General features: G+C 34.8%; 5 protein-coding genes across 7 annotated transcripts in view; 1 reads left to right on the forward strand and 4 right to left on the reverse strand.

The window, feature by feature from the left end:
- Nucleotides 1–16,450: 16,450 nt before the first annotated feature.
- Nucleotides 16,451–18,673, reverse strand: LOC132610755 (uncharacterized). The gene is made up of 4 exons (XM_060325114.1): nt 18,016–18,673; nt 17,165–17,939; nt 16,939–17,037; nt 16,451–16,680 (listed from the first exon to the last, which is right to left on the reverse strand). Exons 1-2 carry the CDS (start codon nt 18,448–18,450, stop codon nt 17,340–17,342), a joined length of 1,035 nt encoding a protein of 344 aa, XP_060181097.1. The 5' UTR covers nt 18,451–18,673; the 3' UTR covers nt 16,451–16,680; nt 16,939–17,037; nt 17,165–17,339.
- A 2,523-nt stretch (nt 18,674–21,196) lies between these two features.
- Nucleotides 21,197–31,722, reverse strand: LOC132610502 (glutathione gamma-glutamylcysteinyltransferase 1-like). Its single transcript, XM_060324815.1, has 8 exons — nt 31,493–31,722; nt 26,170–26,326; nt 24,795–25,033; nt 24,445–24,608; nt 23,977–24,028; nt 23,167–23,394; nt 22,500–23,003; nt 21,197–21,794 (listed from the first exon to the last, which is right to left on the reverse strand). The coding sequence occupies exons 1-8, from the start codon at nt 31,565–31,567 to the stop codon at nt 21,708–21,710; spliced, it is 1,506 nt and encodes a 501-aa protein (XP_060180798.1). The 5' UTR covers nt 31,568–31,722; the 3' UTR covers nt 21,197–21,707.
- Nucleotides 31,723–60,340: 28,618 nt separating this feature from the next.
- Nucleotides 60,341–62,268, forward strand: LOC132611143 (piriformospora indica-insensitive protein 2-like). Its single transcript, XM_060325547.1, has one exon. The coding sequence runs from the start codon at nt 60,703–60,705 to the stop codon at nt 62,065–62,067; it is 1,365 nt and encodes a 454-aa protein (XP_060181530.1). The 5' UTR covers nt 60,341–60,702; the 3' UTR covers nt 62,068–62,268.
- An 89-nt stretch (nt 62,269–62,357) lies between these two features.
- On the reverse strand, nt 62,358–64,841 carry LOC132611144 (CRIB domain-containing protein RIC8-like). The gene is made up of 5 exons (XM_060325550.1): nt 64,574–64,841; nt 64,332–64,468; nt 64,120–64,220; nt 63,759–63,858; nt 62,358–63,105 (listed from the first exon to the last, which is right to left on the reverse strand). Exons 2-5 carry the CDS (start codon nt 64,384–64,386, stop codon nt 62,657–62,659), a joined length of 705 nt encoding a protein of 234 aa, XP_060181533.1. The 5' UTR covers nt 64,387–64,468; nt 64,574–64,841; the 3' UTR covers nt 62,358–62,656.
- Nucleotides 64,842–70,971: 6,130 nt separating this feature from the next.
- LOC132610506 (rab GTPase-activating protein 22-like) overlaps nt 70,972–72,089 on the reverse strand; it is a 10,035-nt gene continuing 8,917 nt past the window's right edge. For all 3 annotated transcript variants that reach the window (XM_060324821.1, XM_060324819.1, XM_060324820.1), the window contains exons 10-12: nt 71,797–72,060; nt 71,640–71,723; nt 70,972–71,326 (exon numbers count right to left, since the gene is read on the reverse strand). In XM_060324821.1, coding sequence (XP_060180804.1) covers nt 71,312–71,326; nt 71,640–71,723; nt 71,797–72,060 — 363 coding nt within the window. In that variant the 3' untranslated portion in view covers nt 70,972–71,311. The remainder of the gene's footprint in view (nt 71,327–71,639; nt 71,724–71,796; nt 72,061–72,089) is intronic.

A 72,089-nucleotide genomic window follows, 5' to 3' on the forward strand; every position in this document is an offset into this window, starting at 1 on the left:
TTAAATTATTTTTAGTATTTGTTGAAATGTTTGAAACTGTTTATGTGATCTGTTTTGCTTAGTTGTATTTCAGATTTTGTTCGTAGTTATCTTAGTTGTATTAGACATGTTTAGTTATGTTTAGTTCTGTTTTGGGATTGTAGCAGCTTTACATGCAAGTTTGGACTCACCAGTTGCTTTAAATTCATCTCTGTTTGCCTGTATGTCCTGGGATTAATCATGTGTTAGCGTTGATTTAGATAAGCCTGTTTATACGTTTCTGTATTAGTCTGCTTGTGTGTTTAAGCATGTCTATTTATGATAATTCAATTTGGTTTGTTTAAGTGTGTGAACAACTCTCCTTTTCATTATCGTCTTTAATATTGATTAGGGTATGATATGTGCGGTTATTTAGTGATTAGCATTAGTCGACAAGTGATTAGTATGTCTATAGCTTATTCACATAATATGGATGAAGATTAGTTATAATCATCTGATTCTGTCCCTGTTTAAAAGGTTTATTGCACTGTTTGGTGTAGCTGCTGGCTTAGCTTAGTATAGCTTTCTTTAATTAATTTTAGCTAATAGAGATTAGTCATGAACCAATCGTTTTAAGTTCAAGTGTAGATGTGGGTCATATGGCTTTGACTGTATGAATGCTTTGTTTCCAGTTCATTTGCAATGATCCTTAGCTAAATTTAAATCAATAAATCTCATCTTAGGTTTAGTTTATCTGCCTGTCCAATTTTGTTTAAGGTCAAGAGGGTTTAGATAAGCAATGATTCAGGGTTTATTATTTACCTAAGTCTTATTATTGCTTTCTGATTGACCTAAGTTGAATTTATTGTGATTACTTTGCCAGTTGAAGTTTCATATGGTTCATGTCCTAACATTAGAAATGTTCTTCAATCCTACTGAAAGATGAAATGCCTTAAGCTCATTTATTGGACTCTGTGTTTCGAAGTCTTTAATGGCCTTATTTCTGTTTCTGTAGTGTTTGTGAATGATATCATGTAGTTCGTAACTCTCCACGCCATTGCTGTTTGGGTTTCCTTTTCTTTTCTTTACCCTTTTCCTGTTTGACATGGCAATGAGTAACAGAATTCAGCTTGACATGAGTTGTTGTTGGTCCCCTGTTTCTTAACTGGTTTTCAAATTCTTGGTTGAAATTGATAAGTGTTTGTGTACTCAAAGAATGACATATATTCTTGGAAACAGATTAGAATGAACCACTGTAGCAACTTAATACACCACTAGATGCTTATTCTACTTTCTGATAAGGTTAATTTCTAGAATGATTTGTTACTCTTTTCCTAGTATGATTGAAGTTATGCTAGTTGACGCATTTTCCTATAGAAAGTAGGGTCATGGTTTGCTTTGATACAAAAAAATAAGGTTGTTTTCATTTTTTTCTATTTGTTATTTTCCCTTTTGTTTGTTTATCAGTACTCTTTTAGACCATATATCTGGTCTCCTAGGTCCCTTGATGAATGTTCTGGATGATCAGGGGCAACCATTAAAGTTTGTTTAAGTTTATAAGTTCAACTAGTGATCTTCCAGTTTTCCTTACTGTTTTGCCCAAGAAAACAGTGATAGTTCAGCTTGGTCCTTAAAGGTTATTATCTATATCCAAAGTGTTGGTTTTACTTAAGTTTAGGAAAAATTCATTTCTTTTCCTTATGTTAGAATTTGAAAGGGTTGATGTACAAAACAATTAACTGGTTACTCTGATTATTATAGCATGCCTTTGGTAGTTTTGTATGATAAAATACCTAGTTTGAAGGGGTTGTTTGAAGATGTGTTGAAGTCAGTGTACCTTTCTTGTGTGTTGAAGTTCTAATAAAGAGGGTTGGACCAGTTTTAACCTATGTGTTTATTTGAAATGTGATAAGGTGTTGGTTTTGTTATGATCAAGTAGCATGAGTTTTCTCTGACCATGCCTGCCATTAGTGAACATGTCCAAGTTTGTTGTTCAAATCTTTAACTTAGTTGTGACTTCTTCCAAAACTAAAATTATTAATAGTCCCAAAGGCTAAGCACTCCCTTCTTTAGAAACTATCAAAATTGTTTTCTTTTCCCTTGGTTTAGAGATCATGCTTTGAGTTTGTGATAGAATAAGTTCTTTTGGTACTCCCTCAAACTCAACATACCTTCTTAATATGTTTCCAGGAAAGATTTCAAAAGGTTTAAGTGTTCAAGCATGTTTTGATTGATAAGTTGTGGTGTGTGCTCACCTGATCTGTTTTCATTGAGGACATTAGTTGCAATAATTCAAACCTTTCTTAATTCTGTTCTGGATGATAAAAGGCTGGGCACATATTTTGTTTGAGATTTCTCCTAAAGGAAACTGTCACTTATGTACTTATAACTTATAAGAGTAAGTCCCTTCTTTATGTAGTCTCAATCTCTGTTTCTATTTAGTTACATATATAATGCTTGGGTCACTCTCTCTATTGTTGATAGTTATTGTTGTTGGTTCGTAGCTGAATATTTCCCCGCTCTTGTGCTAGATTGCTTCAATTTTGTGAGTTATAGATTATGTTTGATGATTTCAATCATTTACTCAAGTGCAAGCATCAGTTTCACCTAATTTAAATCTAAACCAGTTGGCATTTTCTTATAGCAAGCTTGTTTCCCCCCTCCTTCTCTTTGCATGACTTGGGGGATTTTTCAAATCCCAAATGTCTCGGAGTTACCGTCGAACTTATGAACATTTGCTGCACCTGTGACAACATTTTTGGCCACTCTGTTGCTACTTATTGCTGCCATAGATTGTTTGTCTGTGGCTGCTGCTTTGCTGTTAGGTTTGTGTGCCGTATTTGATGAAAATAGCTGCTGTTACACTTGATAGGATGAACTGCTGATGCATTCTTAGTTAAACTTGCCGAAATTGTGGTCCTTTAACCTGATGTACTTGGGTGAATAGCTACCCACTGCACAGCTGGGCAAATTGCGTGCATTATTACGATATAAACGCTCTAATGTTGTTGAAGCAGTGAAGTCATATATACCTGTGTATACATGAAGTATACTAAAATATATGTATTATGTATCATCTATTGATCTACTTTGAATTCATATTCTACATATTTAGCCCTATTCATCGATTATATACTAATCCTTTTCTTTCGTTTTTTTTCCGCATGAACCTCACATACGAGTCTGAGGGACTCGTTCTTCCTCCGCATTCGATGCTGGGCTAAAGCCCAACGAAATCCTCTCGAGTTATTATTATTGGGCCTAAGCCCACACAGCAGTAGCAACAGTCCATAACACATAAAAGAAGTATTGGGCCAAAGCCCAATAAGCACGGACAGCAGCAACAGCCGCAGCAGGCTAAAATATAGTTGGGCCAAAGCCCAACAGTAACAGATTTGCAGCAGTCCAAAGAAGGGGCTCAACCCATTTCAATTTGATTTATTCCTCTATTTTATTATTTATGCATTTAATTTGTATTGCATGACTAACGTTTTGTTTTGTTAATTTAGATGATCCTTAGTGAAGTTAGAGAGGTTTAGTCTTAGTAATGGGTAATAAACCAATAATTAATTACATAGGTTTCATCCTTATTTATTTTATGTTAAAATTATTTATAACGCTTATAACATTCATCTTTCATTAGAACAATTAATTTTTTTAAATAGCATATTCAAGTAAAGGGAAGCATATTTTACTATTATAGACACTTTAAAACATCATTAATACTCAAATATGAACTCAAGTATATTTTATTAATAACTCTTTTAAGTTTGAATCAATCATATATATATTTTTAGCTAAGCATAGTTAATAAAAAATAATGAAGAGAATAAAGAAAACTTTCAATAGCTATTTTTTTGTATTTTTGTTCCTAAAAATCAATGAACTTCTCACCATTTGAATTACTCTAAGTATTTTGTGAAAACGCTGTATAAACTCGCATTTTCGTCTACTCATATGTAAATTATCTTTTGCAAGTTTTATTGCAAAAACAACACTAGTATTCAAAATCATATCAACATTCATAAGTTTATTTTAAATGGCATTTGAAATTTGCTTCTATGCAATACATCATATTTTCTACAAGTATTATTTCAAACGACATTATTATTACTTTCATATAAAGCCTTAGCAACATTTTAAACAACACTATTATACTTTCGTCTAAAACCTTAACAACATTCATAAATCGTATTTTAAAAAATGGCATTTTAAGTCCATTTTATACAAATTATTATATTCTCTGTAAATCTCATTGTAACTAACATTATTTTCTTTTTAAAACTTTAGCAATATCTTAAAATCATTTTCTAAATTTTAAACATTATATTTACTCTCAATTAATTAACCTAAGTTTGGTCGGATAACCGTAAGTTAACGGATTCTAAAGGATGCCTAACCCCTTCCCTTTAGGATAATATAGAGCTCTTACCTAGAATCACACTGGTTAAGCAGACTACTAATTGAGGTTTAGTTTTAACTTTGCCTTAGTTAACATTTAGGTGTCCTAATTCACCGTTAAATCAATTAGGTGGCGACTCCTTAAATAAAACAAATAAATAGGAATCACCAATACGTCATGCCCCTTAAATCCGAACCCCGGTTAAAATGGGGTGTGACACCAACAACTCACTTAGTTGTTCCAACAACTCACTTAGTTGTTGCATTTTGTTATGACACAGAGACAATAACTGAAGCTCTTTCCAACAAGTAACACATTTGTTGGAACAACTACCTCACTTGTTGCAACAGGTAATTTAGTTGTTCCAACAACCCACTTAGTTGTTGCATTTTGTTATGACACAGAGACAATAACAGAAGCTCTCTCCAACAAGTAACGCATCTGTTAGAACAACTACCTCACTTGTTGCAACAGGTAATTTAGTTGTTCCAACAACTCACTTAGTTGTTGCATTTTGTTATGACACAGAGACGATAACTGAAGCTCTTTCCAACAAGTAACACATCTGTTGGAACAACTAACTCACTTGTTGCAACAGGTAATTTAGTTGTTCCAACAACTCACTTAGCTGTTGCATTTTGGTATGGCACAGAGACCATAACTGAAGCTCTTTATTTTCACAAGTATAATCTTATGACGTCAAACATTGCTGAGTCGGTGAATTCAATGTTCAATGTTGAAAGAGAGTTTCCCATTACTGCTTTATTTGATGCCATAAACAGGAGATTTGCAGAAAAATTTCATGAGAGACGTATAGAGTTCATCGACTCACCAAACATCTTTGTTCCTTCAGTTGAAAAAAAAAATTCAAAATTTGTCAACTTGGGGAACAAGTCAAATAGCCAACTACAAGTTCAGCGTCATCGGTCACGGTGCAGTTGCGACAGTCGATCTGCAAAGTAGATCTTGTACTTGTAGAGTTTTTGACCTGGACAAAATACCTTATCCACATGCAATGGCAGCGCTTCGTGTCCAATATGGTGACGACTTTGGAAGGCGGATTTATGACTACTCATCTCCATATTATAAGGTGGAGAATTACAATTGCATATTGTGAGGAAATTTGTCCTGTGCCTTCTGAAGAATCTTGGGAAGTTCCTTTGGAGATTTTAGAGAGAGAGATACCTCCTCCATATGTTGATCCAAGCAAACCCGGAAGAAGGCGGATAAAGAGGAGGCGTGGAATCGGGGAATCATTTTCAACGAGAAAACACAAATGCTCCTTATGCAAAACAGCTGGCCATAAAAAAACAACATGTCCAAGCCTAAATGCTCCATAGTTGTAAATTGCATTATGCTTTAATAATAGTTATCTGTTGGAACTTTATGACATTGTAATGTTATTATTTCTTAGCATGGTAATTTATGTTTAACTTCCAGCAAATAATAAATCTGTTGCAACAACCAAGTTATATGTTGGTGTTTTTTCAACTAAGTTATGTGTTACAACTTGTGTTTTATCCAACAAGAGTAAGGATTTGTTCAACAACTTAAGCACTTGCTGCACAGATATTACAATTGTTGCAACAGATTCTACATGTGCTGCAACAGACACTGTACTTGCTGCAACGGATACTATAGCCGCTGCAATAGATACTATAGTTGTTGCAACAGACTCCTCACATGCTGCAGCAGATACTATACTTGCTGCAACAGATACTACTTGATTCACCCATATTTAGTGATCAACTACTCGATTCACCTATGTTTAGTGATAAACAAAGGAAATCAACCATATTTAGTGATAAACAATTGAATACTTAATCAATTTGATGTATTTTGAGTCAGCGAAGAGGATCTCCTAAGCCAGCATACACTAAATCGAGTGATCATTAGAGTGAATTGATGTGAAATACTCGATTCACCCATATTTAGTGATAAACAAAGGAATACTTGATCAATTTGATGTATTTTGACCCAGCAAAGAGGATCTCCTAAGTCAGCATGCACTAAATCGAGTGATCATTAGAGTGAATTGATGTGAACTACTCGATTCACCCATATTTAGTGATAAACAAAGGAAATCAACCATATTTAATGATAAACAATGGAATACTTAATCAATTTGATGTATTTTGAGTCAGCAAAGAGGATCTCCTAAGCCAGCATGCACTAAATCGAGTGATCATTAGAGTGAATTGATGTGAACTACTCGATTCACCCATATTTACTGATAAACAAAGGAAATCAACCATATTTAGTGATAAACAATGGAATACTTAATCAATTTGATGTATTTTGACCCAGCAAAGAGGATCTCCTAAGTCAGCATGCACTAAATCGAGTGATCATTAGAGTGAATTGATGTGAAATACTCGATTCACCCATATTTAGTGATAAACAAAGGAAATCAACCATATTTAGTGATAAACAATGGAATGCTTAATCAATTTGATATATTTTGAGTAAGCAAAGTAGATCTCCTAAGTCATCATGCACTAAATCGAGTGATCATTAGAGCGAATTAATGTGAACTACTCGATTCACCCATATTTAGTGATAAACAAAGGAAATCAACTATATTTAGTGATAAACAATGGAATACTTAATCAATTTGCAAGTGCATTGTTGCAATAACTAAGTAAATTATTGCAACAGAAGATCCATATGTTCCAACAGATTCCTTACTTGTTGCAACATCTTCAACAGCTGCTGGATTATTTGCAACAGAAGATCCATATGTTCCAACAGATGCCTTACTTGTTGCAATATAAGATCCATATATTCCAACAGATTCCTTACTTGTTGCAACAACTAAGTAAATTGTTGCAACAGAAGATCCATATGTTCCAACAGATTCCTTGCTTGTTACAACATCTTCAGCAGCTGCTGGATTATTTGCAACAGAAGGTCCATATGCTCCAACAGATTCTTACTTGTTGCAACATCTTCACATCTGTTGCAATATTTGCACTAGTTATTTTATTTTTACCAACAATTTAGGTATTTGTTCCAACATATCTAGCACTTACGTAAAACTACTGAAACAACTTAAATAATATATAAGGGTACTGAGCATATAATATATATTTAACAAATTTACATAATGTGTTCATATACCATAATTCAAATGCAAGCAAAATATGAGAGAAATTGTTTAATGCAAACATAGTTTAAGAGAATTGTTTGTCCCCACATTAGGGCTCCAACACCTTATCAATAATTCCACAAGCCCACCTCCATTGCATCCTCTCCACAGTATTGTCACTCAATAAGGTATCGGGCTTGGTCATATTCGTGCGGGTAAGCAAAACTTCAACAAAAGCAAGTGACCAGGAAGCACATGCCTTATTGGTCTCATTGCAGGAGATATCCTTCTTCCGAACAAACTTCCATGATTTATTCAACAACTTTCCAGGTAAGTGTGAGAACATGCCACTCTGCTTTAGCAACTTGGGAAACAAATCCATTAACGGCTGCATGTGGCAGAAGAAAGCACTGTCTTCATTACATGGGATGTTGCAATCATAAGCATTTATGATACCCTCCTCAATGATGATCTGAACAGTGACAAAATGGTTGTCATTAATATTCATGACAACTATGATCCTTTTGGCACCAATCCACTCGCAGCCACCTGGGTAGGGCACACTATCTCTGGGAAAAGCGAGACCATCATCGTCCCACCTAAAGAGAGCAAGTCTTTGATCATAGGGCACGGCACCCACATTTGTAGACTCATCGGACAACCCTAAGTACCTGTTGCGATAGTGATGGTAGAAGTTGAGGTCCATGATTCTATCAGAGGAATCATAGTGCTCAGGGAAATTGAGCTGCCTCATATGCATCAGCAATAAGATTTCATCTACATACTGCAGTAAAAGTATCAAAACAGTCAGCCACTTGCTGCAACAGGTAGTTAGAGTTGTTAGAACAACTAGTGAACTTGCTGCAACAGGTAGTTCACTTGTTAGAACAACTAGTTAACTTGTTGCAACAAGTTAGTAACTTGTTGTAACAACTAGTTAACTTGTTGCAACAAGTTCATCGAATTACATGACTTGTTCAAACAGCATACTGAATTATATACATATATATAAGTGTTGAAACTTACCCAATCCTCCCACCATTCGTGCATGTTTGTCATAACCTTGAAGTCTTCGGCCCCAAATTCATGCATTGAGTACAGTGCTCTCCCACTCTTTTTGGATTTGATCAAGGTTTCAACCTTCTTCTTTTTTTTTGGGGGGGGGGGGGGGGGGGGGGGGGGTTTACACGCTTGAAAATATCAACTTTTTTTAGCACTTGTGGCACAACTTCAGCAGGAGGAGTAGCAATAGACTTCTGTGGAGTACTTGTTTTACTTGCTCTACAATCAGCAAGTGCCTTGGAAATTATTTTTGCCCTCTTGCGAATCCCAATAGGAGTATAGGGTGAGCTGAGCTTTTTGGATGGCTGGACACCCCTCTTGGACATCAAACTCTTTATAGTTGAATTCGTATCTTTTTGTGCCTGAGGCAACTTTTCAACCTTGTTTATCAAACCTTCCATTTTCAGCCTACAAGTACTGCACTCACAAGCACAAGAATACACCTTGGAGGAACCGGCACCAACTGAAGAATATCTACCCAACCTATAAGGGATATCTGTGGTCTGCCCACCACCACCACTTTGGGGAGTATATCCACCAACTCCACCACCAACTCCATCACCACCACCATCATCATCTCTTCTTTTATCAGCAAGACCTTCCACTGCTTGTCTTGCAACATCAACAACAATATTCATATCAACAGCATCACCAACACCAACACCATCACCATCACCAACAACATTAACATCAACATCACCACTACCACCATCAACAACACCAGCCCTTATGATGGTTGTGGATCCAGCCAATTGTTCTTTTATCTGATCAATCAATTCATCATGCACAGATTCCCTATGCCCTAAACTAACAAGGCATGGCATCTGCACCTCTCGTTTTGTCGGGATAAGCCTTGGGTGTACAACCTATAACAAACAAACAGATATATTCAACCAACAAGTGTGTAATCTATTGGAACAACCCCCACATATGTTTCAACAACCACCTAGGTTGTTGCAGCATATTCTTTAGCTGTTAGAAAAACCAAAACAGCTGTTGCAGCTTCCTCTGCAACTGTTCTGATATTTTCCAACAGATTGTGAACCCGTTGCAAAAACTGAGTAAGTTGTTCCAACATCTTAGGATTTGTTGCAACATATTCACTATCTGTTGGAAAATATCAGAACAGTTGCAGCAACTTCCTCAACAACTGCTTTGATTTTTCCAACATATTCTGAGGTTGTTGCAGCAGATAAATGTATTTGTTGCACCAAGTAGTTACTTCTTATAAGACTATTTAGGGATATTTTCCAACAGATTCTGACTTACTGCTTCCTTGGGGGGGTTAAAAGGATCAAGATTCATTTTTTTTGTTGTTTTTGGTAGTCAACCATTTGAGGATCCTTGGAAAACAAACTTCTTCGGAGTAGTCCCTGACTTGAATCCGTAGGTGAGGAATGGCTTCAAATGCCCAAGCCTAGAAAAAATTATGCCACTAAATATCAGAATAATCAATGAAGGAAAAGAATTAAAAAGATAAAACATTGAAGAAAGAAAGTTTACCATGAAGGCCCAAGGGAAGCCATAGATGTTGGAAGTCTTCACATTAGCGTTCAAAGCTTTGCACAAATATTCAACAGTCAACTTAAAACTTTTATGACCCCATGGATAGTTATTGAATGCCTCATGATCCTCCGATAGTTTAATCAAACCAAGTTGTATATTATTCTTTACATCCCTTGCCCAAAGAATAGAATTCACAAACCAAACTAAGCACAATGACTCCTTGTGCTTTCTTGACATAGTTTCTGACTTCAAGTCTGCTAGCAAATCCACTACCTTGTAGCTCTTTCCACAAACATCCACTAAATCCAAATCATCATTAACCTTGGCTTTGCCTTTCTTGGCTGTATTGGATGACTTGGGTGTCTTGGCTCCCTTGGATGACTTGGGTGTCTTGGCTCCCTTCTTTAATGTAACTGTAGGAAGAGGCTGAGAAGGAGCATGACACCTCAGTCCGGTGATTATGGCAAACTCCTTGATGACAAAACAAACTGGCATGCCGCAGTAGTTTATCCATATCTCATCAATTTTGCTGCAAATAATTCTTCGTTTGAGAAGACCATACACAATGGTCCTTTGAAACCTTGCATTGTTGTCCTCAGGCAAATCTAGATACATGCCAAAACATGTGGCCCTAAAGAAATCCTCCAAGTCCTCCTCCTGAAGTATCTTCATAAAGTAATCAAAGGGCTTGCCCATGACTGATTTTACAATAAGATCACCATTCAAATCACCTAGTTTATCCATCGGCATCTGCACACGGAACTTCTCAATACTGAAAGTTTTGACAACTTAATAAGTGAAAGGTCTGTCTATATCAGTCCCAGTAGAAGAATCAGCAGCCCCGGTCGCCGACCTTTCAAAAGATGCAATTTTATCCTCTTCATTGTCATCATTATTTACATCATGTTCTTCTTCTTCTTCTTCTTCTTCTTCTTCTTCTTCTTCTTCTTCTTCTTTTTCTTCTTCTCTTTTTTCTTCTTCTTCTTTATCTTCTTCTTTTTCTTCGGCTTCTTCTTCTTCTTTATTTTCATCTTGTTCTTCTTCTTTATCTTGTTCATCTACTTGATCTTCTTTACTTTCTTGGCCAGAAACTCCTACTTGAGAGGTTTCCTGTTCAGCAGTTTGTTCAGAAAGAATATTTGCCTGTTCAACAAGATCATCTAATGATGCCTCCTTAGCTCTTTTACTAACTGTAGATGATTCCTCCCCTTTTCTTTTTCGTGAAGACATTTTATCTGCATACAGGAGATAAGCAAAAACACTTTCAATTGATTTGTGCACCATTTAAAGTAAATAAATAAAGAATTTTTACAACAGCTGAAGCATATGTTGCAACAAGTGTGTAATATATTGGAACAACTCCATCATATGTTCCAACAACTTCATAAGTTATTGCAACAGATTATACATCTGTTGGAAAATATCAATACAGTTGCTGCAGCTTCCTCAGCAACTGTATTGATTAATTCCAGCAGATGGATAATCTGTTGCAACAACTGGTAAAGTTGTTGGAACATCTGTTGGAAACCATCAGAACAGTTGTTGCAGCTTCCTCAGCAACTGTTTTAACAATTTTCAACAGATTTTAAATCTGTTGCAACAACATATTCACTTGCTGCAACAACCTCAACAACTGGTTGGATTTTTACCAACAGACAAAAAAGGTTGGGTAAAAAAACAAAAAAAAAAAAAAAAAAAGGCAAGGCCCTTTTTCCTAAGCCTTACAAGGACAACAACATCTTTCACTATCAGGGTGCAATATCAGTGTATTACAAACACACAACAGTCAAAAATTGAACAAAATACATAGCATTGCATAGACACCCTGCCCATGTTCTTCCTCTTCTTCTTTAACCAAAATTAGTCATTTTCGTACTTTTATTTCAAAACCCTAACTTTTGAACCAGAAAAAACATTTGTTTCAATACAAACACACAACCATCACAAGTTAAATAAAATAAACCAACCTCAACTGTCAAACAAGTGCTGAAGTTGCTGCAACAACTTACTAAGCTGTTGGAAAAAATCCAAAAAAAATTCAAACCCTTTTTTCAAAACCCCAAGGAGAACAAGAACACAAACAGTACAAAAAACCATAATTTCACAACCACATACACTATTTAACAACACAAAACCCCAACAAGTGGAACAAATAGAGCAAATACAGGTTTTGTCAAGCCCAACAAACCCTTTTTTTGAATTCCTAAGGAGAATAAGAACACAAACAACACCAAAAACCAGAATTTCACAACCACATACACTATTTACAAACACACAAACCCCAACAACTCAAACAAATACAGCAAATAAGGGTTTCTCAAGCATTGAACAACAAAATAAACAACATTGTAGACAAACCCATGTTATTCTTCTTCTTCTCTGACCAAAATCATCATTTTCTCACTTTGATTTCAAAACCCTAACTTTAAAAGAAGAAAAAGTTGAGCGATTTTACCTGAGAGAAATGGAGAGCAGCAGTTCGTTTCTGAGTCGGCTTTTGAAGAGGTTGAAGACGGTTTCAAGAATCACATTTAGCAGTTGAGATCAGTTCGTGGGTTTGAAGTTGAAATTTTGAAGGAGCAGTTGAGATCAGTTCGTGTTTTGGATGAAGTTCGTGTGGTTTGATATTGGACCGATGTTGAGTTTGAAATAAATGGGGGGTTGGATTAAATGGTTTGGGGTCTTTTTTGTATTTTATAAAAGATTAACAAGTTTGGCAAAATACATTTTCAACCCCAATTTTCTTAATCCCAAATTTAATTGGGTTTTGACTTGATGTGGTCCCTACAAGTCACCTCTAGTAATTTTCAAACTTAAAAGTCACCTTCACTTAAATTTTCGAACTAATTAAGATACTTGCCTAAACAGCCGGCTATCTTTCATTTTTACGCTTGCACGTTTATTATGCATTTGGAATTGGTTAAAGTTTGAAGGAAAAAAAAAAAGGAGCATTTAAAGATGAAATTAAGACCGGTTTGGCCATGAGAATTATTCACTTTTTTCTGTAAAAAAAAATCACTTTATGGTGTTTGACCATAAAATTTTCAAATACAACTTGAAGTTGTATTTGAAATTTGAAAATCACCCAAAACCATATTTTTCACTTTTTCCATTTTTTGTTTTGGACCTTTACTTTTGTTTTTTTTTGTTTTCAATTTTTACCCCTAAAGGTTTTATGTTGCTCAATTTTTACCCTAAAAGTTCATACAACTTTTTTTACTGGTCAGAGACAACATATATTGCTCAGTTACTCTCCACTCCAACAAACATTGAACATCATGTGCTAAAAAGCCTTTAAAAGAAAAGAAGCAAGTGGAAATTTTGCAACAAAGTCATATTTAGAAATGCTATATTTTCTGTATACACCAGTAAGATTTCCAGTTGGAGCCTTTAGATGGAAAGAACCATCAATCTTGAGCACTCCATAAGTTGATCTCGAGTATAGTTGCCATATTTCTCGCACTGGTTGTTTTTATAATTGCTTTGGACAATTTTGCTAGTTTTTAGAAATTGGGGGGTACAAATCATATTTCATGTTTTGTAAAAAAAGTACATTTCAATAACCAAATATTATTTGCAAAAACTATGGCCAAACACAACTCCAACTCCAAATTCAAATTTTTTTATTTTGTTTCTATGGCCCAACGCCAACTAAAAAAAGAGTTTTTGAAAGATGGAATTGTATTAAACATCAATTTCACTCCTCAAACAAGAGTTTCAATATTTGCGAATACTCACTTAACACCCCCTTCAATTTATCACTTTTTTGCGCGGATTGTCCTTTATTTGGGGTGGTCTTTAATTTTTGTCCTTCAAATTGGCGGTCTTTAAGTTTTGCTCTTCGCCTAATACCCCGAAGTTGTGGGTTCGAACCCCAGCTCAATGAAAAAAAATTGCAAGGCAAAATTTTGCATATTTTTTTAAAATTTTTGACTGAGCAGGGGTTCGAACCCGAAACCAAGAGATTTTTAGCGAAGGGCAAAAGTTAAAGACCACCAATTTCGGAACCGATTTTTTATGTTATATTTTACTTCTCTATAACAGCATTTCACCTATAACAGCAACATCCAACTTTATAACAATATGTTCTTTGTAAAATTACCCCTATATAATAGCTATCTTCTTTTTTTTTGGTAATATAATAATTAATCATCCTTATAAAAATAGAATATCTATTATTACCAATAATTAGTATAGAGATTTTGACCAAATATTTGATCATTTAATACACTATTTATGCCAAAAAATATCATATGAATATATATATTTTCATCATTAAACGATTTTCCTTCGTTATACAAAGTGTGATTAAGCTTAGAATTTGACAACAAAAAATAAAAATTAGATTTTATGCATCTTTTTTGCCTATAATAGCGAACTATTATTTAAATGTCAATGCTGTTATAGGGGTATAACAGTCACTCTATAACAACTGAAAATTTTTGGACCCAACGATACTGTTATAGAGAGGTTTGACTGTGTATGATAACACCTTTTGTGTAATATATACATAAGAAATAAAATTATATATAGTACATAGTAATAGTTATATACATAACAAATAATATTATATATAGTATATAATAGTGAAATATACGTAATATATAAGTACAATAATATATATACTTGTTCAAAGAATTGTATACATACATATCATATAAACAGTAATATACTTGTTTATGGATTAGATAGCTAAGTAAGTTGGAGATTTTTAGAAAAGCAATTAATGTGTTTTGATATGTATTTAATGTGGTTATCATGAATATATGAAACTCCTTATTTTTAGCATTTTATTCATAAAAACATTCTATATTTATGGTATAAAACCATATATACCCTATGTATATATATATAGTATATTTTGTAGCATGTGTAATTTAATTAATAGTTGTAGATTATGAAATAATATATTCATTTACTAGTGTTTATGTAACTTCCCCTAATTTCTAGACTTGCAGAAAATTTCCAACACGTTAGAGGTGGATCCAAAATTTTAAGAAGATGGTCCATTGCTAGAAAAAGGTGGATTCAAAATATAAACTTGACGGGTTCAACTTTTAAGGTTTTATCATCTTTTTTCTTGCGCGGATTGCCCTTCATTTGGGGTGGCCTTTAATTTTGCCCTTCAAATTGGTGGTCTTTAAATTTTTCCCTTCGCCTAATACCTCGAAGTTATGGGTTCGAACCCCAGCTCAATTAAAAAAATTCAGGCAAAATTTTGTAAATCTGCACATGCAAGGCAGAATTTGGGCCTTAATGCAGAATTTACATGGCCAGATTTGCAAAACTCTATCTTGCGAATTTTTTTAAAATTTTTGACTAAGCAGGGCTTCGAACCCCAAACCTCATGGTATTAGGCGAAGGGCAACTATTAAAGACCACTAATTTAATGAGCAAAAATTAAAGACCACCCCAAAATAAGGGCATTCCTGCGAATTGCCCTTTTATCATTGAATCCATTATTGGTTCAAAATTAACTCTTTTTCAGTTCGTAAAACTTTAGAAAATCTTTACCTTCCATGTAGAAAATATAACAATATACCCAATGTAATCACAAGTGGGGTCTGGAAGGGTAGGATCTACGCAAATCTTATCCCTACCTTTGTGGCAAAAAGAGGTTGTTTCCGATAAATCCTCAACTCAGAAGAAATAAAATCTAAGCAAGATTGAAAGGAGGATAAAAACACCAAAATGACAAGACAAACAAAGCAAATGAAGCAACAAGTAGTAATAAGAGTTGAAAAATAAGGAGTCCGGAACCAAAGTGACCCCAAAAAAAATATTTTGAACCAAAATACCCCAACAAAAAAAAAGGTTACAAAAGTACCTTTAGCGCAGTAAAATACTGCGCTAAAGCACTTAACCGTAACGGTCCCGTTACGTGCTTTAGCGCAGTATTTTACTGCGCTAAAGGAATTTTTCTCTCACCTATAGCGCAGTAAAATACTGCGCTATATGACCCAACATTTTCCAAAAACAATCTCTTATTACATTTTCACTCCTTTTTACGTAGTTTAGCCGTATATTAATCATGCTTTGAGACTCCGGAACTTCAATATATTTTATAAAATCCTACTTATATTTGTACAATTAATAAGATAGGCTCAATACATCAAGAATACGCAAGTGGTTGAAAAGTGCTCGAAGTCCTTTTTTGTTTGAAGACTTTTAGTTATTAGCTTTACGTTATTTATCTTTTAGGGTTTTGTCTTATTTTTAAATTAATGCTTAACTTTATTTCGAATGCGTCACGATTTTTTTATTATTATCAATTTAGGATGTGAAACTATAAACAATAATAAAGACTAAGATAATATTTATAAATATGCAAAAAATATATAATATTCACGATAAACTGTACAACACTAATGTATATACACTATCGAGGATGGGTCCCACATGTATTATGTCGGAGACTATCCCCTAAGGCTCATACCATCCCCACCGCCCTCGCCATCGTCTCCATCGCCCATTTTCCTCTTAATAATCGGGCGCTCCAAGTCATGATCATTTCCTTTTCCCCTAGCCCGTGCGCCCTTGATTAGAATGTGCTTCTTCTTGGGATCTGATCCCGCTAGCACGGGCAGAACCTCATCATGACCTGGGTCTGGAAATTCGAACTCTTCCTCGTCGGGAGTCGCCATGCAGGCGCCGAAGGATGAACCTGAAAAGTATATAAATATTAGTATCATTTCTTATTTATGTTGAATACATTAACATTTGTTGAATAATCAAACTTGTGTGTCAACGGGCGCCTGAGTAGGCTCCCGAGATGGGTCTGTAGGCTCCTGAGATGGGTCTGGTGGTGAATATGAGGTAGTCTCCTGGACGAGATGCTATTCGAAGTCCAAGTAAAGGGTATAAAAATTAAATAAATATTTACCTTATATTGAATAAAATTAATTTTAAGTAAAAATCTTACATGTGCCTCGGTAGTCTCATGAGAAGACACCTCTGCCTCGACAGGCTGATGAGAATGCTCCTAAATGGGTCGCTCCTGTGGACCTACTGGATCCGAATCCTAAAATATGAAAAAAAACGAAATAATAAGTAGCATACATATTTAAAATAAGTACTTTAAATAATCAAATATGTATATTAAATATTGACCTTATATTGAATAAAACAAATTTTAATGAAAAGCTTACCTGTGGCTCGACAGTCACATGGGAAGACACCGCTAGCTCGGCAGACCCATGAAAAAACGCCTGAGTGGGTGGCTCTGGTGGACCCGCTGGTGCCGAATCCTAAAATATAAAATATTGCTAAATAATGAGTAACATATATATTTAAAATAAATAATTTAAATGAAAAATAAGTATTTTAAATACTAATCGGGATCAAAAACTCATCGAAGTCAACAATCCTGGCTCCCTCTAAATTCCTCACAGGCCGTTCATCAGCTAATGAAGCGCGTAATGTCGCCCAATCAACGTTATCACGCTCCTCCATGTATGCATTCTGACTCGGTTGTGACGAAGACCCAGGTATCTCAGCAAGTAAGAGCGTCGGCGTAAACGTAGGTGAGTCCCCAGGTGAGCTGCCACCGGCCTGGAACGGCTGCGGATGGACTACACCAGGAACGCCCTCTGGAATGGGATCGACCTCATCTGCCTCATCTACCAGATGGTGTCCTCCACCACCAGGTCCTCTAGCAGCAGCACCGCATCCTCTACATGCACGGCGTCCTCCGGCAGCACGGCATCCTCTGCCAGCACGACCTCCTCCTCTGGGAGCACCCGCTCCTCCTACTGACGCTGCCTGATACTCAGCCTCCGGAACAAGCTCCTCCATGCGCCTAATCTCTCCTGCCTGCCGGATACCATCCTCAGATATCCGTACCATCTCCGACGCAAGCCCCGCAAGCCCAGGGTAAAGCATATGCTCTAACCTCAAGATGCGTAAACGTTGTACGGCCACCAGCTGTATTTGTGTTCAACAGTAAAAAAAAAACGTAACAATTAATGCAATTAAATAAATCTAAATACGATAAACTTACCAATGCCTCGTACTGCCCCGCGAGTGCTGAGTATCCTACATCCCTAGGGGGATGCAAAGCTGGGTTGCCGATCAATCGGCGTGTGATCTGATGATACCAGTGCATGTAATCCTCAATGGGAGTCAAATGGCTGACCACTGCTAAAGTGCCCAACCTGTTCTCCCAACGGTAGAGCTGGACATCCATGAAAGCCAAAAAATCATCATCAACGGCAGCCCGATCATCCCGCTGGTAGTGTCGGAGCTCATGACAGACGTCAGGGGGTATACTCTGTGTATGCCCAAACTGTCGTAAGACACGCTCGGGCATGCGGTCCTCTACGATGTCCAGGTGTATCAATGGACACCGCGACCTCCAAACCCCCTGACCTGCCCTGCAAAAGGCCGGCAAACCATCTAATATAGCAGCGTACGGCGTCCATATAAATAGTTGCATAACATATAAATACAAATCAGTGATCACCAAGTAGAAAAGACGTTTAATTAAATTAATAATGTAAAGTTAAATAGTTTTACCGCATTGTCTGTCATGTGATCAAGCTGGTCTCGGAATGGAAGAATACTGTGGTGCGTATCCACATCCCAGTCAAAACCCGTTGTCCACCTCCTCGCATAAGGCATGTCAATCTCGAGGTGATGCCTAGGTACGGGTTGAAAAGGCAGCATCCTCTCCTGCGTCCATAACTGTAACCGATATTAGAAAATACGATTTTTAAGTCGTCGTTTCAAGAGGTTTGTCTACATTAAAGGAACGCACACTTAAAATATTACCTGGAGAAGAGCAAAAAATCCACACACATCTCTGACAACACCAATAGACGCTCGGCACAGGCATCTGTAAAGATACGCCAAAACAGCACCGCCCCAGCTGTAGTCTCCCAAGCGATCTAGATGCTCCAAGAAAACCAAATAACGTAAACTGACAAAGGCACCCGATGAGTTCGGGAACAAGATGCCACCGAATATTATAAGCAGGTACAAACGAGATAGTAAGGACACATAAATTATATTAACTAATTAATAATTTGTAGGGAATATGTGAATTATGTAGTATTATATCTTGTGAATAATTAACATGGGATATGCAGTAAATTTAATATGTGATAGTAAGGACACATATGTGATGGCAAAGACTTTTAAGTTAATTACTTTTGAATTATGTGATGGCAAAGACTTTTAAGTTAATTAATTTGGGAATCGAAATTCAGCTGTAATATTTGTTTAGAACTCTATTTTGAATATGTGATATATTTTTAGTTGACCAAATAGCCAACAAAACTACTATAAAATTAGACTAAAAGAATATATTCGTCGACCACATATTTTACTACAAACTTTACATTTTTTTCGTTAACTTATGTATTTATGAAAAGAAGAACTTTAACTATTCTTTTTTAAATAATCTTTTTTTATTTAACATATATATTCATGCTTTTAAAATAATATAGATTAACAATTCATAATCATTTACAACTTGTTTGGATGGTTGTTACCTATTGTATTATATTATGTTGTTAGTTTAAATATAATGTTTGCTTTGATTATTACTTTAATTTTATTGTAGTATCGTTAAATCCATCATTATGTAACGACAAAAGGTTCTATACTCCTATTTTATGTAACCACTGATTTGGTCCAATACAACACAATACGATACATTATGAAACAATACATAACAATCATCCAAACAAAGTGTTAACAAAATAATAATTCATTACCAATTAACTTCTTTCAATTCATAAACAATATTTAACAACTAATTAATTCATAATCAATATTTAACAAATAATCAATTAACAAAATAATAATTCATTAACAATTCATAATTAACAAATTAACTCATAAACATATAACAAATTAACAATTCATAAACATTTAACAAATTAACAATTCATAAACATTTAACAAATAATGAATTAAACAAAAAAAAAAAAAAATAGGAACAGTGGCAAAAGCCACTGCCCAGTCAGAACAAGAACAAAAAAAAAATTGTTTTTTTTTTTTTGGAAAATAGCAAGGATTAAATGTTAAACATGCTTAGAATATAATGTATATAACAAAATAATAACAAAAGTTCATAGTAGAAAACCTTAATCGAAATTTTTTTGTAGAGTTATTTTAATCGAGTTGTACGCCGCTTTTTTCCAAAATTCGAACTTAGAATCTTGTTCTTTGACTTGAATATACCGAGAATCTAAACTTTCCCGACGAAATTTAATAGAAAACGAAGTTTTTGGATGTGGGGACCACCTCGGTATCGCCTCCAATGGCGTTTTTCATTTATTTTTTTTGCCACTGGAGGGACCAGTGGTGGAACCCGACGGGATTTATGTTGGGTCCTATAGCGCATTATTTTATTGCGTTATAGGTGAGAAAAATTCCTTTAGCGCAGTAAGCACTTAACGAGACCGTTACGGTTAAGTGCTTTAGCACAGTATTTTACCGCGCTAAAGGTACTTTTGTAACCTTTTTTTTTTTTTTGTTGGGGTATTTTGGTTCAAAATGTTTTTTTAGGGTCATTTTGGTTCCGGACTCAAAAATAAGCTACTACGCAAATACAAAATAATACTATTAAATAAGTAGAAGGAGACTAGCTCCCTACCTCTCCCAAGTAAAAGTACATGACACTCGACTAACTACCACTCTTCTATCTTAATCCTCATCCTCCATACTTTTTTGTTTAAGGTCATGTCCTCAGTAAGCTGAAGATTGACCAGTTGACTAAATATGGTATATCCTCCCACTAATACTAGCTCCAATATTGATATTTCATTTATTCATATAAAATTTTAAGATGGCAAAAGGAGAATGCGAATTTTAATGTGTCATACTTGAGAATTTCGAAAGAATAAACCAAAGAAAGAAAGAAAAAGCAAAGAGTAATTCAGTAAAAAATAAGGGACAAATCAGCAAGACAAACATGAGATTTGAACTCCCAAACCTGAAGGTGTGCCACATAACTATATACCAGGACTTAGGTGCACACATATATTTAAGGACTTTTCAACAAATATTACATGGTCTAGAAAAAGGAGCTCGGTGTAAGTAAACCCGTGCCCCTCCACATAGATATGCTACTGCCGTATGTGCGACTTTAACCATGTATCCCCAGGCAAAAGGAAGCTTCACCTTCCCAAAGTACATGGCACAGTAAGTAATCCAAAATTTACATTAGACGAATGAGAAAATGAACTGCAGCTTATGCTATACTGTTTCAGAGAGAAATGAGGATGTCAACACATTTATGAACTGTTCCTTCAGCGCTTGTCAGTAAACTACTATAGGTAGAAGATGCGGCATATTACAATGAAGTCTTGATCAAGTAAGATGTAAGTCAGAATCCACCCAGTCACTTGCAGGACATAAAAGCTTTAGAGCAGGGTTTCTCATATTATGTGTAAGGTACCCCCACAGCTAACCAATGAACCTGACTCTCCTGGATAGATCAAAGACCCTCTCATTCTTCATGGGATGCATTTTATTAAAGAGCGAAAACCAAATGAATCTCCATAAAGAGTTTCTAGCTCCAAGGGATGCCTTAGGGCTCTTGATTTTACTAAACCTATAAAAACGAAAGAAAGTAGGACATCTGCGTCCTGCAGCTTAAGATGAATTTTAAGTCCTAGGAATTACAGTGATTTGGTTTGAATCTCGCATCAGAACAACGTATATATAATAACATAGGAGAGCAAGCTAAAAGGGAGGTGCAGTCAAATCTTCTTCTAACTTGTTATCCTTGCATCTCTTAAGGAGGAGGAACTGCCCTCGCAGGTGCAAAATCTGCAGTTACCCAGAAGAATATTCAGAAGTCTATACACATTGTACACATCTGAGAGTTCCAGAACTTTTAACATTGTACTCAGTCAATTGGTCAAAGATGCATAACATGAAACATAAAACACATTAAATAGAATAACATGCAGAAGACAGTTATGCGCCTAAGATTTCACTTTGTATGAGATTATCTTTATGAAATTATCAGTCAGTCACATGCTCCTTCAGTTTGACTCGAATGAATCAGTTAGGCCTGTAAGATATGATAACCTGCTTCAAGAGGAAGGCTTATTTTCATAAAATACACAGTACGGTGAAATAGATACTTAACATAATTCTATAAGGAAAAATCTTCTATTAGGCCCATAATAAGAACTACCAATTAGAAAGGAGGCAGAAAGCTCTAATATAGGAATGAAGGCCTTACTAAGTGCTCGGGTGAATTTCCCAATAAAAAATGACAACAAAAACAAGTCTCAATCCTAAGCTAGTTGGGGCCGTTATATAAACTTTCAACATCCATCTCACTCCCATTGGACTCTTTCATTCCAATACTCAATATTGTCAGAATTAATCAGAAAATTGACTAGCTTTCTGCTAGCCGGTAATCTACTGCAACCCTCCTTTTCTGGGCTTCCCAAGACAAAAAATAGCAAATAGGAATTTAAAACAAGAACGCAAATGTTACACAGACAAAATGTACAATTGTACCTCTTCTTGCAGCAAAGGAGGCAGGTTCTCTGCTGAGACAAGGTTCTCTATTTCCTGCAAGACCTTCATATCTTTTATGTGAGACCATGTTTGTGGAGGTAATGCCAGCAATAGTGCAGTCAGCACATCATTGCTTCCAGGGTGCATCTGTAAGCAACCATCTTGCCCCGGAAGACAGCAGCTAGTCTTTGCTTGAGATGTAGGGACCAGAACATCAACCCTCTGCTCCCCATTCCCATTTACAATTGTCCCAGACACCACTGTAGCAGGATTGTCCCCGGTAGCTCTGTAGCATCTAACACATGTTTGACGACAGCAAAACCTATCCAATGAACCAGATCTTCCTGAAAAAAGGCCTGCTCCTTGGCAGCAAATGCTCGCAGCAACATCGGCCAAACTGCTGTCCATTGCTTCTTTTAGCTGGCAGATAGAATTTTCTGAAAATAAAATGCTTGTGACATGCTTATAAAGAGGAGTGTCCTGCACTTGTTTCAATACCTCTTCCTGCAATGTAAGGTAAGAGTGCTTACTGAACTCATAAATAATGACCTATCCTGAAAGATTAACCGATCAGATCTGGAGATGGGAATACGCAAAAGAATATGACCATTTCTGAAGCTTTCTTTTTTTTTTTTTCCAATTTACTAAATTTCTTCAGATACCTTACCTTGATAGCTAGCCTTCCTTTCTCCTCTTCACTCAAATTTTTACCATTCTCCTCTTGCCTTCGAACTTCTGCTACCCACTTTATGAATTCAGCAAAATTTGAAGGTAGAGTTGAAAGAACAGTAGAGAGAATATCTCTTATGTCCTTCACATTCTCAGAACTTAACAGAACAGGAAGAACATCCATCAAATGTTTTGAGATAGAGATCCAACTTTCATGTTTACAGCTCTGTAAAAGTACACTAATCAGAACACATGAATAGTCGCAGAAAGAAAAAAATTCCAGAGTAATTCAATGAAAGTACATTCTTCTCTCTTTATAATAGAAAAATCACATAACAAAGTACATGTTAATTAGTTATCAAGGCCAATATGTCAAAATCCATAAATATTGCAATGATATCATAGAAAGTCCAAGCTAATCCAGAAAATGCTTTCCTCATACCGAACACACCCTCAGACCAATTCCCAAGCATTTGACAAAGATGTTATCATTATGTTCTAGCATGTAATAAAGTAGGTTAAAGAAGTAGTTAACAACCATCTGACCAAGCTGGTGTAATGAAAAGGATCAACTAGCAAAGGGTCTAGCAAGCAGTAATAGGAGTTTCACCGCATCCTTTTCTTACCAAAATCCCAATACCTTTAATCACTAATGATAACATCATTCAGCTGAACAAGGGAAAAAGAAGAAAGAAGTTTTAAGAGAGAGATTCAGATTTCGAATTGAATAGAAGTTGTTTGCTATAGATTGTTCAAAGGAGTTTACTTATAAAAGCAAGTGATATAATATCAGCTACTGAAGCCTTACCAGGGTATATAGCAGTGCAGGAGCTCTATGAAGCTTAGAAACTAGCATAAACCTGAAAATTATGTGTTTGCGCATAAGTCACTGAAATCCATGCTGCAGAGTGATAAAAATATATCAAGTAAGAGATGGAGCAAGAAGGACCACTAATTTGAGCAGAAGGAGAATAGGAAAAGAAGAAAATGAAGAGAAGAAACAGTTATGTTTGAAGAAGACTAGAAGCAGTGCTGAAAGGGTTCAGCAATCAATTCCCTAAATTTCCATCTTTATTATATGAGGGAAGACCAAATTGCATAGTAAAACATCTTCCTCTACATATTTATATTCCTTAAGCAAAATGCTTAGCAATTATCAGTTGACGGCTAAAAAGTATGAATGAGACGCTGTTCAAGGTAAATAGCATGCTAACACAGCTTATAACTACTACAAAAATCAAGATATATCACAGCACAGCTATATGGAACTACATACCCCCTATGTAATCCTGTAGCTTCATCAATTGTGTTCATGGCTTCCCAAAGGAGAGGGAGGGGAACCCAGTGAGGGGGATATTTAAACCTTGCAACATCTAGAATCAGTGCCATATCCTTTTCCGCGTGATACCCACCAATAGGTGAAAAGTGTCCTGAACCTGTCTGCCATAATATTCAGAAGAGATGTTCCAATCTTCAGGATAAGTCAGGAAAGGGTACAATATACCTTCATAAATAAACAATTTGCAATATTACCAACAATATTCCTGAGCGACCAAACTCCCGATACAGCAATATACTTCTTCACAATGATAAGCAGGGGTATAAAGAAGCTATGTTAATATTTACCTGTTTAAAAAGGCCTCGATGATATGATGAGATCAGATGACAATTATCACTAGTAGTGCAAGCCATGACATATTTGCGGAAGTCATCAATGGTGCTTTTATCAGAGCGAAAAGCTTCCACCTTGGCTCCTGCACAGTGAGCCAAACAAACCACTTTCCCAAAGGAGATCCCTTTAGCTTTAACCTTTTCCAATGGCTCACAGCAGTCCAGCATTGATTCATCAAACCATCTCCAAGGCCCTGAATTGTTGAAGCTGATAAGATAAAAGTGGTGGCGTTGTAGCACACTATGTATGTGCACATTGATGTAAGCAGAATATGAGAAGGATATGAACCAAGTTTCAAAGAGTAAAACGTGCAGCATCAACTAGTTTCAGGTGATGAAAGCTAAGAACGTAAAAGCCGTCCTCCAAGCTTTTTTTTTTTTTTTTTTTTGATAAGGTAATAATTTTATTAACAGTTGGGGGAAAAGACCCCATATACCAAAAAGAGAGAACCTAACATATAAAGTTAATTGGTAGAAAGTAAAAGGTTTTCGAGTTTCCTTTTTTTTTTTTTTGGCGGGGGGGGGATAATAAAAGGTTTTCGAGTTTAAGATGCTAACATAGAAACAAAATCTTATATAAGATGTTTCCAGCTCAGATAAATTGGAAACAGCGACTGACAATAAGAATGATCTAATGTGACCATGAACTTTTGATAAATGAAAATCAACAAATAATATGCATGAAGCAACTCAGAGCAACAGCTCCTACATGCACGAACCCTTTTCTGTTAAATGCAAATGGAAAGGAAATACAGACACGATTAATTCTAAAGGAGATCCCGGAATTATATTATCGAGGTCTATTCTGTCAAAGCGTACCAGTTTAGTCCAGGTGCTTTCCTGGAGTGACCATTAACTGGCTAAAGTAACTAAACACCTTCAACAAATGAGGTAAGGAAAAATATTATATTAAGTTGCACATATAGCTGTTTAGATTTTTGGAACGTATCCAGCAACAGTGGCTAAGTTTCATGTTGAGTGCAGATGATATGAGACTCATGCCAATGCATCACCACAAATCATATCAACTTACAATGCTCAGAGACAAGGCACCAACTTCTGTCCCAATCAGAGAGATATCTAACCAATAAAATACAACGTGAACTACACATCTCTGTGCTTAATTTTATAACTAACATGAGCACGTAGGGATAGGCAAAAAATTTGGAAAACGCAGACATGAAGACCTTAATCAAAGAAAATAAACAAAAAAAGAGCCGAAGAACTATTAACAATTCAGAAGGCAAGGCCATGAAAAAGTGAAGATCAAAATCATCCATATAATCGGGACGGATAGGAACACAGCTCCACTAGATAATAGCAGAGTCACCTTTCCATTTTCGTCCTGGATCAATAGCAAGGGCATTCAAGACCATGGAAAGGCTAGCCAAACCACAGTAGGCTGGTTCAGATTGTGTCTGAAAATAAGAGATCAACTTGAAAAATCCTTCCATTGTTCCATTCTGGATGGCCTCCAAAAAAAGTTGCTGTCGTTCCAAAACAAGCGGAAATCAGTACAAAAAAGAAGTAACAGTAACTGAATGAAGTAACAGGCATTGTATCTTTTTCTCATCCCTCCATCCCATTTCATGCATTTCCCTTTTTCTCTAAGTTAAGACAAATAATAAAAAGTAATCTATAAAGGGCAGCCCAGTGCACTAAGATCCCGCTATGCGCGGGGTCCGTGTTTACTATAGAAATTTATTTTTGATATAACATTCAGTTCATAGAACAGAAGACTTAGTTTGATGTGTTTCTATTTATAACCGTGGTGTCCGGGCCAAGCTCTCATGCACCTCGACTAATTCCATGGGGTACCTGCTAGGCCGCTACCTCTCACTAGCACAGGCACATGGTAATTCTGTCCACCAAGGCTTAGACATATGGGAAGAAATCCATTGGGATTTGAACATAAGACCTCATGGTTCTCATCCCACTTCATTGACCACTAGGTCACACCCTTGGTATAGTATGATGTCTTATACCATTTCAACGTAAATTCTAGGGATCCCTTGTATTTGGTCAGATGGCCATTTGAAGTATCTTTGTGGGACAGTCAAGTTCTTTGCAAGGGTCAGTTAGCCTTTCCCGAGGAAGTTAACTATGTCCCAGTGTAACATTGTTTCCTATGCAATTCAAGAATCTGCACAAGTACCCAGTCAACTAATGGCTTTCCCCCAATTATTCCAACAATTATATAGACTCCTATCTAAGATTCACCATGATCTCATATATCAATTTTAGAATGCTGATGTGCAATACTCTTAACACGAGCATGCCTTTGTTAATCACCATCAATTACAATATATACTATCCATGTATAGCTCTAATTATGGTTGATTGATTAGGCGGTAGATGGCATATAATTAGCCTAGAATCTGCTTTAATTGTATTTACCATGTATAGGTTTCTTTGTAACCTTATAATTAGATGATCTCCTTCATTTTCAATATACAGAAAATCAAGATCTTTCCCTTCTTCATATGGTATACATTTTTATTTTTATTTTGATAATGAAGCATGCCTTAAATATTATCGAACATGTTGAAGTCCAGAATGGGAATTTAAGTAACGTAAGAACAACATTTTTCTTTTTTCGCTTTCTCACAAGGAAAAAATATATTTTGGTTTTTTCCTATCTTGAATATTATGACATAATAAATGTGCTTTTTCGATTATGTTTAAGATAAAATTTGATAAATATAATCCTAGATATTTTACTTAAAGGAAGACTAAAGAGATTGATGCTCAAGGATTAATTCCCATCATCACAGCCAACCAATTTCACATGTGCAGATATCAACTCCCTCTAAGCTAATAATTAAATTGTCATATTTATAAAATCCTTAACCATGGTCATAGAAAAAGTTCCTTAACCACCTAAAGAACCCACAACAACAGATCTCGTTACCTCTCATTACAATATTCCACCAAATCCCACGTGAGCGTTATAAAGCACCTCTACGTGAGCAACAGCAGTACCACCTCTTACCAACTTAGTCCTCAGGTACTTTTAGCAGCAAGACCAAAGCAGTAAGTTTTCAAAAATCATCCTCTTTTTTTTAAAAAAGCACACTCCAACATGTGTGTATATATGTAAGTGTGTGTGTGTGTATAAACTATAAAGTACATTAATACACGTTTATTTACTACTCATGGAATGATGGGATATATAAGTAATGAACATTATTATTTAATTCTAGCAGCTTTGACTTGAATTTGAATATGCCCTTGTCCTTGGGTAGCACATTAAGGTAAATCTAATGCAGGCATTATCGTATTTTGATTTTTCTTGATAGATTTTTGAAGAATTGCTAAATAAGTTGCTAAATCAAAATATATTAACTACAAGTCTGTGAGGTGAGTAGACATTGATTCATAGCTGGTGTTTTCCATAACTAGTATGATTTCATTGAAATATGCATGTTTCAACAAAGAAAATGTAAGTTGTAGCTTTCTAAGAATGTCTTGAATATATGTATTGCTCCATATCCGGGGACATGCGCATGCTTATGTTGAAGTGTTTTCAGCTTTAGTTATGCTTTAAGTATTAACTCGATTTTATAATTATGATATGATGCATAATGTACTCTCTTATGTTGAAACAATGTACACAATACTAGCAATACATAGCATGTTTTCTAATTCTTGTCCCAACACTTATGGATAGTTTATCTATTCACTGGGTCAGTAGAGTCACTCCTCACTTCATGTTTTACAAACTCAAAGTTAGTTCCGGAGGTGATTCAGAAGTGGCCAATACTTCCGAAGTCAGTGAGCCTCACTTCTTCGTGGACGCTAAAGTTAGCCATTTAGCCTTTCATTCATACTTCATCAGCTGTACAGTTATAGTGAAATCCAGGGTTATGCTTCATGTACGTGTTGGTCGTGTATTTTAGTTTGAACCGAGACTTGAATTGTGCATGTTAACTTTGTGTTAGTATTTTACGTGCAATATTGTAGCTATAAGTTGTTTCAGTGGTATGAGATACATGGTTCGCTAGTTGTTCTTATGCCTAGCTAATCCAATAAATGTAGGTTTTTGCATTCTCTATTCTTATTGAAGCTCTCTTTGTAATTCTTTTCCTACTACATGAATTTGTCGATGCGTTCTCTCACTATCTTTTCTAAATGAATCTCTCTACCCTCCTCCCTTTTCCCTACAGAAAAGCAACAAACTCAACTTGCACACCTTCCTAATAGTTCCTCAGCATAAGAAAAGCTATGTTCCCCAAGATTAACACACTAGCCTAGAGAAATAATTCATGACAGAAAATAGAAAGAGACAGCCATCCCTTTCTCAGATAGGAAATATATCATAAACCAGTATGATCAAAATCAGGCGATCAGTGAGCAAGCAACCCGAGGACTAGCATAAATATACTGATCTCCTCAAGAGAATGGCTACAGTGATAATTGAGAATTTTCCCCATTAAATATAAACTTCCGTAATGGCATAACTTAAAGGATGGGAAGAACGAAGGATCCAGACAAGTGATCAGGAGAGAGGGCATAGATAAAACTCTGCAGAGGAAACCAGCAGTGGGCTCCAAGGAGTATTACTATGTTCAGTTTTCATTGGAGGTAAAACACTACGAAGTGGTAAACTAATAAATAGTTGCTCAACATTTTGAATCGAGGATGGCTAGTCAGAACAGAAAATTTAACTTAAAGGCAGATGGGATTGAGCTAAGCAGCATATGATTGTTTGGGTTTGTAAGGAGTCAAAGGGATGTCTCCTCAATGACGCTGTGGCTGCAAATGAGGAATGCCGCTCTTCTTACTTTGACCTTAGGGGAAAAGGAAGGAACTCAAATTAATCTCGTATATTTACATCTAGCAAGCAAAAGTCATCCTTCCATCAAGTGCAGAAGTTGAAGGGGAAATGTCAATGTAGCAATTTGGAACAAAGAGCTTATTAAGTTCTTGGAAATAAAGAGTGGTTAAGCAACTGTGATTGACTTAAGGGCATGTGAGTTCCATCCCCATAAATAATCTGAAAGAAGTCAAGGGCATGTTTACTTGGATAATTTGATATAACTCTTTTTCTCTAGTTCTTTCTGAAGGTCAACTTTAATGGAAATTCAAAATCTTATGCGACAAAAATAAAAGGCCAGATACACATAAAATATGACGTACAAAAAGAGCCAAGAAAACTACGTTCAATCTCTTCAAATTTAATGTCCTAAAGCATACTAATTTCATGAAACAGCATTATACTGGAAAAAATTAATACTCAAGCTAATATGTATCTGGTGTAAGATGAGATCAACTGTAAATTTACACCTTAAGAGTCGAGCCAAACAAGGAGATGAATTGATAGCATAACCAAGGGGAAGCAAGTACAATAAACTAGAACATTATCAGGCATTTTAGTATCTGGAAGTCAAGGGCATACCATAAGAAATGTGATGTAAAGACTTAAAATGTGTAAATGTAAAAATAAGCACAGATGAAAATACCAACAGTTAATTGCCAAAAAAAGTAGATATCCTACATCACCAAAACGTTTCAACAAAATATTGAAGCTTGAAGGGTAAATGTGTGAAAATCAGATGCTTCCCATGGGGAAAGCTATAAAACCTTAAGAAGCGCAGAATTCACAAGTTCACGTAAAAAGAAAAAAGAAAAAAACAGATTCCTGATTTACTGTTATCAGGGTATATATCATGAAGTATGGACAATGAGCAGTGACTTGGGGTTTATTCGTATGGATGTTTCCAATTTTCTCATGTTGTTGGTCAAAATTTTGGAAAACATTTTCTCTAGAAAAAACAAGTTCCTTAAAAATGAGGAAAATGACTTTTCTAATGGAAGTAGGGAAAACAAATCCAACAAGTGGCATTCCACATTGATTGTCTCCTCCCCACCCTCAAACACACCTCATCTTCACCCCCACCCACACCCACACCCCCCCCCAGCCCCCACGTCGATCCACTCCCCACCCTCTATACCCCCCCACCCCTATAGTATTTGTCTAGATTATATACAAATACTTTAAGGATAATATTTTTTGTTTAGGTAACCAACACAAGAAAATAAGTAAGAAATCAAAACATTTTCCTTCATACCGAACACACCATTGGTGTCCAAATCAACTTACAGTAACCAAATTATCTAACATTCAACATATAGGCCAAACTCAGCTGCAGATCCATTACCTTCAACTTGAACTATAGATATAGTTTGTTTTTACTATATCCTTATACTAAGTTACTATTATTTTTCGGAGTTGTGTTTGGTTATAGTTTCTGCAAAGAATATTTGGTTGTCTGAATGTACTGAAAGCAAGCGCGGAACCAAGTGCTTCCAAGGGGGTTAACCCCTTTTGGCCCGAAATGATACTTTATTTATAAGATTAAAATTACTTTTTATGTATATATATAGTAGTGGAAGTTGAACCCCATTAGCTTTTTTTGTGTGTTTATTTGTTCATATTTCTAAACCCCTTGCTAAAAAAATCCTAGTGAAAACAGGATTTTAGGTGTTTTTCAAAAGCCGACTCTCATGGCCAAAGGGATAGGAGTTGTGGCAAAATAAAAAGAGGTGCACAGAGATTTAAAAAGGTGGCATTCCAAAGCAATAAACAAATATCTAGTGAAGGGATAAAGAAACAACAAGTATGGTTAAAACCCTAGGAAGAGTAAACTTGCCTTTCCTTCATTAGAAGCAAAATCAATAGCAGGAGGAGAAGGAAGAACTCGTCGATATAAACCCGCCATCGCCATTTTTCTCCACTAAGGTTCAATATAAATACTCTCTATTAATCTTTCGTCGTACCCAATTGTTAGGGAGGTGATTTATTGGATTCCCCGCGTTAATTCAATTTCATTTAAAACTGAGGAAACGTGACTCACAAATCCCAACGCTTCATCTAGTCAACCATTTGTCTATGTGAGGGGGAAAAAAAATGTGAACCTATTTTTTTTATTTATATTAAAATAAATAATTTTTTTCTAATTTAAAAATAAAATTACTTTATAAAATGTGTCACACAAATATTCAAGATTTATTTTAAATTATAAATTTTAAAAAATTTCATTTTTTTTTAAATATTATATTCAATCAAATCGATTCACATAAATTGAATCGGAGGGAGTAAAAGAATTGTTTATCCAAAGTTGTGCAAACAAAAGAAAAAAGGTAAGGAATAAAATAAAGAAGAACCACTACACTGGCGCAAAAAAGGGAACTATTCCAATTTCTATGGTTGTCATTGAGAGATTCAGATTTCCTTTCATTTTGTCCTATTCCAAAAGAAACGTTTATCATATTAAGCAGGCGTTTGGCTATAGAAATCAAAAAAAAAAAAATCCACTTTATTTGGAATTTTTAAGGTTGGAGTTGGAAATAATATTTAATTGTTTGAATGTATTTTTTTTAAAATATTTATATTCTAATTTTTGAAAACTAGCAAAATCACCCAAAACAATTCATAAACATAACCAGGTGGTTGATTCTGAACAAGGATTACACAATTAAATCAAAACAACTGATACATTAGTGAAAACAGCTTTCAACAGAATGAAACTTCAAATTCACATGCCATAATCCCTTCCCTGACCATCAACCCTCACCCCTCAAAAGGGAAAAAAAGAACCAAAGCCCCTTTGAGGAAGAGGGAATGGTAAAAACTTATCTGTAACGGGTGTTTACACCCATCTCAATTAAGATAACATAGATAATAAACTAAGGTCTAGAATTCTTTTTTTAATAAAGAAAAATAAAAAAAGAAAGTCAAGTTAATAACGGAACATCACAACGGTCTTTGTTATTACAAATTTCTGGCTACCAAAATCTTATCTGTTATTGCAAATTTCTAGTTATTGCAAATATCTGGACCAACGTCCTGTTTTTCATTACCACAACCTAACAAAAACTAAAACATATAGTTGTAAACACTACCAATACTAGAATAAACGGGGTTAAATTTATAAAAATAAAACATTTAGGGTAAAATTTGAAAAAAGAAAAACAAAAGCCAGGGTCAAAAACATAAAGTGAAAATAGTGAAAATAAGGTTTTGGTTGTTTTTCAAATTCCAAATACAACTTAAGTTGTATTCAGAATTTTCATGGCCACACATTAATTTTCAAAAAGAGTGGGAAAAACAATTCGAAAGAATTTTCATGGCCAAACGGGTCCTAAACATAGCTAACTCTAGTGTTTGTACATAAAAAATGTGAAATTTAAAAAAGATAGTCTTTGAAAAATAATTAAAAGATGATATCTGGAAATTGGAGTTGTGTTTGGACATGAATATAACTTGAAAAATGTTGAATCTTTTTGAGTAATTTAGAGTGAAAAATGTGAAAATGGGTATTTGGAGTTTTCGAATTCCGAAAAATTATAAATAATTTATGTCCAAACAAGATTTCGAAACAAAATTCTAAAGAAAAAAAAAGTGAAAATTATCCATGGCAAACGGACATTAAAAGTATTTACAATTAGATTCAACTTTAAATACACTCTGGGTTTTTTGGTTGTTGGTTAAGAAATAAGTTGTTTATGTGTTAAAACTAACATAGTTATCATGTTTGATTGCTTTTTAGTTACTTTGTATAAAATATAGCACGTCAAGTATGGTGTTTGGTTATTATTTTGTTATTCCATATAAATAAAATTTTGTGTAATTTATGTGTTAATTTATATATTATTTCATGCGGGATAGAAGATGGATTAACTAATGCTAAATAGTTAAATTATGCCTAAATAATCACTACATAATTATTACTCTGCAATTTTCAAAACAAAATAATCAACTCCTCATAAAGCCAATATCCTTCGCTTGAAAAACAAACAAAGACTGACGAAGCTTCCTCGGGTAACGTGGGTATGGGTGGATTAAAAGGAGTTATCCGAATAGTAAAAGGGGTTTAACAATGGAATTTATGTGCAAGACATTTTTATTTTATGTGTGGTCCAATTAATGTAAACTCCATAATTAATATTTAACGAAGATGAAATCTCGTTTGTTAGATTGGTTATTTGATGAACGCATAGGATTAAGTTTTAAACTCTATAAATTCATTCTCCGTCCACCCATTAGGGTTACCACACATTCTCTCCACAATTCTATCACTGACGGTTGTAGTAACGTAAGGCTCGAGCAAGGAGGTAGAAACAATTTGAATCAATGCTTCTGCTTCAGGTATGCTCTCTGTAACGTCTTCTTATGAGATCATCGAGTTCAAGATCCTAGTGTGCATGAATTTATGTTTACATGTGGTATTAGAGCCCGAAATTTGATGACAATTTTCATGAAATATACTATTATATGATTGCGTCATGCTACGAATTATTGTATTGTTGTGAAAAGAATGTCAATGACTGTCTATTTTCCGGCTTCATGTTATTTACGATACTGAAGTTGATTCTGTAATGAAAGAACCAAATTATGATTTATATGTTTTTGGTATGTTTTTAAAGAATTAAGTTGTTCTCCCATAATTATTGTATTTTATTTTTAAAATAAATAAATTATAAGTAGCATATATCTTGTACTATTGGTTGATGAAATTGTAATATCTTTCTTGAAATTATAGTATGCTTCTTTTCTTACTTTCATCGCGAAGTTATGAATCTTTAATGGTCCTTGAAATAAAAATTTGTTTCTTTTAGGTTTTCGGCTATTATAATTTTTGGCTATAATGTTAGATTTCTTGTCGTTTAAATATTTAGGTCATTAAAGTGATGATGGTGCATTATCAAAAGCTTGTATAAACCTTAATAATTGCACATAAATACAATATAACGTGTTGATGTGATTTGGCTTTATATTGTGCAACACTCCGTCTAGTCCATTTTACTTGTCATGCTTTTCTTTTATACGCCCTTTAAGACATTAACTAAAAGGGTAGTTTGACAATCATCCTTATTTGATCGCAATTTAATACTACTTACTTTTTCACCACATTAATCCCTCTCCACATTTATTGAGTACTGGAAAATGTGGAAATTAATAATTAATTATATCTTAATTTTATAAAATAAGAATTATTTTGGACCGATTATTTTTAGTAAGCATGACAATTAAAGTGGACCAGATAGAGTGATATTTATGTTGACAATATTTAATGTATGTATCCCAAAGTTATAGTTTGTTAGTCATCGAAATGGCCAAATTAAAATAAAATATGTTTAGTATTTAATTTGTGTATATATTATATTTATGTTGCTTTGTATATGTATCATATTCATATAGTTTGTTGGTGGGATAGGCATAGAAGATGTAGTATTGTCGACTACATACCTAAATTATGGGTGAATCCTATTACCCCACCCACCTCCTCCCCTTCCCCTCCCTTCAGAACTTTTTTGTTTGTTTTGTTTACCCTTTCATTATTACATGATAAAGAAAATAAGTTAAAAACATATCATGTGCATACACATGCCTATACTAGATTAAAAGAAGGTTTTAATATCTTATTTTATTTGATTCTTTTAAACTTAAATCGATCGGACCTCATCGCTTCTCCAGTCTCAGACACACAAAGTACAAAGTCAAGAATTCTGAGTAATATTCAGCATCTCTTTAAGCTAATTAAGGATTCTGCATTAGAAATAAAGTCAGGCCTAAACATTTTGCATATAACATATTGAAACAAATGATAAAAATCCACGCCCCTCATGTATATTAGAAGCAAAGAACACTTTCAACTATAAAAAGGACCAAAAAGTTCATGCTCCATTAAAGGATTTACTACAGATAATAAAGTGAATTTAAACCACCCATATATGGGTTGGGACTTGAGAGACGGTGAGAATTCAGATTGGTTTGGATCTGAAAAATCTAATGAAACAAGATATTTAAGCCCTTTTTGTTTTTTATCTAGTATAGGCGCATGTATGCATATGATATGTTTTAACTTATTTTTTTATCAAGTAACTAGTGAAGGGGGTAAATAATATGAAAAAATAAGTTTGGGGGTATCCCTTTTCTAGTTGCCAAAGTAGCCGGACTAGAATGTTTAAAATGTTCACATGCATAAAAATTTCTGGTGTTTATATATACACTTATGTTCATATAATTTCTTAGTTAAAAGTAGCCGGACTAGAATGTTTAAAATGTACACATGCATAAAAATTTCTGATGTTTATACATACATTTATGTTCATATAATTTGTCAGTTACAAAGTGCCCAAACAAATATGTTTAAGAAGAAAAAAAAACATATTAATATTGTCGTTTGTCCATGAAACTAATGAAATGCCTGCTATTGAAAATAAATGAACAAATTGTCATTCACTATTGCTAGAATTTAAGGTTTACCCAAAGTGAATAGAATACTGAACACAATGAGGTCAATTGATATTCTTTAGTCAAATATATATTGTATATCCAAAGATGTTGTACATGTTTAAGTAAAAATATTTAATTGCCTGTTAAACTTGAAAATGACATTTAAATTGTGGTAGTATGCCTTAGTATCTATCCAAAGGAGAATTACGATATACTTTTATTGTTTTGATGAGTCCACATTTTTTTTCTAATTTGTGAGCATGTGTATCTATTTTGCAGTTATTCCTCTTCATTCGCTTGCTTCATTTGTTGCTGTGTTCAATCGATTGAACTTCTCTGAGTGGCATGAACTAGTCCAGTTCCAACTAGTTATAGTGGATCTTGACTAGGATCCGATAATAGGTAAACATGCTGCCATTACTGATACGAGCAGTGAAGGTGAGAAGTCTTTTCATAAAGGATGGGAATGCTATAACAAGTTGAGCTCTATGTCACCCCAATGACTATTGTCAATAACATTAAGTGTATTATTCCACAAACCAAAAGTGTCATGGAATACCTAAAGTTTGTAGAAGAACGTTTGTGTTCTGCTGATAAGTCTCTCTGTTGGGTAGCACAAACATCCTGACTATGTCAAGGCTCATGAGCAGTGGCGGAGCCAGGATTCATATTAAAGGGTATCAAAAAATATAGCTATGTCACAACCCAGGTTTGAACATGAGACCTTAGGGAACTTTTGCAACCCCTTCAATGATGACTGAACTTTCAGCTTTTGTCAAGGTGTGTCAACACTAGTATACATACCTATAAAATCAAAATTTTACTTATCTATATAATGTAATTTTCCGGCAAAGGGGTATCACTTGACACCTCTCGGGTAAGGGTAGCTCCGCCCCTGCTAATGAGGGGGTTGGGGTGGTCCGAGTTGGAGTAATGATCGAACACGACGCTTGTTTGGTGAGCTTAATTAAGAAATAAAGTTGTCCCTCGCTATTAGCTATAACTTTTAGCATGATGGTATTCGCTTAATCATATCAAGTGGTATCAGAGCTAAGTTCACGATTTCGATTCCCAGGAGCAACATGTTGCATGAGGCAGGTGTTGGCAGTGGCAGAGCTACAGTGTAGCAAGGGTGGTCAGGCGAACACCCTTGCCAAAAAATTATAATGTATGTATAAGTAAAATCCTGTTCTATATGTCGATAATATTAATTTTGAACACTCTTGACATGATTGGACGAGGTAGCTAGTGGTTGAAGGGTGTTCAGCGAAAGGCTAATCAAGCTAAGCGCACGGGTTCAGTTCCTTATGGAGGCGCTTTTTAGTTTTTCTTTTTGTACCTATTAGGTTCCATTCTCTGCATTAATTACACACTGATTTTAAGGCTCTATATATGGGCTTTTTAGTTTTTCTTTTTGTACCTATTAGGTTCCATTATCTGCATTAATTACACACTGATTTTAAGGCTCTATATATGGGCTTTTTAGTTTTTCTTTTTGTACCTAGTAGGTTCCATTCTCTGCATTAATTACACACTGATTTTAAGGCTCTATATATGGGCTTTTTAGTTTTTCTTTTTGTACCTATTAGGTTCCATTCTCTGCATTAATTACACACTGACTTTAAGGCTCTATATATGGCCTACTTTTCGTTTTTACAAGAACATTCATGCAAACCTTGGACCCAATTCTTTTCCTTTTGAAAAACATAAGCAGCAACACCCAATTGAATACCCAAAACAGTTGTATGTTTGACTTTCTTTTTCTTTTAATTAAACTTTTTAAACTAAGCTTAAAATTAATAGTTTAGTTGAAAGTTACTCAATAAGCAAATTCTAATACTCCCCCCATCCCAATTCAAATGTCTTACTTTCCTTTTTTATCTATCTCAAAAAAAGCGCTTTTTTCCATATTTAGTAAATTGACAATTCAAACATTCTACATGACAAGTTTAAAACCACAAGATTTAAATGACATTTTAGTACATTACATACAAATTTAATTTAGGATCACAAGATTCGAAAATCTATTTTTATTCCTTAAACTTTGTGCCAATCAAACTAAGACATCTAAATTAAAATGGGACGGAGGGAGTAGCTCTATACAACTCTATAAAAAATCCAAAGCTAAAATGCTCTACAAAGAGAATCTCCTCTCGGTTATGATCTCCATTCTACACGTCTCCTCATTACCGTTGCCATTGTCGAAGACCGATGAAAGCTAGAAACCTAAAAGTGATTCGATTCTAGGTTGAATTCTCTTCTCTTTATCTTTTTTTCTTTGTCTGTTCACTTCAGTTAAATTAAATATGAACAAAGTTTTGATCGTTTTAGATGTTGATTAAACTTAAATATTGCATTGCTTGATTTTAAATTTCCGGCGCACCCATTTATAACAAAAAATTATGAATATTGCGCAGTTTAATTTTAAAATTTTTGGTGTATCCAAATTTCAAAAAAAGTGTTTCTACTTATGCAAAGCTTGAACACCCTTGGAGAAATTCCTGGCTCTGCCACTGGGTGTTGGTAGGGGGATTGTTGGTTAACACCAATGTCCTGCTTATGAGAAGGCCCACAAGGAGGCCGGGGGAGCTTGCGTCAGAGTCATGATCGAACATGACGCTTGTTTGGTAGCCTTAGTTAATAAATAAAGTTGTGCCCTTGTTATTAGTAATAGCTTGTGGCATGATAGTGAGCGCTTGATCCTAACATTATGGACAAAATTTAACTTTAAACACCATTTTATAGTTTCATATGACTGAAGTTCAGAAACATGACTAAAGTTCAGGCACATAAGTGAAGTTGAAACAAAAACGGATGAACAATATTTTCCACAACCACAATGTTGAATTGCTCCATAAACATGGGCACATACTTTGTGACATTTCGATCAGACTTCCAATGTGTCACTGATTCAGACCCTTCTCAGTGAATGTTTGATGAGAATTTCACATATGTCTACAGTCCCAAGTATAAGGAGTAGGCAATTCATGGTACAATCCAAACTATAAATCTCTTACTAGAGGAGGAATCTTGGAAGGATATTATGTTAACTAGTAGTTATGTTACTCGATCCTACAAAAATAATGTCGGGTGGAGGATCCAACACAAGAGCGATGAGTACCGTTTTGGAGGATTAAATCTACACAGACTAATAGTACGGAAATGGCCTATCAGAAGATGAATTCATGACGTCAAAAGAATGTTATTGGAGAACATACTGCTAGGATCGAAATAATCAAGTGCCATGCAAAAACTGACAACACAAATTCTGATAATGATGATAAATAGATCACATAAGAGACACATATACCAAATGACACACAAACTTAATGTGGTTCAGTCAATTGACTTATATTTGCAGGCGAAGACAAAGAACAATCCATTGTTATAATGCCACTTAGTTATGACTTTTAAGATAGTTTAAATTATTTAAATTCAATGTCGAGTTACATACGGGTCCTTTGCTTTAGAACCAAGTCATGCAGAGATCAGATTAGTAATGTAGGTTTATTATGCAAGGATTAGTAATACATGCATATGTTAGCAATGCAGGGATTAGTAATGCTTGCTTGTGTTAGCAATGAAGAGATTATATGCAAGCATTAATAACACATAGATTAGGATGAAAAAGAATAACATTATCATCTGCTTGAACACATGATTAGCCCGTAAGAGAGGGGACACGTGAAGTACAACCTCTTGAAGCTAATTTACCATTTTGCCCTTGAGCATATCATGGACTCACTCTTATTATACATGTGAATTAATTAGAAATTATAGAAGCATAGTATCTTGGATCCCCCTCCACTCATACGTACATACAAGTACTTGCATAAGAAAGTATAGCCTGATAGGCCAATACAAGTTTACAACTATATATTCAAACATAGGGGTTAAAGCATATGATCAAGATCAATGTGCTAATTGCTTTCCAAGTACTACTCTAATGGTTCAATTTATTATTTCTTGAACTTGTGTATTGACATGTAGGAAACGTTTGCCAATTCTTTTATTTCTTTTTAAATGTGGAAGTCATGCATCGTTAATAACTTATTAGTATATATAATTATACACCTCTCAAATATGAACAAATGGTATACGACATGATCATATAGACGACTTCAGGTTCCAAAATGAATTATTTCGAAATTTAAAAGAGAAACAAATTGTTTGTTTACGTGATTGATTAATTTCATTCGATCGACAAACAAAAAAGAGACACGCCCTAAATTTGTAAGCATATTCTTTCTTTTCTTATAACCATCTAGTATTTGATATTCACTGATCCAACTAATTCAAATTTGCATCGCGTAAGACCGATTAATGGAGGAACTGCTCTCTATTAAGGTTTTCTCCACTTTTCACGGCTCGAACCGAGAACTCTGATTTAGAATAGAGACTTCTATTCATCCCACCATAACTCTGGGTAGTGATGCTAAGATTTTCTTTTATTCCAACCATGTCTGAACATAAAACTACTTGCAGTATTGGGTTAGGATACATAAAAACTTTACTTATGCATGATAAATCTACTAGCAAAACACATAATTACAGAACAATGAGCATGACGTGATACAGTTAGGTAGGAAAATTGAAAATGTTGTTGCCTTTCAATTGCTTATTAAATAATCTCTTTAAATTTGGCACACCCTCGTATACTTTGAGGAATTTTCGTTGCTTTCACCTCGAAGAGCATGATTAGGGACTCTTTTTGTTGTGTAATTCTAAAATGAATGAAGAAATTAGGTCGTGCATCAATAAATAATTAACTTTATCAAATAAATATTTGCTTCTATGAGCTAACCATCTAGAATAGATATACTGACACAGAGGCACAGTAATATAAATGATTGTATTGGGACAGTGTATCCTAGGAAGGTCAGACTAATTAATGCTCTTAAGCTTATAGTATAGGAGTAGTATTTAAACTATTTATTACCAAAAAAATAAATAAGAGAGGAGACTATTTTTTCTCAGTTTATATGACACTTCACCGTCTTTAGTCCGGTCAAAAAGTACCTAGCTGTTGTAAATATTATATTGTATGTCCATTTTACTTGGCCACAAAATTAGTTTGATCATTAAGTTTTTATGGCTTGTCCTAGAAGTCTTTTTCAACTATGGCTTGTCCTAGAAGCCTTTTCCCTTTTATATATGTGAAGGAGCTTGTTTGTATTGGAATGACATAGAAATGAATACACATTCAATGTTTCTCTATATACTTGTCTCTGGTGTATTTATTTTATAGTCTTTATTTTACAACAAGTTATCAGCACAAGACTCTTCCATTTTGAGTTTAATTTTCTATCTAGCTCGTTGTACAATTAATTACACGAGTGAAAGATTATCAACAAGATGTTATGATATTAGCGAAGAAGCTCTAGTCTTTGTTAACTGTAAGGCTCAGAGGTATAAGGTATGTGCATTTTTAAAGAAATCACTACCCATGTGAGGTGTGGACACCTAGCACAATATGTGCTTGATAATATTGCCTTTGCTGTAAGTTCGTTGCTGCAGGTGCTAGCTTATTTTGCAAGCATGCATATTTTGGTCAAATATTTAACATATGGGTACACTCCATGTTCTTTATTTCTAAGAACTTGTGATCCTTCAAAAACGTACTTGCTATTAATTTAGATGAATATATCAAATCATATTTAACATTAGACATATGAGCTTTTGGTGCTAATTCATATTTCAAAGAAGTGTAGATCTTGCAGTGCTTCACATTAGCAGCAATTGCTCCGAAAGCCAGGTGAGTAAATTATTACTCCGCTTTTTTTAATCTTGTTATACTAATGATATCACTTTGTTGGATTCATCGGATCTGAGAGAACCTAATTAGTTCTAGACCATTTATGCCTCAAAGTGTTCCTGAAGAACAATATTGTTACAAGGGATTATGGTGTTAATTTTATATCCCTTAAATGACTAAGAATGAGAGTTTACAAGACACTCGAAGTGATAATATTTATTAAATCTCGTTATGATTAAATTCATTTATGTCTATAACCACCAGAAGTAGGATTATTTTTATGGGCTTATTGTTGGGACTAAATTTTTATGCCTCAATTTGCTCCCAAAGTAGCAATTTCTTAAAAGAGGTTCTAAGCTATCACAATTTAATATGCTTAAGGCACATTTGGATAATTATGTTTCATTCTTGAAGAATGAGAACTTTTGATAAATGCTTCAAATACAGATCCATTCCCAAAAGTGAATGTGACAGTATGTACTAAAGCCTAAAAATATGAACGTGCAAATGATTGTTAAAATATCAATATTCTGAATATTTTATGCTTTACTCCCGAAGTTAAACTCAGAAATTTGCTCCCGAAGTAGCAAAACTTTGGACCGTGCTCCCGAAGTAGTAGAACATTGAACTCTACTCCCAAAGTAGTAGCACGTTGAAATTTATTTCTAAAGTAGTAAGACCTTGAAATTTACTCTTGAAATAGAAAAAACCTTCAAACTTTACTCCAGAAGTAATAAAACTTTAGATTTTACTCTTGAAGTAGTAAATCTTTAACTTTACTCCTGAAGCAGAAAGAACTGGTAAAATATCTGAGAAATATTCTGGAGCAATGTCTTCTTGTGCTTGAGCAAAATAACGAGTTATAGAGTAACGTCGTATTGCAAGCACATTTGAATGATCAGTTTCAAGTAAATGAAAAATACCACGACCTATCTCTTGGAGAGATAAAATAACAATGGATATACATGTTATTTTTGTGGTATGAAATTAAGGCATTACAATACGTACCTGTCGTACGTCGAAACGTATTAAAGTTATCATCCTAAGGCAAAAGGAAGCAAAGTAAAATGCTTTCTACTATAACCACATTGATACATTATGGTTAGTTGTTGTTGATTTCTTTGAAGGAAATAAACATTAGTGTATCTCTTCCTGAAGGATGTGGTTACTATGTGATTGCCGTTTTGATACAAAACATCCAAATGTTAATGATGAATCTCCCTGAAAGAGATGTTTGAAATATTGAATTTTAGAATTCAATGTTTATTTCGTGACACCAGTAGTGTCGCAATTTGCTTTCATGGTACCAGAAGTATTTAAGAAATATTTGGTAATAGAAATTAATGATCAAAGGCTCCAGAAGAGCTAATTATTTATTTACAAGTATCATGACACTAGCAGTCCAAATAATATCTGATTATGATAAATAAATTGAAGTCTCTTAAAGATGTTATATATGATAATACCATTCATCATAGATCGTAATTGGTACGATCGAAACGCTGTAGTAGACCTGAAATTTACTAACAATAAAAATGGTTATCATATTGAGACTACAAATGATCGGAATATTAAATATCTTCAAGTTATTACGGGTAAGAAATACACATCTGAAATGTTACCCGAGCATGATGAGATCACATACCACGATAAACCAGAAGTTTATTGATATTGTTGACACCCAATTTTGTCCCGCCTCTCCTCCGAAATACCTATTTACGCTTCTAATATTTTTGGAAAATAAAAAATATATATATATATCATATTTTACTATAATTATTAGCCTCTTATCAATACCGGCGTTTCACTATTCTATTACAATACTAATTATTATTATTATTATAATAATAATAATAATAATTATTATTATTATTATTATTATAACTCACATTTTATCATTTTCAGCACATTTTTTACCGGCTTACGCACTCACATCGCATTTATCTTCGCATAATTAAATAATAGTTTTATTTTGGATTTTCGAAATATTATTGCACGACTATTACAACGCCATTTTCTATTATCTAAGCATTAATAATTGCATATTTTATATTGAGCAATATTTTAACACAAGTTATTTAAATAGGTCTTTTATTTAAACGAAGTAGCCCAATCAACTCATACTATTTTCGGACCAATTCATTTTTAATTCAGCCCAACCCATTTTAATGCCCAATCCACATTTCAAATATCAGCCCAATATTTCAAAACGGACCAGCCCAACCCAATACACTACCCGACCCGGCCCACTACTATTAAAACCCTAAACCTCATCCTTAACAAAAAGAGAGAGAGAGCAGCCGCAGCTCTCTCCTCTCCTTTCCCTTTTCCTTCGTCTCCCTCCTCTCATCTCTCTCTCTATCCACACTCTTTCTCCCACGTTCCTCTCTGACACCCCCACTCCCCTCTGCCGCCTCCACTCCACCATACCCTGCCCCCCACGCCACTGCCACCCCCACGTTGCCACTGCCACCCACGCTCGTCTGTCACCCGCTCTTCTCTCTCTTCCTTCAAACAAAACCTAAAAAACCCTATAAATAGTTGTGGAGTGGAATCGTTTAGGGGCGATTTTTTTGATTTGGTGAAACCCCCTAGAACCTGAGGATTTCTCGGTTCAAGAAACCCCCCCAAGAACTGATTTTTCGGTTCAAGAAACCCACCTCCCCCTAAAAATCAAAGTCGTCTATCCGCAGAAATCCCCTAGAAACTGAGGCTTTCGAATCGCAAAGAAAATCTCCCCTAAAAATTATAAATTCTTGAGCTGTTAAGATCCCCTCAAGATTAGAGTTCTCTACTAGCCGCCTTGATTTTCTCTAAAAAATTGATATCTTGCAATATCAATATTTCTGATTGTCTCGTTCGAAAATATTAAGCCATTCATTTTTATTGATTTGGGTTGTTATTTCAAAGTGTTGCGAGTGTATATCGAAGATTCGTACCCACTTCGCTGCACCCGGAGAAGGTAATTCCCCTTTCTACTTTTTTTTTCCGCATCCTTCGGTTGCTATTCTATATGTTGTTTAGTTAAAGTTGATTAACTCAGTTTAAATAGTTTGTTCGCATGCTGATGATAATTCGGACTTAATTTGTTTGGTAAGATGGTTTGATTATCGAGCTTGGATCTGTTTGTGTAATTATATGTATTAGGTGTGACAACTAGGTTTTAATTGATTCAAGTGTGTGGGTTAATCATGTTAGCTGGTTTAAATTGCGTATTGTTATACAAATCTGGTTAATTAGTCAGCAAGATAGTCGAGTTCGTTTAAGGGTTGTTAGGTCAAACGTGATTAGTAGTCGAATCTGTGGCTGTTCTTTGTTTTACCTCTGATTATATTAATGGGTAACACCTCTGGAAGTTTGTTCAGTGTGGTTTAATAATGTCATAGTAATAGGGAAGGGCGAATTTGCAATGTAGAGAAAGCATATCTAGTTTGTATTATGATGAGAATGATGGTTCGGGGTAAAAGGTGATTGAATCTAGTTTGTTGTTACCTCGATGAAGGTTAAATCTAACCTGGTTTGTTTAACCTCTTGAGACAAATATTATGATCCTAGCATGGTAGCTTTTGCTTGACTTGTATGACATGATCTGGTGTATACGGCTCCCCATGCTCATGGTGAGGATACTTTGTGTACTGCTCGCTGGTTCTGGATTCGAATAAAAAAAAAGTCTAGTTGAGGAGTTTTAGCTTGAAACTGATGAACACGATGATGAGATTTTTCTCGTATATTCTGTATATTCATGTTTAAAATGGCTCATGGTGGAATATTGACCTGTTTGTCTGGAGGGCTATCATGGTTCTTAACAAATGAAGAGTTTTGAAAGTTAAGTGTTTGTATAGCTTTAGTAAGCATAAAAGAGAAAGTTATGTGTATTTGGCCGTGAACATGAAATTTAGAAAGTTTAAACGCAAGGCTAACAAGACCTGAACCAAAGTGATGAAGTGTGAGATGAGTGTGACTCCTCTTTGTTCCCTGATGCCCAGTAGGTTTTCTCTCTTTTCATCTTTGGTTTTGAGTTCTGTTCATGGGCTGCATATTTATTCAGTTCATTTAGCATGTTTCTCTGGTGATGAGTAGTAGTCTAATATGGTTGTACATTCAGGTTCAATTGAGGTTAGACAAATATGCACGAATTTAACTCTCGAACTGTAGTGTTTAATACCGTTGCCAACCTAACCTGAGCTAAGACAAATTCACATAATCACTGACATTCCTATAAGTTCTATTTAAAGTGCAAACTGTCCTAAGAAGCTGTTTAGTCACAACCTGCTTGAACATGATCCATGCCTAGCTCAGTCAGTCGTATATCTTAATAAATCTGTTGCTTGATTCATGTTGTGTTTAGCCTGTTGATTCAAAAATAAGATGTTTTCTTGGCTACTTCGACTATTTCCAATATGCATTTAATTAAGAGAAGATTCATGTGTTAGTGTTTTTGTATCTGATATTATTCAGCTGTGGCCTATGTTGAAATGCTGTTTGATTTCTTGCCATAGTGTCAATAGTCTCAACAACAAATATATTGTTCTTAAATGTGTTGCTGTTTGGTTTGCTGTTGCAATATCATAAATCTTGACAGCAAAATGTGCTATCAAGATTCTTATGCCATGCCAATTTACAACAAAGTTCATCTGTACGATTATTAAAGAATGAATATCTCCACTGCCTTTACTGTTGTTATTATAGAACAAAGACCCGACCAACATACACAGGTAAACAGAGATAAAAAAAAAAAAAAAAAACAGAGTGGATGTCGACGCTGTTGTTTGAAGTAAAAAAAAGGGCACATTTTCCATGTGCCATGATCCAGTTGTTTCTAAGAAATTAGCACGAATCCAAGGGTTGTTGATTATGTGTCATAAAAATGATTATTGGGTAAATAGAGAGAGGCAACCACGATATATACATATTCTACTGGATCGTCTTTAGTTTCATATTTTATGTATTTAACCTTATTGATTGTATACTAATCTCTCTCTTTCTTTCATTTCTTTGCATGGACCTCGCGTACGAGTCCCAGGGACTCGTTCCTCTTCCGCATTCAGAGTTGGGCCAAAGCTCAACGTATTATTATTGAGTCATTCCCGTGCCAACCCATATAGCAGCAATAACCCACAGCAATACAATGAAATTACCGAGCTAAAAGCCCATTCCAACAGCAGTAGCAACAGTCCCTCAAAGTGGGTTGGCCCATTTTCGATATCACTTGCCCTTCCATGTTATTTTTGTGCACGTTAATTTGTATTATGCAACTAACTTTTTTTTTTTTTTAGTTTTAGATAAATCCTGATTAATTAGTAGATTTGGTTTGGGAATGGGTAGTTAGTTTAAGGAAAAGAACTAAAGAATATCTTGTAAACATCTTTTAAGGTTATCTAAATTATGCACGCTTTAGTCGAATGTAGTTAATAAAACACAATTTTGTTTATACTTCTAAAATGCAAAGTCAATTAGTACCTTATAATCTAGTTTGTTTCAAGTGTTTATTAAAACATCACACAAACCTGTGTTCCCTTCTATTCATATATTTTATGCAAATTTTATTAAAAATAACATTATTATTTAGAGTCTTTGTAACATTTATAAATCTTTATTTTGAATGGCATTTGGAATTTCCTTTTATGCAAATTATTACCTTTTTCTACAAAGCTCATCCTAATAGTATTTTTTATTTTAAGCCTTATCAACTTCTATAAGTTTTATTCTAAATAGCATTTAAAATCTTCTTTCATGTAAATTATTACATTTTATCTAAATCTTATCTTAAGAAACGTTCTTATATTATTTTATAAACCTTAGCAACATTTCGTGGCCTTTTTCTTAAAATTTCAAGCATCTTATTTAATCTAAATTAATTAACCTAAGTTTGGTCGGATAACCGTAAGTTAACGGATTCTAAAGGATGCCTAACCCCTTCCCTTTAGGATAATATAGAGCTCTTGCCTAGAATCATACTGGTTAAGCAGACTATTAATTGAGGTTTAATTTTAACTTTGCCTTAGTTAACCTCTAGGTGTCCTAATTCACCGTTAAATTAATTAGGTGGCGACTCCTTAAAACAAAATAAATAGGAATCACCAATATGTTGTACTCCTAAATCAACCCGGTTTAAAATGGGGTATAACAGATATACAATTTCATGCAATAGTAAACCAGAAGTTTATTAAAATAAATAGCACTCGTCATGGTAAACTTGAAGTTTATGGGTACAGATTATTTTATCAGTTGACAAGACCATTTTGATTGTCCCGATTTAAATCTGATGTGTTAATTGAGTATTCGAAATATATTGAAGAACTAGAAGATTCTTCAAGAATTTATTTGTGTTGCTTGTTCTCATGATAATTTGATTACACCAGCTAATGTTAGGATTGAATCCGCTAAATTTTGAAAATATAAAAGGTGAATGTGGGCCCCTTCACCTGCCATGTGATGTCTTAAGTAGATGTATCTACGAGACGATCACATGTATGTTTATTGTCAACTGGAAGTTTGACATTTACAAAGTTGCTTGCTCAAAATAATTGAGTTGGAAGCACAATTTTCAGGATATGTAATCAAGAGCCTGTTTGGATGGGTTTATGCCTATAAGCTGCAAACAACTTATAAGCTAAAAAAAATAAGTTGGGGTAGTCTAACTTTTTTTTTTTGGCTTATGAGCTGTTTTCAGTTTATAAGCTGTTTTAGTTAAGCTAAGTCAAATGGGCCCAATTATTATTTTGAGCTTATTTTAAGCACAAAATGACTTTAAGCTGGTCAGCCAAATACTAAAAAAAGCTAAAAACAGCTTATAAGCAACTTATAAGCCAATCCAAACGGGCTCCAAGACAATTCATCTTGATAAGTTGGTTTATATCTAAGCTGGTTTGGCGTTGGATGCCTCCATTATATAGCTAACCCATTGCTTATGAGAACAAAGCTTCGGATGTTGGTCTGAGATATAATATATTGCATACAATGACACTTGTATTCTTCAGACCAATAAATTATGCGAAATTCTCCCCTCATAATTGGTTCTGGTTAATGGATATACTATAAATGCATGTAGATGGATTTCCCAAAGAAAATGGGAATATGTGTTAGTTTTTCTAACATAAGGGGAAAGAATATGCAAATAAGAAATATGTTGTGAATTATCATCAGTATTGTAACACCCCGTATCTTGGAACTAAGGTTAGACTCATATCATTAGATTTTTAATGGAAAAACTGAAGGTTTGAACGTTTTGCGAAAATGGTTAATAGGCCTACTTCGGGCAGCCGTAACTCCTTGATTAGTTGGGAATTTGGGAAAGTACCCTTAATGAAAGTTGTAGTACGTAGAAATACCTTTCTAACGACATAAGGACCAGGCCAATCAGAGGTCGGAGCAAGGATATATGATAGTCTAAATATGGCTAATAGTAAGACACTTAAAATTCTATAGAATCGGCTAAGTTTTCGAGACGTCTGCCTTCCAGTCAAATTTCGTGAAAATCCGTTGGGATTTTGAGGAAACTTAAAATATTAAATTTGTAGCCCTTTGAAATAGCTTTCCAACGGTATATAATGGGTCTTCAACAGAGCTAAGTACAAGAAGTTATGCCTATTTTACCGAACACTGTTCAGAACCGACACCCGTCGCTTGTAAGGGTGCGTGCGATGGCCTCGAGCCATGGGCCGATCGCACAAAAACCCCCTCTCTGACAAGCGACCTGCAGGGGGTCGTGCGATTCACGTGCGTCGCGGACCCAACGCATAAAAGGGTCAGGTTTGGGGTCAAAAGTCGGATTTACGCGTTTTAAGCTATATTTAAGATTTGGGGATTATTTCCCCAACACCCCATTCACAAAAAATCACCCTAAATTCATAGAGAACAAGTCCCAAACCTCAAGAAACTTCCAAGGTAAGTTTTATCATGATTCTAGGTTGAATTCAAGTCCCTAATCCCTTTCTAACTTGAGTAAACCCTTCCAACTCAATTCTAATATATATATACTCTAATAATATAAGCAAGAAATCATTGTTCCTAAACTAGGGTTTTCAAGAAAACCCATCCCAAGGTTCAAGAATTCAAGACTTTGGAATTCTTCTTCAAAGATTCAGACTTTTCTTCAAGTTTTGGAGCGATTAAGGTATGTAGAGTTACTATCTACGTGTGGGAACATCATTGTTCTTCCCCACGCCTCCTAATCCATAAAGTATGAAACTTTACAAAACTAGGGTTTCTATTCTATACTATGCTCATAATAACCCTAGGTCCATGTCTATGACTATATTATGTTTGAATTGTTATTATTCTATCATTGTGTTCTTGATACTCATTATGATTATTGAGAATCTGTCCGTAATCCATGAAAACCCATATTTTGTATTCCATGGGTTCTTGCATGCATGTTTTTGACTAAGAATGATTATTTCATGAATATCCTATATGTCAACAAGTTTTCATGCAACTATATTATATAATTACTTTCATGCTATGATACAAAATACATACATACTAAATACAAGTTATTTCATGAAACCATATTTACAAGTTATTTCATGAAACTATGTTTACAAGTTATTTCATAAAACCATGTTTACAAGTTATTTCGTGAAATCATGATTACAAGACAAGTACAAGTTAATTCACGAAAATCATGGGCTTCTTAGCCAACTATATTATGTTCATGTTTTTGGGAGCTGCACGAATTACCGAGAAGGCTCAGATAGCCTGAAACTATGTAGCCACCATAGGATAAGGATCACTCCGCCCAGTTAGGACGATACCTTAATTTTACACTGAATGGATCCATCAGGCACGTTACCACTTTATACCCTGGTAAGGTATGAGGGCTCTGCTGGTCCGGCGAGGTACCAGACTCCACGTACCCACGTGGTGATATCACATGTCGGTTTATGAAATGCTCTCCCTACTTATTATGTTTTGCTTATATCATATATATATATATATATATATATATATATGTACTCATGCTTATGTTCATGTTCAGGTTTTCAGTTTCAATTCTTATCATGTTATTCCATGTCCCATGTTAATTCTTTGAGTTGCTTTACATACCAGTACATTCAATGTGCTGACGTCCCCTTTTATTTCCCGGGGGCCTGCATTTCACGATGCAGGTACGGATTTACAGGACGACGCTTCTGCTCATTAGGATCTGCACGTACCAGCTTATTGGTAAGCCCCATCTCATTCGGGGTTTAGGCATTATCCTTCTTTATCTAGTTTTGCATCTAAAGGTATGCTGGGGGCCTTGTCCCAGCAAGTATGTTATGTGTGTTTCAGACTCATGTTAGAGGTTTCATAGACAAGACAAGTGTTATGTTAGACTTCCAGAGTTGGTTAGCCGGTTTGGCTCATTTATGATATTTTCCGCATTCATGACTTAATCAAGTATTTATATTTAATATTATGACTTACCATATTTTATAAAAACTCATCATGTAATTCACGTTATATTCCGCTCATGTTATGCCTCATGATGATTCAGCAAGCTATGTGGTTCGCTCGGTCACATGCAGCAAGGCACCGAGTGTCGTGTTTCGCCCAGACCATGGTTCGGGGCGTGACAAGTATGATCCTCAAATAATTCAAGTAAAATGCTGGAAGCATTTGCTGATCCAATTATTTCATATTTCATCTGCAAAATGCTCCTAATCTCCCTGAAGGACAGAGTCTACAGCATGCATGGAGCATGGTAGACCAATCAGTTCCAAATATAATAATCCTTGAAAAAAAAGAGGAGCAAATGATCATAATAAGGAGAAAAAGTGCTCTTGAAGAGCCGACGACATAACACTTCATGAAACCTTATGCGAGGTTCAGGTACCTGAAAATAACGAAGTGATGAGATCTCAGTAAGTTATGTCAAATTGCGAACCGATACAACATGATATCTTGTCGACAATATTTTGATACAATATAGCGCGCAATATTGTATAAGGTTGTGAGGATTTGATTTCTACGTCTCTTAAAGCATGTTGATGTAGAAATAATTACCAAGTAAAATGATGTATCTTGGTAAACGTAATGTCTATTGGGCCAGCAGTCCAAACATCAGAAATGTCACATTATTTATACTGATGGATGCTGTCACAGCCTATGTGGCTTACTTGATGAAATTTATATGAAAATTCCTGAAGAACTTAAAATGCCTGAAGTAATTAGTTCAAAGTCTCGGAAAATGTATTCAATCAGAATACAAAGATCATTATATGCTCTAAACCAGCCAGGGCACATGTGGTACAATCGCCTCAGTTAGTACTTGGTAAATGAAGGTTATATAAATGATGCCATTTGTCCATGTGTTTTTATTAAGAAAACAAAATCAGAGTTCGTTATAATTGCTGTTTATGTTGATAACATAAACCTAATTGGAACTCCAAAAGAGCTCCAAAAAGGCGATTGAATATTTAAAGAAAGAATTTGAGATGAAAGATCTGGGAAAAACAAAACTTTGTCTTGGTTTGCAGATTGAACATTTGACAGATGGGATCTTTATCCATCAATCTTCTTATACCGAAAAGGTTTTAAAACGTTGCATGGACAATGCGCATCCTTTAAGTACTCCAATGATTGTTCGCTCACTTGAAGTGAGTAAAGATCCGTTCCGACCTCAAGAAGAAAATGAAGAGCTTCTTGGTCCTAAAGTACCATATCTTAGTGCAATTGGTGCACTTATGTATCTTGCTAACGCTACAAGACCTGACATAGCGTTCTCTGTTAATTTGCTAGCAAGATATAGCTCTTCTCCTACACGAAGACATTGAAACGGAGTTAAGCATATATTGCGATATCTGAAGGGAACTAGCTGTCACACCCTAATCTCGCTAGGGTGTGATGGGCACCCGACCCTTATTTAGGGCCGAGCGAACCCTCTGACCCTTAGTACACACATATTCTCTTTGGACTTTTAAATCAAATGAGGATGAAATACTTAATAAAGCTTTCAGAAATATTCTTTTCGTTATTCTCCAATCAAACAAAATCTGTAATCATATGAAATTTATCACATAACACAGAGTGACACATCGGTTGATGGAGCCGCTTACAAAACTGACATTCTATACCCACGACTCTATCTGCAAAGTCTCTAACATAAACCAGAAATCATAACATACAAATTCCGACTCGGCAACACTCCGGAGGGAAGTGGAGCTCGCCAATCCAGCTGAAGCATCTTCTAGCAATGTCCTTTACTCATCTGGGTGTACCTGCGTGGCATGAAACGCAGCCCCCGAAGAAAGGGGGTCAGTACGGAATATGTACTGAGTATGCAAGGCATGGAATACAGGAAACGGAACCATAATCGAAGCAAGCAGTACAAAAGTAAGTACATTTTCAGAATACCAAGATGCTTACTTTTCAGAATGCAACTCATGTATACCGATATCATATGTTAGAAGGAGTACAAAAATAAGTAAATCATCCAGAGTGCCAAAATGCTTATTTTCCAAACACAGACCATGCGTGCCGACATCATATGACATCATATACATGTACATATAACAGATCCCGGCCCTCTAGTGAGGGACGCGGTGGACAGAGTCATCATGTATGCTGACATCATATATCATATATACATATAACAGATCCCGGCCCTCTAGTGAGTGACGCGGTGAACGGGGTCATCTTATATCATATTTGCATATAACGTGCCCCGGCCCTCCATTGAGGGACGCGGTAAATGAGATCATGTATGCCAATGTCATATATCATATATGCATGTAACGTGCCCCGGCCCTCCATTGAGGGACGCGGTAAATGAGATCATGTATGCCAATGTCATGTATCATATATGCATGTAACGTGCCCCGACCCTCTATTGCGGGACGCGGTGAGTAGAGTCATCATATGCCATCCTGGCCACCACCCCATCATCATATCATCATCATATCATATCATATATAACATGCCCCGGCCCGCAAGTGAGAGGGACGCGGTGAACAATGCAGAGAAGTACGCACGAGAACATACCCTGGCCCGGGACGCAGTGAATGACATACTGAGACTTGCACGAACAGAGTAGTGCGAAACCATATGCCCATAAATTAAGACTTGATAGACAAGTATACTTACCGACACCTGAAGGCTCAGAAACAAGTTTCGGGTCAATCCGACTTAGTATAAGAAAGTTATGAGCGTTTGAAGTACAGAACCTTCTACGAACGTTTCAGAAACCGTTTTTGGAAAATCAAAGCAACAATCATATCAAGTACCTTTTGGATATCGTTACGGATCAAATCAAATAGAGCTTTTGGAACCATATGTACGTATCAAAATATATCAAAGACTCAATGGAATAATCAAACGTGCTATCATTTGAAAATCAAAACTTTAGTCATATCAATTATCTTTCGAATGCCATTCGGAAACATATCAAATAGATCTTCGGACATCATAGATACGCATCAAAATCATATGAAATAGCTTATGGAAATCAAGAACGTTAGCCATCCTAGTGGCTCTAAGAATAGGAATTTCTTTAAAATCATACATATACGTCATTTGCTCGTTTCATAAGTATCATGCCAAAAGAAAGAAAGGGTAAGCCTTACATACATGTTCCACGTCCTATTAGCTACGCTTAATTGTCCAAGCTTGCTAGTCTACATTCAAGAAGATTCACATAATCGTTAGATTCATCATCATATACTTGTCTTAGTCTTTCAAACAAATTCGTTTATAATCTGCCAAAATTTCGGCAGCATCTCCCCTGTAAATACACCATCCCCGAGAATCTAACTCGGCCAAATTATCGACAACAATCCGAGAATTCAACTCGGCCAAATCATCAACAACAAAACCAACAATCATACTAACAACTTCAACAATCAACCCGAAATATATTCTAACATTAACAACCTTCGTCACACAATTCAACGGCATCTCATTTATATTCAATTCAATCACATGTAATCAAGCCAATACCAATGATCTCACATTCAAGTACTTACCCAAAACCTTACAAGCAAAATTCAAGAATATTTCAAACAATTCACATAATATTCGAAACAACCCAATCCACATATTACTTCACCCGAAACCTTCCAAATTCAACAACACATTTCCTTTCCTTCTTAATTCATAAACTACACCAATAATTCACACACTAACAACATTATTCTCATAATTACAAGAAACCATATTAGAATCACATTAATTCCTCCAATAATTTCTCAACGATTACAACTTCATTTCAATTCATCCAACCTTCATTTTCATCATGGAATCCACATCTATAACAATCAAAATGCTAAGTAAAATTGATTCATTTTCTTCTACACCACACAATAACCACACGGCCACAACACTCCCTATACACGGCCATCACTTGCACACACATATTTCATGGTTTTCATCCATTTCCACACACTACAACATATACAAACCATCCATAACATATAAAAGAGAAGATTGAACACATACCTTTTTCACTCAACTTCTTCATTCGGCTAGGCTTATGAGTTGTCCAAATGAATGCTTTGCTTGTTCCAACAACTACTCCATGTTAATAAGGGTCTTCCAATTAGTTGAATTGCTAGAAGAAAATAATTTTCCTTGATCAATTTCCATGGACCAAATTTTGGTAACCCTGGCCGAATGGCCTCTTATGTTTCTTGCTTTCTCCAAGTTTCTTCATCTTTCTAAAAGATGAAGATAATTATGTCTTATTTATTATTTTTTTTCCTCACCATTTGTTTTTATATATATATATATATATATATATATATATATATATATATATATATATATATATATATATATATATATATATTAGCCCCTCAAGTAAGAATATGGACACATGGCCATGGGTGGGGCCCACTCTTTATGTCACGCGGCCAAAATGGCATTTTCAAGAATTTTCTTGAAAATTTTGTGAAATTCCCGTTTTGCCCCTAGCCTTCCACAATATTACCATGAATCATTTTGCGAATTTCCCTTTTTACCCTTAGCCTTTCTCAATATTTTCATACTAATGAACAATTTGTATATCAAAATAACTTGAAAAATATTCTTGCCCTTAACTTTTGGCAATTATCTTGAATTATCCGAACGTTCAAAACACGGGCTATAACACTAGCGATATGGGTTTGTTTTATACTAACAAAGGTAGTACAGATCTTGTTGGTTATGCAGATGCAGGTTATTTATCTGATCCACATAAAACTCGATCTCAAACAGGCTATCTGTTTACATGCGGAGGTACTGCTATATCATAGCGATCGACAAAGCAGTCCATTGTTGCTACTTCTTCAAATCATACTGAGATAATCGCTATTCATGAAGCAAGTAGAGAATGTGTGTGGTTAAGATCAGTGATACATTTCATCAGAGAAAGATGTGGCTTGAAGTGTGATACCAAAATACCCACAGTATTATATGAAGATAATGCTGCATGCATAGCTCAATTAAAAGGAGGTTTCATAAAAGGAGATAGAACGAAGCACATTTCACCAAAGTTATTTTTCACACATGATCTCCAGAAGAATGGTGATATTGATGTGCGACAAATCCGTTCAAGTGACAATCCTGCAGATTTGTTCACCAAATCTTTGCCAACTTCAACTCTTGAGAAGATGATATTCAAGATTGGAATACGAAGACTCCGACATCTGAATCTTGGTCTTCGTCAGGGGGAGTGAAATACGCGTTGTACTCTTTTTTCCTTAACCAAGTTTTGTCCCATTGGGTTTTCTTGATAAGGTTTTTAATGAAACAGCTCTCAAAGCGTATTACTAAATATGTGTGCTCTTTTTCCTTCATTAAGACTTTTTCCCACAGGGTTTTTCCTAATAAGGTTTTAATGAGACACATCATCTATTAATGGACATCCAAGGGGGAGTGTTGTAAATATTATATTGTATGTCCATTTTACTTGGCACTTGGCCACAAAGTTAGTTTGGTCATTAAGATTTTATGGCTTGTCCTAGAAGCCTTTTTCAACTATGGCTTGTCCTAGAAGCCTCTTCCCTTTTATATATGTGAAGGAGCTTGTTTGTATTGGAATGACATAGAAATGAATACACATTCAATCTTTCTCTATATACTTGTCTCTGATGTATTTACTTTATAGTCTTTATTTTACAACACTAGCATATTTTTATATTAGAAAACTTTACTATCTTTATTTTGCTCGCTCTATCATCATCGAGACATTGACATGCTTTTTATAAGCTTGACAACATATTTAAAATTTTAAATCCAATAAATATTAAAGGGACTTTTAGTATGTCATACTTTTGTAGCTTATGTGTTAAAATTCTTTCCTAATCAAATATCGTCATAAAATAAATTGATATATTTTCTCCTCAACCTGCAGTTTCAGAGAGGTTAGAAACTTACTAGTACCCCTTGCAAACATATGCAACAGTATACAATAATAATATCAGCTCAATTCTAAAGTTAATTGGATAGACATATAAATGCACTATAATTTCGCTTTATTTGGACAGTGCATAATTAGGTGTGCACGTCTCAATATTTTTAGATTTAATTAATACATCAACACTATCTAAACTTGTCAACAAATTTTATATATACACTCGAACTATGATTTGTTCTAATTTAACATCTGAACACATAATAGAATATATTAGACCCTTTTGGTTCAAATTTTGAAAAAAATAAATTACGCGTATTCTTAAATAGGTTAACTACTTAAAATATATCACATTCTTTAATTATATGAATTAGCCTTAATAAGCTGTTAAACCACATGCCTATTCAATTGATAAGGATGTATACAATTAAAAGAGATTGACATATTTTATGGGGTTAACATAACTGTCGAATAGACACTTGAGAACACACGTTAAAGTTTTTCTAAAATTTGAATCGAAAATGTCTGATAAAAACACTTTATCATGCATTCAGATGCTCAATTAAAACAAACCGTAGGACGAATATCTAAATGAAACTTAGTGAAAACTTTAAGTGACTATTAATGTACTGAGCCAAATTATATCAGGTGATTTATGATAAAAACCACTAATTTCATCTTTTTCATTAGTCTACCGTAACTTTTTCTCTGTACAAATTTAAGACCAATAATACGAGCAAAAATTCAAAATGACAGAGTTACCATCCTTTTGAAACGGTAAGAAAAAAAAAAGTTAAAGGGTAAAAAGCAGGTCAAACCAGTGGGTAAAAAGTGAGTCCAACAAGGGACCCACACAAAGTGAAAAATGCGAATAAAATGACTAGAAATGGAATTGGCATGCTTCTGATCCATTTCCTATGAGAACAATATTCCAACGTACAGATATCTGCCACGTGTTACCCGTACAAAATCAGGCAATAAGTTAAACGTCGCTGTCAAAGGAACAGAGAGCAGAAAGGACAATGTATCGACAAGTTGGCGGCTGCCGCCATGTCGTGGTCGGCGTTATTATCCGCAGGTTTTAAAGTGTCTTTACAACCTTTTTGCCACTGTTTTATGCAATAAATAAAAGCAACAACCTAATTAGTGCTACATTTTTGTAGACTCACAGTAGTAGCATTAGACTAGTCGTTTAATTATTCAAGTTAAAATCGATTGTTCATAGAGTTGCACCCTAAGGGGTCGTTTGGTAATAAGGTGGAATATCCCAACAATAAGTTTGAGATTAAATCTCTATTATGTTTGATAAAAGGTATAAATAGTAAATAAAGTATAAAATGAAGTTCGAATTCCGTGCTGGGAGATCTCACCTTGTCTCATTAACTTTGGATTATTTTGTCCCACTATCAGATGGGATAATTTGTCTCAAGATTATAATTTCGGGATAATTTAGTCCGCGTACCAAACGCTCCCTAATTAGAACGGAAAAAGAGGGTGATGAGGTATAATGGCGATGCCAAAATTTTTGCTAAGAGTGTTCAAGATTTTATATATCTATAAAAAATAATTTTGACATATATATGCAGCATCATTTTCTACACAATAAAATTTTCAGCGAAGCATGATCAAGTAATAGTTTTTGCGATGAAGGGTGTTTAACACCCTTTAATCAATGTAGCTACGCCATTGACGTCATATGGAAAGCTTAGAAAAATTCGAAATTTAAATTTTATGAGTTCAAATTTTTAAAATTTTTATTATTAGAATCATTATGGTTTATTTTCTCCACTGTTTTTTTAATAAAAGCAGCAAGCTAATGCTACTTTTTTGTAGACTTTATAGTAGTAGCAGCATCAGACGATTCCTTTAATTATTCAAGTTAAAATCGACATTTGTTAGAGTTACAATCCTAATTAGAGTGAAAATGGGGTTTATGGGGGGTAGGGGGTGGGAGGGGTGATATAAGTGGTAGTCTGTGTTGGACTGATCATTGGCCTTGACCCCTTACATGGCTCTTCATGCCAAATGCCGTAACTGTAGTCTGTACACCCTTTACTCAAATGTCCTTTTTGCCCCTGTCTCTTTGTTGTTTGTTACAAAAAAGTAGGGGAAATAAAAACAAGAGAAAGACAATAGTTATAGTAGACACTCCTTGGTAGAAGAACAAAATGGTGTTACAACACAAGATATACTACTTCTCAAAGAATAAATGTAATAGACTTTCTTGTTAATTTCTCAATTACATATTTTATATTTATCTCTCATTACTTATAGATAGATATGATATTATTTTATCTCAATAAATTGACTCATTATATATCAGTGATACATATATCAATTAATTTATCGAACAGATTATCCAACCTACAAAAATACACATTGCTAAATTTATCATGTAGCACCGAAGTTAGACTAGACTCATGCCTAATGTTGTCATTGGAATTTGAATATGTGATATCAAGATTCAACCACTTTACACTCGATTTTAATGTAATGTCAGGTAGTCTTTTTTTTTTTTGAAAGCTTAATACACTCTAGAAAGAAAGTATGCGAGACTTACTTTATTTGAATAGCACTCTCTACGGTCCTTTTTATTTCTCAATATGGCCAAACAAAATTGTCTTAATGTATTTGTAACGTTAGAAAATTAATAATGCATTAATTATTTTCTTCCAATATCTTCTTTACTAGTCCAAGAACATCAATTACTCATCATTTAAGGAAGCAAAATAAAGAAAATTTAGTAAAATATCCATATAATAAATGATATTGAATGGTTTTTTAATAGGTGTGCCAAAATTCTTAAACAACGCCAAGGGGAGTACATATAACATCTGTTAGGCCACCGCATTTAGGAGCTTGTTCTTCTAACTCATCCGAGACTAGAAAATTTTCTTGTCAAGGAAATTTAAATACAGGGTTAACATAATTCATAAACATACTAACTACTGATTATGACATTTCATTATGTCAATTTGGGCATTGCTCTATAAACCTGCTCATGAAATGGTATAAGTGGTTTGCTTATAAAATTTTATTGGAATATCTGTTTAATGACATATGAAAATTCAAGTACGAGTACTAATGTTTCATTTCAAATAAGCCTTTTTTAATTTGTTTGCTATTCTTGGAAAAATATGATACATAAATGATTCACTGCATTGTTTGTCGTTGAAGAAAAGGAAAACCATGTGACCTCCTTTTTGCATTCTTCTTCACGCAAGAAGTAAGCTAGTAACCAATCAAGAAAGAAGACAAAATACATAAAAATGTACAAAACCTTAAAGGACAGACAGCCAAAAAAAAAACAACAAAAAAGTGGCAAATCAGTCATTTGACCATAAAGGGTGGTACAGAACGTAGCATGTTAACAGTAAAGCAAATCTCTGCACAAAAAAAAAAACTGTCTTTTTTGATACCTTCTCTTACATTTTTCAAGACAGACATACTCTGGTTCTTTTCTATCTTAAAGACCCTTCATTATCACTACTGTTCTCTTGTCACTTCTCAAACTTCACATTTTTTTTTTTGTTTTCTCTAAGGAACAAAAACTATGGCATTTTCAACTAAACTCTCTGTTCTTGTTCTGAACATTTGTTTTTGGGCTAGTTTTGTAGTTTCTCAGCCTATTTTAAACATGGTGGAACAAGAAGCAGTGTACAATGTTCTTGAATCCATTAACTCTGATATACCTTGGCGTTCTCTTTTCCCTGATGATATTTGTTCCTCTTCTCCACATGGGGTTCTTTGTGACTATTTTACCCTCCAAGATAATGATACTGACTCATTTACTGTTCATGTAACTGAGATTAGTCTTGGTTATGTTTCAGATTATGCTCCTAATCCACCTTGTACTCCTAAAAGTACACTTAATGCTTCCCTTTTTGCACCTTTTGGTTATCTAAGAAAGATCTTTGTTTACAAATGTTTTGTTGAAAATGAGGTTTCTTTGTTTGACTTTGGTTCTTTGCCTTCTTCTTTGGAAGAGTTGGTTTTCATGGAGAACCAAGGTCTTGTTGGTAATTTAAGTGAAAAACTTGGAAACTTGATGAGTTTAAGGAGGTTGGTTTTGAGTGGCAGTGGTGTTTCTGGTGAAATACCTGATGGGGTGGGTGGTTTGGTAAACTTAGAGCAGTTGAGTTTATCAAGAAACAAGCTTAGTGGTGAAATTCCAGTGGGGATGAAAACACTGAAGAAACTAAAGGTTCTTGATTTGAGTCAAAATGAGCTTGGAGGTAATGTTACTGAGTCTCTAGGAAATTTGACTCAACTTTTGAAACTTGACTTAAGTTATAATAGGCTTTGTGGGGGAATACCTGAAAGTTTGAAGGGTTTGAAGAGTTTGGAGTTTTTGGATTTGAGTTATAATAGTTTTTCCAATTCTGGGGTTCCATTGTTCTTGGGAGAGATGTCTAGTTTGAGGGAAGTGTATCTAAGTGGAAACTTTCTTGGAGGGGAAATTCCAGAAATATGGGAGAATCTTGGGGGTATTGTGGGGATGGGATTATCAAGAACAGGACTAATTGGGAAGATTCCTGTTTCTATGGGGGTGTACTTGAAAAAAATATGTTATTTGGGGCTTGATAATAACAAGTTGGAAGGTACATTGCCTGAAGAGTTTGGGTCATTGGAATATGTGAATGAGTTACATTTGGAGAACAATAATTTGAGTGGGAGACTTCCGTTTACTGCTAAATTTGTGTCTAAAGTTGGAGAAAAGTTGAAGTTGGAAGGCAACCCTCAACTCTGTGCAGCTGAAGGCTTGAGAATTCCTAATGTTAGTGTTAGTTTGAAGCTACTAAAAATGTGCAACAATGTTGTTGTTCAAAAGTCTCTCCCTTTTTCTGGGGCATATTCACTGTTACCACCTTCCCATGTTGTCATTTTTCTTGGAAGTTTGTTTTTCCTATGCTGGTAGTAGAGAATCTTGGGCATATACTGACTACTAATGACATTAAGGATAGGAAAAATTTGGATTGTGTTCTGATGGCACTTGTTGATAGAAAATTTGGGGTTTTAGTAGATTTTTCTTTCTGTTTTTCCCTTTTGCAGTTCAAGGAGAAGAAAGCAAGAGATGTAATTATAAGTTGTTAATTTAAGGAAAATTCATATTGCAGCATTCTTTGTTTTCTATTTTCAGCTTTTAACTGCAATGCTTTTCAATATAGTGTCTATTGAGTGAGTGCATAAAGGACGATCATATACTAATATATTATCAAGGGAATAATTTCCATGGCACAATGATGACCAACTTCGATTAAGAAGCAAATATAAGTTGGATACAGGGTAATGATGTATTTTGTGCTGCGATAGATTCAGAATAAAGGAATGCCAGAAAGGAAAAAGAAAAAGAAAAAAAAAACTAGGAAGGAGACTGAATCTACATATAAGATATATCAAAACGTTGTATTGTAAAATAGGTTCTAATCAATGTGAAGGAAAATTGTGGGGTTTCAAAACAGGTGCCCAGTTTTTAACTTGACTACACAAAATTGACTGAGTTAATTTTACTCCATCTTATGTTCTTGTTGCTCTATCTCACAGTTTCTTGAACTTAATATGGAACTGTCACATCCTGTGTCTGGTCCAGGATCCATTTGTGCTGTACTAGAAGAGGAGGTTCCTTTGGGTTTAGAGGTCCTGGTAGATGATCCGGACCCCATTCCACCATCCTCCTTGGATTTCTTCCGCCGTGTCTTTTTAGGTATGTCCGGTAGGTCCCTTGCTGGAGAATCAGAGCCGCCACCACCTGACCCAGGCCGGCTGTGTCGGCTTGATCTTGATGAACCTTCGGACGACTCTTTGTGTCGCCTGGTACTCCTGGCTTTCTTTGGAGAACTACTGCTTCCACTCCCAGTTTCTGATGACGAATGGCGCCTTGATGTCTTTGACACTTCTGGTTGGTCATCGGGTAATGAAGAATTTGCATTCTTGTACTTTTGGTTTGCATCTGCATCTGCAGTTCAGAAGAGTCGAAATAGAATCAACTTGAATTCGAGACCGCTATTGGAAATCTTAGTGAAACACTGATTTCTTATCTCATATCTGTTTTTCAATTGGTACAGAAATGAAAACAAGGGAACCATCTCGTACAAAGTTCTATTTTGTAAAACATTACATCGACACTAGTAGAGATATGTATATTTTGACGTAAATATTAAAAGTAAAGGGCAGAGAACACAATTCCATATTATATTTTAGCTCTTTCACCTCAAACGCCTGTCTAGAATTCTCTCGAATGTGGCAATCAAGGCATTATAGTAGGCGGATTCAAGATTTTAAATCGGTGAGTATAAAGTACTATTGCATTCGTTACAATTGATGTGGACTCGATGTACTCTAATTTGTTCAACTATACATATATGTCAATGTTCATGTGAATAAATCTTCAGAATTCTGAATTTGACGATAATGGACCATGGATATAGAGGATTTATATAGCCGACGCCCAGTACGAACTTGAGGTGCAATTGGTTTGACCCAAGCTTACAAGTCAAGTTAGAAACAGGGGTGTGTATAATAATTGTTCAGGAAATCATTAATCTGATAAGATATGGTAACCATATGGAAGGTGGAAACAAAAAGTGAAAAGGTTAAGTGAAAAATTACCTTCGGAAACACATGATCTGTTATCTGGATGATCATTAGAATCAAGTGGAGGACCCAAAGGGGCTGTATGAAATTTTCCTGGTTCTTTGAATTCTTTCATCTGTCACAACACACTCATTAGGTGATGATCCAACAATAATATGTGTGAGGTACTTTAATAATTGTTGCCTATATATGGTCATCAAGAAACATGGCAATAATACCGGAAACAACCTCTCTACCTCACAAAGGTAGGGCTAAGATATGCGTACATCCTACCTCCCCAGACTCCACTTGTGTGATCACACTAGGTATGTTGTTGTTAAGAAATATGACAATCTTATTAACATAAAAATTATCAAAAATATGCACTAGTAATTACCCAGCTGGGAGATTCAACGGATGGTCCATCCCATCCAATATGGGCAACATGCTTTACATCTGTAGGAAGACCAATCTGCATTTCTGGTTCTTTTTCCTCTTCTGTAACATGTTCATTTTGGTTAAGCGCAACATATCCATCTTATAACATAACAACAACAACGATAATAATACAAAAAAAAGGAAAAGAAAAAGGAAAAGATCATTGCTCACCAAACATCTGAGAAATACCTAAGGCCTTTAATAGGCCTTTCACCTTTGCGGCCATCTTTCTTGTATTATTTTCTTCTTCTAAATGCTACTAAAGAAGATGTTTATTTCACTCAAAATCCTGCATTTGTTTGTCCAATCTGAAAACAATGAATGACAATATAAATGAAACTCATATATGATATTCCAAAAGAGAGAAAGAAAAAAAAAAAAAAAAAGAAGTGAAGATATAATTAGAAATTTACCTTCTTCAGTAGGATGGAAGAAATATATAAATATATATAAGAATTCAGCACAATTGGGGTAGCTAAAAAATGACCAAATAGTGAGTTAGGGAAAAAGATACACAAAAAAGCAGATATAAATCAAGAAATGGACTCAAACCCTCAAAAAAAGAAATTTGGGTTCGACTCCTTTCTAATTATGATAAAGCAAAACGATGTTAAAGCAATCCTTTCATCCATTCAATGGTAGTGAATAACAACACATTGTTAACCAGAAGCTTATCGAAATTTTAGGAACGGAAATTAATTAATTTTCTTCGTTTTCATTTTATTAATAATAGTAATTTTAGGAGAGTTTTTACATTTTTTTTGAATGTCGAAAGTCTTATTGACTTTTCATTTATTGTCATATCTTTGGAAACTTAAGAAAATAAAGAAGGCATTAAAGTCGAATGATCACACATTCTTTTTGTTCATAAATGCTCAATTAAGAGGTTGCAATTCAAACTTAGCAATTTGTGTAAGTTTTTTACGTAAAATAGTCCTACTTCAAATAACAAACACAATTGGTGCATTTTTTATTTTTTTTATCTTGGCTATGAAATTGCATTTTATTCAGCTTTCTACTTAATAATATACTCCTAAGTTTAAAAGGATTGTTAGGTAGGGCGGTAGCTTTTGCAAAAGAGTACGGTTTTAATTTTCAGACAAAACGCTTCCAGAATATATATTACGTATTTAAGCACTTCACTTAAGGCTTTGTTTGAAAATTTGCAAATAATCAACGAGAGTTGTGATGGAGTTGTAAGTACTCTTTTATCTTTAATCAGAGGTCTTGGGTCTACATCCAACTGGATACGGAATCGCCTTTTACCTCAATATGGGACTTTTCGGCACGAATCCGAATTTAGTCGAGCTCCAATGCGGATACTGGACACCAGATAGAAAACAAAAAAATCCAAAAATTTAGTTTGCAATTTTTTATTATTTAAAAGATTTTAAAGACTGAGTTTAGTAGTATTTTTTAAAAATTGCAAAACAACTCAAACAAATAGAGTATGCAAAAACTGTAAACTTTGGGTGATTGGTCGGAAGTTAAGTAAAAAGTAAAAAACAATACTTTGCAAATGAAGTCATGGCCGAGAAGATAGTAACTTTGCTTTGTGAGTGTGCTAATATTACTTGTTCCAAATTGATAAAGAAAGTTACGGTAGATTGACACACAATAAAAAATTGGTCACCTTTTTAGTTTCAAAATAAACAACATGAGAATGTTAATTCAATGAGATCCTTTATTTTATGTAAAGATGAATTATGTATTATTTCCTTATCCCAATATATTAGGACATTTAGGTCATTTGGTGAATTTCCATAATAAATGAATGTTAATTTTGACTTTTTCAATATATATATGTAATGATCCAACTCAGTTTTCGCCATTGATATAAGATTGTGGTTCTTCAAACCCAAAGGTTAAGCGAAATTTACTCGACTTCATATAACAATATTTGATAAGTATGAGTTTAACGCATAAGTTAAAAAATATGTAACATACTAAAAGTACTTCTAGGATGTGTTCGGTTTTCATATTTGGTTTAGTTGATCAAAATTTGGGAAAATATTTTCTCTAGGTAAAAAAAAAAAATTTAAAATGAGGAAAATGACCTCGCTAATAGAAGTAGGGAAAACAAGTTTTACAAGTGGTATTTCACGTTGATTGTCTCCTCCCCACCCTACAACACAACCACTTCAATAGCCCCATCCCACACTAATAATGTTTATCTATATTACATATAAATGCTTTCGGATAGTATTTTATGAATACTTACCAAATACCAGAAAATGGTTCAGAAAACAAACTTAGGTTTCAAGAAATCATTTTTCCAAACACACCTTTAGTATTTAGTGATTTTCAACGTGTTTGCTACTTTTGTAAAAGCATAATATTAAGAACAAACGAACAAATAGAAATGTTAAAATTAAGTTTCTACTCATGAAATGTGCTCGCGTTTTTAGAGAAGACTAAACACTGAAAAATATCATATGAAGAGGAAAAACTGTAAAATGAGTAACGAGGATTTTGACATATTATAGCATATTTAATTATATTTTTGGATATTATTTCATATTATTAGTATAATTACTTGTAAAAAAATTGTAACGTAGATAATTATATTTTTGGGTATTGATTCATGTTACTAATATAACTACTTGTAAATAAATTCTACATAATGGAGTAGCTTTTATAATGTCAATGTTGTATACAATGGAAATATTGCATTACGCGTGGCGCGGAGTAGAATAGACACGTAACAAACAAGATTCAACGATGATATGTTATTTGATTGAATCTGGAGAGAACGAAACCCGGAGTGAATGTTATGAAGCAATTGTCACGGGTCATTTATAAGCATCAGACGTCACGCAACAGATATCTAAATATAGAGCTATACGTTACAATTCTGTAATTAAGTAACATTTAATGGTTATTATTACTCATTGTTAGGCACGATTTACAGCTTGATGCTAGTGATTATCACCTATAAAGGGAGCTTAAACTCAATGTAATGGATCATCTTTTTTCGAGCATAACAATTTATATTCACAGTTACAAGCAACATTATAGTTCTTTTGTTATTCTTATTGTACCTAGTTTATAAAGTTCTTCAAGGCTAAGTGTTCAATCGGAATGATATTCAACAAAGGATTTCCTCCAAGCTCATACGGCCCAAGCTAATTTTATTACATTCTTTCATTATAATTATCTGATTTCATTACTTGTTACTTATTACCTATAATTATTCATAATAAATTTTTCACGTATCTTTTAAACCACTAACAAATTTAGTTGTACCTTTTTTGGGGTAAACAAATGTGAAATAAGATGTAGAGTGTGGGATGAAAGAACAAAGGGAAAAAGAATTCACATAAAAGTTAACTCGAAAGCGAACCAGGAATTGAATTTGTTTGTACATAATGTTGGCCCTTGTCCTAAGTAGCTTTTTTTTTTTTTTTTTTTTTTTTTTTAACTGTATCTCTGTCATATTATCTGCAGCAGCCGAAATCTATTCCTTTCATTTACTAGTCTTGCACTCTACTAGTAATTAATCTTATTCCAAAGGACGAATAACGGGAATAATAATATGGAAATGGGTCAAATATACCCCTGCACTATCGAAAAAGGATTAAATATACCTCTTATTATATTTTAAATCCAAATATATCCCTCCTGTTATACTTTCGATTCAAATATATTTCTGCTCCGTTGAGTTGTCCAAAGTGGGCATCTATTCACATGTGACATTGACATTTTTGGTGAGGTGGGCTCCACGTGGCACGTGGCTTGCCACCTCACACGCCAACCCATTTTACTTCTCCACTCACCTTCTTCTTCGACCACCATTGCAAATATGGGTTGGGATTGTGCTCTGGTTTGTCCGGCGAAGTGGTCTTGGCGGAGGTACTGCAAAGTGCCGCCGGTTTCCTCGTCCTCAAGAACAAACCCTTCGTCAATTATCAGACGAGGACGTCACTTTTCGTCACCGAAAATTGATAATATACCAGCTTCTTGTCCAATCTGGATACCAAGTCAATTAATAAGTAAGCATTTATGGACATGCACCTTTTTGGGAATTAATGCACATACAGGAACGGTTTAATTCATTATTCTGGGAAAGTAAATTTTTATCTTGGACGTGGTTTTGTATGTTACAAAGGTTAGTAAGTAAGCAATTCTACACATGTTTTTTTGGTTGGTAGTTATGAGTTGTGAATGGATTTAGTACCCATTCACGGCTCTCAGAGTAGCTTCGTAATTCATGGTGCTCTCAGAAACCAATATGTTGGTATTTGTTAAGCAAAATGAAAGAAGTAAGTCATCAACATGATGAAGTTGTGGATTTTGATTCTTTAAGTTGGATAATTTGCAATGGTGGTGGAATAAGTGAGGGGATAAAGGAAAATGGATTGGGGGTGTGAGGTGGCATGCCACGTGACGTCCTCACAAAAAATGTTAATGACCCATGTGAGCAGATGTCCACTTTGGATAACTTAACGGAGCAGGGATATATTTCAACTGAAAGTATAACGGGAGAGGTATATTTGGACCCAAACTATAACAAAGGGTATATTTAGCCATTTTTCGATAGTACAGGGGTATATTTGGCCCTTTTCCGATAATAATAAATGAAAGAACAGGTTGAAAGACACATCTTTAGCTTAATTAAATGCTTTTTTGCAAGGATGAGCTTCGTTTCAAAAATCCAATATAAGAGCCTCCGGAATGCAGTACTCTTGAGTAGGAAGCTCTTTATTCCTAAAGTGAGATTTTCCAATACAAATTTAGATTAATTGGTCCAAAACGAATATCGAGCATCGAATGAAAAACCTAGAAAAAAATCTACTTAGAAATCTCTGATCAAGGATAGACTAAGAGCCCTTTTGCATCATATCTAAAGGATTCCTCGGTTCGGACTGAAGAAGCAATGTAACTCGATCATCATCAAGCTGACTGCAATCTTTTATGTCCGTAGATCCCACCAGAGTGCCTTCTACTGGTCATGAACTAGATCAAAATCATTCTCAACGACAACGAGTCCATAAGAAAGCAAATCTTAATTGAACCTATGTTTGCTCAATTGATACAATAAGCTCATGGTAAACTTCATATGAGTTCGATGTACTTTTATCTTCAACGAGTGGCCCAACATTCCATGCGATATAACTCCAGTTCCTTCAGAATTGATAGTGAATCCTAAGTGTGTTTGATACGGAAGAAAATATTTTCCCTGATAACTACCCTTGCTTGCAATTTAATCAAAAAGTAAAGAGAATTTTGGCTCGCAAAATAAATAAATTGGAAATAGATCAATTTTAAGTGAAAATGGCAATAAAATCTATCAAATTCTGCACTTTTTTTAGATCGGAACGCTCATATTCCTCGAGTGATATGTATTATTCAAGCAAAGTTTTAGAAATCAGAGGGAAAGAGGGATTTTCATTAGCTCCAAGGGTCTGGCAAAAATGATTTTTTGCTTTCTTATTCCTTGAACTACTTTTAATTATTTTACCTTCAGAGCATTTCCCTCCCATTGAAATATCAAAAAAAAAAAAAAAATCCAACAAAAGATGTGTACGATCATGCTTCATTAAGAACCAAAATGATACTGCCACTGTCCCATTTTTATAGGATACACTTTCCATCCTCATGTGTCCAAAAAAGGAAGAGAAAAGGATAAAAATGGCCCTTAACTATGATAGTAGGTTCAAAATAGTCCCTTAACTATGCACTTAACGGTTTTAGTCCTTTAAGTTTGTTCAAGTTAACAAAAATGGTCTCTTAACTATGAGAGTAGGTTCAAAATAGTCCCTTAACTGTGCACTTAACGGTTTTGGTCCTTTAAATTTGTCATAAGTTGACAAAATGGTCCCTTAACTATGAGGGTTGGTTAAAAATAATCCCTTAAGTATGCACTTAACGGTTTGATAATGTCAGAAAATGATGTCTCGAAACACAAAGACCGACGGACTCTATCGATTAAAACTGAGGGAATCCATCGACTAAATAAAATACACTAGACTTTAGAAATAAATTAGAAATAGCAGAAACTAAAAAAGTTGTCACTACCAAAAACAAGCGAAAAAAACAATGGACGGAAACCGATGGATAAAATCGAGGGACACTATTTTTTATTTTTTATTTATTTTTTATTGTTTTTTACGAAAACCAACGGAAGTCCATCGGTTATTTTTGAGGAAAAATGCGCGGAAGTCCATCCTATAACCGACTAACGTCCGTCAGTTTTGTCCCGAGTTATTTGACCGATCTAGAGTTCTCACTAATGTTTCCCTTTTTTTCATAGTTCTCGTCAAATCTAACAAATAGAGTTCGATGAATATTTTGTCGAGACTAAAACTGTCAACTTATGGCAAACTTAAAGGACCAAAACCGTTAAGTGCATAGTTAAGGGACTATTTTGAACCTACTCTCATAGTTAAGGGACCGTTTTTGTTAACTTGAACAAACTTAAAGGACTAAAACCGTTAAATGCATAGTTAAGGGACTATTTTGAACCTACTATCATAGTTAAGGGACCAATTTTGTCCTTTAACACAATTTTATATTTAGAAATAATTTTAAGTTTACAATCATTTTACCCTTGGGACATGATTTTATTGCTAGAGAAATATCCTGACATATTTATGATTATGAATTTGAAACGTCTTTCTTTCTTTCTTCAATTCGGTGCCAACACAAACATTTTCACATAAAATGGAACGGAGAGAGTAATAATTTTAATAGCGCTCCTGGAACTCGATATATGGGTAATTATCTTGTCACGTCTCTAGTCTCAAACGTGGTCAAAATGAAACATCTTTGATCCACAAAGCAATTGAAACTAATTTCAAGAAAGAAAAAATAGTGTACAATAAGATCATATCAATTTCATGCTTACAATATCCTCGCATTCTGGACACTGGAGTTGATTAAATACTTGGATCAAAAAACATGTCATGTACATTTCATATCAAAACTTATATACATGCTCTTCTTTCTTATAGAGCTGTAGAACAAGAACCAAAAGAAAGAAGACAGACATGAATCATCAACTCAGAGGAATTACACCTCTAAGAAAAGGAAAAAGGATTAAAAAGCAAGAGGATAAAATCCCAAAAAAATAAATTAAGTGAAAAAACAAAAATGAAAACAAGATTTTAATCACAGGAGGTGCTTGCTGCAGTGACCCCTAGCAACTCCAACTACGATTTTTTAGCCTGCATAATGTGTCGAGAGAAACCAAGTCATTTTCATGTGCCGAGAACTTAAGGGAATGGGATATTTTTCTTTTGAGAAATTTATCCACACCCAATGTTTATAACAAACCAATGAACACATTCCATTTTATATCAGTAACCATGGTTAATTAATACATTATCACCTCAATATACATAGTATAACCATGAAAAAATAATGTGGATTGGTACAAGTGCGTGTAAGTTTTTTCCATTTTCTGTCATTTTTTCCTTTTGGGTGAGGGGTGGGTTGTGGGGACTGGAGAGGTTGAAGACAGTAAACAAAGAGACTTACCTGTTTCAAGTACTTCTTATGAACCTTCAATGCCTCATCTAATGCTTTTCTAGCATCCAAATTCCCAGATATTTCACCCAAGATCTGCAAATATTTTCTTGTCAGCATCAAGAGACATAATGTGGAATACACAGATATAGAAAGACAGAATGATGACCTGTACAACATCATCTAGGCCCTTTGCCTCTTTCATAAGTTGCCTATGTTTGGTCTCTAGAACACTTGCAACCAGGAAAACAGCAAGAGCACTGTTCTGTTCTGCCGCACCAGTTTTCAAATTGTTCCTTTCAAACTTCCCATATTCCTTTAGTTTATGCTTATCATTCGGTTTATCATCATACAACAATTCAGAAAGAAGGGGTTGCCTTTTGTCATCATATGATGAATATATGTTTGGATTGTATTCCATGGCCCACATCACCTGGATTATAGAAAAAAATAGCATTCATC

This window comes from Lycium barbarum, chromosome 9, assembly GCF_019175385.1.
Source record: "Lycium barbarum isolate Lr01 chromosome 9, ASM1917538v2, whole genome shotgun sequence".
NCBI lineage: Eukaryota > Viridiplantae > Streptophyta > Magnoliopsida > Solanales > Solanaceae > Lycium > Lycium barbarum.

Coding starts and splice junctions, on each gene's coding strand:
- LOC132610502 (XM_060324815.1), bottom strand. CDS start 31,567: ATGGCGATGGCGGGTTTATATCGACGAGTTCTTCCTTCTCCTCCTGCT. Junction 24,609..24,794: donor ATCGAGGCCTTTTTAAACAG/GTAAATATTAAC, acceptor ATATTATGGCAG/ACAGGTTCAGGACACTTTTC. Junction 24,029..24,444: donor GCTACAGGATTACATAGGGG/GTATGTAGTTCC, acceptor CATAATTTTCAG/GTTTATGCTAGTTTCTAAGC.
- LOC132611143 (XM_060325547.1), top strand. CDS start 60,703: ATGGCATTTTCAACTAAACTCTCTGTTCTTGTTCTGAACATTTGTTTT.
- LOC132610755 (XM_060325114.1), bottom strand. CDS start 18,450: ATGCAACTATTTATATGGACGCCGTACGCTGCTATATTAGATGGTTTG. Junction 17,940..18,015: donor CGGGGCAGTACGAGGCATTG/GTAAGTTTATCG, acceptor ACACAAATACAG/CTGGTGGCCGTACAACGTTT.
- LOC132611144 (XM_060325550.1), bottom strand. CDS start 64,386: ATGGCCGCAAAGGTGAAAGGCCTATTAAAGGCCTTAGGTATTTCTCAG. Junction 63,859..64,119: donor CCGTTGAATCTCCCAGCTGG/GTAATTACTAGT, acceptor GTGTTGTGACAG/ATGAAAGAATTCAAAGAACC. Junction 63,106..63,758: donor CAGATCATGTGTTTCCGAAG/GTAATTTTTCAC, acceptor TCTGAACTGCAG/ATGCAGATGCAAACCAAAAG.